Here is a 72,089-nt window from a genome sequence, read left to right as displayed (position 1 = left end):
AAGCCAAATCAGGGCGAGTCCATGTCAAGTACTGAAGAGCACCAACAGTTGATCGATAAAAAGCAGGATCGGAAAGAATGGTGCCAGAATGATCCAACTTGTTGGAACTCACTGGAGTAGAACAAGGTTTGATACCAAGCATATCTGTCTTCTTAAGCAAGTCCAAAGCATATTTGGATTGATGAAGAATAAGACCAGTAGAGGATCGGTGAACCTCAATGCCAAGGAAATAATGAATATCTCCCAAATCTTTGATAGGAAAAAAAGATTGCAACTTCGAAATGATGGATTGGCAGACAGTAGGCGAACTCCCAGTGATGATAATATCATCCACATAAACCAGTATAAAGGTAATAGTAGAGTCTTTCTTGATAAAAAGACTAGTATCAGAGGAGGAAGAAATAAATCCCAATGAGAGAATAGCACCATAGAAGGCGTCATACCAGGCTCGGGGTGCCTGTTTGAGACCATAGAGTGATCTTTGCAGTTTACAAACGTGATGAGGATTGGCTGGATCAATAAAACCAGGTGGTTGCACCATGTAGACAGCCTCTTTGAGGGAACCATGAAGGAAGGCATTACTCACATCCAACTGGTGAATAAACCAACCATATGTAATTGCAATAGAGAGGAGAAGACGAATTGTAGTAGGTTTAGCTACAGGACTGAAAGTCTCAGAGAAATCAAGGCCTTCTTGTTGATGAAATCCCTTGGCCACAAGCCGAGCTTTGTAGTGCTCTATAGAACCATCAGCTTTATGTTTGAGTTTGAACACCCATTTGCAGCCTACCAAATTATATTGAGGATCAGGAGGAACTAGAACCCAAGTACCGGTGGACTGGAGAGCTTGATACTCAGCCTGCATTGCTGCCAACCAGTTTGCATTCTTAGAAGCTTGCAGGTAGGTGGTTGGAGTAGGAGGAATAACAGTAAGGGAATCAACCGTGGGAGGAAGAGGATGTTTAGTTGCAGTGAACACTTTAGGCTTGTGAATGCCGGCCTTAGCCCTTGTAACCATGGTATGAGTATTAACTGGAATAGAAGGTGCAGAAGGTTGAGCAATGGATGCAGATTCTGGAGAAAGAGCAATGGAGGTAGAGGCTGGAGATTGAGCAAGGGATACAGGTTCTGTAGGTGCTGGAGAAGAAGAAGTAGGAACGGGTAAAGGTGTGGAAGGAGGAACTGGTATGGTAAAGGAAAAAGAATGAGCGGATGGTGGAAGAGAGGATAAAGAAGAAGTAGTAGGGGAAGTAGGGAGGTGCTTAAAGGGGAAGGAATTTTCATCAAAGACAACATGTCGGGAAATGTACAGCTTGTTGGTAACTGGATCGAGGCATCGGTAACCACTGTGATTCAAACTGTAGCCCAAAAATACACAGAGCTTGCTCTTTGTGTCCAGTTTGTGAGAACTATAAGGTTGCAACCAAGGGTAACAAGCACAACCAAAGGTCTTCAAGGTGTGATACTTAGGTGCAGCCTTGAACAATAACTCCCAGGGACATGATGAAGACTGAGAAGGTAGGCGATTGATGAGATACACAGCAGTTTGAAAAGCTTCTACCCAAAACCTGGATGGCAGACCACTGTGAGATAACAAAGTCCTACCCATTTCAACAATATGTCTGTGTTTCCTTTCGGCACAACCATTCTGCTGGGGAGTGTGAGGACAACTCAACTGGTGTATAATGCCCTGAGTATTAAGAAATCCTTGTAAAACAGAATTGAGAAACTCACCCCCGGAATCAGATCGCAAGCACTGGATCGTACTGTCAAACCAATTCTGAACTTTCAAAACAAATGTTTTAAGAACAGAACAAACATCAGATTTGAAATGCAAAGGATATAACCAACTATATTTGGTGAAATCATCAACCAAAACAAGATAGTATTTATAGCCAGTACATGAAGGAGTGGGAGAAGGACCCCATACATCAGCATGAATGATATGAAATGGCCTAGTGGATGTACAAGGTACAACAGAAAATGGAAGCCTATAAGCTTTCCCAAATTGACAATCAGAACAAAAAGATTGTTTATGTACTGAACCAGCAACAGGCAGTTGACTTTTATTAACAATCTTATTTAAAACAACACTAGAAGGATGTCCAAGCCTTCTGTGCCAAATATTGATGTCAGCTTGAGCAATCATAAGAGCATGAGGAGAAACAGCAATCCCAGATATGCCATTAGATGCATTCCAATAGAAAGGATAGAGACCTCCTTCACTGGGGCCCTGGAAAAGCGTCCTCCCAGTGCGTAGGTCCTTGACATAGAATCCAAATGGATCAAATGTCAGAGAACACCAATTATCATGAACAAATCGATATACGGAGAGCAAGTTATGAGATGCTTGAGGAACTAAAAGAACATCATGTAGTTTAAACACAACATTAGCAGTTCGAATAAGAGCAGATCCAGTGTGAGAAATGCAGAGACCTTTACCATCACCAACAAACAGTTGATCAGTCACATGATGGGAAGCACCACTATCAGTAAGCCAGTAGCTTGGAGAAGGGGAACCAGTCATGGCAGACATACCGACAGGAGGAGTAGTGAAACCTGGAGATTGCTGAGAAGCAAATTGAGAAAGACGGCCACAAGAAAGTGCACCCTGACCATACTGATTACACAACTGACAAGGAAGAGAATGTCCAGAGGAAAAGGATGAGGAACTCGCTTGATAGTGATTAGGAATAAAACCAGAGGATGAAGGTCGATTCGGATTCGGAGCAGGACCAAGAACACCACCAAAATTGCGATTAGGACCAAAGTTACAAGGCTGATGAGAACGATTCCGATTCTGAAACTTTCCTCTAGAATTGCCTCGAAAAGAATTGGAGCCAGAGGAATGTTGTTGTGCTGTATAAGCATGAAAAGGTGCTGAGGAGGAAGAAGAGGATCGAGTCTTACGCTTCTAGAGCGAGATTTCTTTACTGAGGAGAAGCCCGTGAAGTTCATCAGTAGTCACATCTTCAGATCGCGTCTCAATGGAATCAACAAATGATTCATACTCATCAGGCAAGCCAGAAAGAATATAGGCTACAAGATCCTTCTCAGAGATCGGCTCACCAGCAGCAGCTAGTTTATCGGAGATTTCTTTGATGGAGTTGAAGTAGTCGGCCAGCGAAGAGTCACCTTTCTGAATAGTCTGGATCTTGGAGCGAAGACTATGCACATGAGTGCGTGAAGCACCAGCAAAACGACGCTCAAGAGACTGCCAAAGAGATCGCGAATCCGCCATCCCAATCTTCAACGGAAGAAGATCCTCAGCAAGGGTAGAGTTGATCCAAATCGTCAGAATCTGATCACGTTCACACCAAAGTTCATGAGCAGGGTTGAGAATCTGAGATCCAGAAGAATCACGAACAAATTCCGGTGGACATAGATTGTCGCCATTAACGAGACCTAGAAGCTTGAATCGTTTCAGAACAGGAAGAAACAAGCTACGCCAGGTAATATAATTATGAAGATTGAGTTTAATCGGAATCATGCCAGCAACATTCTGAACCGTAATCGATCCAATCGAAGGATGAAGCAGATTCGACACCTCGCCATGAGATGTAGGACCAGAAGAAGGAGAATCAGAGGTAGTCGCCATGAAAGCAGCAAACAAGTCGCAGAAAAGGAAAGAGAGAAAGATCTGTTTGGGAAGTAAGAAAATGCACACAAAACGGAAGGAAAAGATCGAAGTCGTTAGACAGCGGCGAATGATACCATGTTAGAAATCAAAGATCTGTGAAGAAAACAAAATTCTAGAGAGAGTTTAGACAGAGAAAGAATCTAGAAAGAGACTGAGGTTGTTGAAGAATGAATCTCATTAATTTCATACTCAGTACAAGTTGTATGTTATACATAAATACTCAGTAATGCTGACTAAGCATTCTAATACAACAAACTCTAACTAACCAAAACTTAACAACTAAGCTAAGTATCTAGGTATTAATCTGATACATTGTGTTCATGATTAGTAGATAGTCCTGCAGTATCCTTAACATGGGCAATCCGGAATCCAAATACCTTGTATATGTTGGGAATCCAAATCCTCCAATTTAAGGAATTAGATTCCATTTTTTGTGTGGGCCCCACACACTTTTGATTCCTCCCAATTTTAGTAAACACATGTCTAATCCGAAATTGGAATCGGATTCCTTATTCTCATTCCGATTACGGGTTAGTAAACGCGCTATAAGAGAAATGCTAAACCGTGAGAACTTTCTCAAAAGATAGACTCTTTATGAACTTTCTACCACCTCATGTTTTGACACAATGCTTTATAACGTTGACATCAGAATTAACGTTAAACCGTGAGGTTACAGAGACTCCATGAAGTGTCCCACTTTAAGAGAATCTTCTTAGCATGGCTCATGACAGCGAATGTATTAAAAAAATTTAAACGCAAGTCAAATAATGGGTAATTAATTTTTGTTAATTACAAAACTCAATGAATTTTAGGTAATAAAAAAATTAATCAGGATGACAATATATTTATTTGATACATATTAATAGAATCATGTTTGTCAACCAAAAACCAATGAAATTACTGCTATACCCCTTTACACTAATTGAAAGAAAATATTAAAAAAGAAAAAAATGGACAATTATAGTAATTTTGCACAAATAAGTTTTTACTATTTTTTTTTTCTAAACCTCACAGCGATGTCATCCTTTCAATATCTAAACTGTCTCTCACACACATTTGCACCCATGTCTACTTTTTCCCTACTTTTCTAACTTCTCAAATCCACAAATTTTTTTTACACAAATTAAATTTAATTCTTTATAATATTTTAAATCACATACATAATGTGTGTACTACAACTAGTTAATGATTAAATAATCTTCAATTTAACTAATTTTTTTACAAATGCGATCTTTAACTCTATATAGTAGATATTAGTTCATAATCATGACTAAGTGGGCAGTAGGTTGTTGCAAGTGGCCATTTACCACAGTGATGAAAATAAGTTGAGCTCTTGCATGACGGCGTGGATTCAAACTCCGTCGGTGGCATAACTAACATTTAATCTAACAAAAACTATCGTTTGAGAAGAAAAAAAAGTAGGTAGTAGGTTGTTTAATAAGGACAGTAGTTACGATAGTACGAAGATAAATTAATATTAGAATGTAAGCATCCAGCCCAAAACAATTAGTAACTGGTGGAAATGCCTAATTTTTTTTCTTTCTATTTTGATGCAACGATATAGTTACGTTAGGGAGCTTTAGTTTTGTTTTTAAGAATAAAATTAAAAAGTGGGTGCTACTTAGTATTAGATCATAGTGGTATTCCTCTTCACTTATATGTGAGAGGTCTTAGGTTCGATTTTTGTCAAATGCGAATTTGAATCAAATTATTGCTAAATTATTGTGAGGCTAAACTTACCTCCTCCTCCTTAATATAGATAATATTTTTTGTTAAAAAAAAAAGAAAAAAGTGGGCCAAATCCCACATTTCTATTCCTTTCCACCTGTGGGTTTCTCATATTTGTTTGCTTACTTTCAAACACACAGGTTTTTTGGGCCAGGCCTGTTTCTATTTAACACAGGCTGCATGTGAACCAGCATATGATACATGGCTTCCAAATTGCAATCAAGAACTGAGACACTAACAGCTTCTGTGACACCACAATGATACACTATTTTCTTCTATATAATTGTTACCCACCATGTACAAAAGTTAAAACCTTCTCCAACCACTCAAGTATCATGCACAATTTGAAACCCCCAATCCAAGAGCCAGCCAAATTTGTTAGGGTCTTGTAGCTCGATGATGATCATTTACTTATTCACTACTCGGAAGTTCTGTATTCGATTCTCTCTATGAACTTGCTGGCATGTTTTGGGATCTGACTATGCGTGTACACATGTGATGTGGTGCCACACACTCAAGTCCCATCGTGTCTCCCCTTGGGTTTGCCTTGTAGTGCACCAATGTTATGGTTCAATCTAGCAATCATGTCTTGCTCATCTCCAACGGTCCAATAGTTACCTGCAACTAGTTGTGCTTTTAAATCTTTCAATTGCAATCAACAATTTCAAAGAATTTTCAGATTTTTATTTTTATTATCTTTGAGGTATCACTTCATGTTGTGTAAATTATCTTTGAGATGTTTCTTTTGTGATTACTTGTAAATATCTCCTTGTGTAATGCTTCTTATAAATATTAGGGATTTTTAAACATTACAAGATTAAATAGGTTTTTAAATAATTATAACCCCATGAACGTCAAGATTTGATTGACAAGAAAAACTGAAAACAAATAACTGCTACTAGTTATATCAAATAGGTTTTTTTTTATCACAAAATGTTACTGAAATTTAGGGTGGGCATAATCCCACTGAATTGATCGAAACGAGCCGAACCAAAAGGACTTCCACCGCAGACTGAATAGATGGACACCTACACACTCAAAGAAAGAGACAAACAGAGTTAGACTAACATCGATGTGGTGTTAGGGAAAGAGCATCTGGTGCAAGTCAGAAAGACTAGGAATATCCCTATGAGATTCATGAAATATGTTTCGGAAAATCTTGTCATGCTAAGAGACTGATAGGCAAGCCCATTAGACATTAGTCCATATTTTGGCTTTGTCGTCCTTCCGAGTGTCAGCCAACATGCCTTGACTTCGATGTCCACTTGGATATCCATGTCGGCGTGTGTCAACGTTTCTCCTCATTTTGATCGATCAATTTCAATATCGGTTAATGTCGTCCTTGAAGTTTAATTGTGCACATCAATGTCATCCGTCCATTTCAATTCCGTAAAAAAAAAAATTGCATGATCACGTGGCACACAGAAAAACATTCATATGTGTGTATTATTCGACTACTTTACTAAAGAAATACTTCGAAAGGTTTGACCTTTTTAAAATTTATATTAATTTATTCAATAATATGTTAGAAATACATGTAGAGTACGTGAATTTATATGTATTATTAAAAAAAATTATGAAAATTATGTGTATTAAACATAAAAAGTACATACTTACATGTACAATATGTGCAGTGTACATAGAATTTGAAAAAAAAAACGTATAATATAACGAATCATAAAAATGTGTGCGAAAAATAGAAGTATGTTTTCATACGACATTGATCGATGTTAAAACTAAGAGCGAGGGGAGGTAAATTCAAATGCATTTTGTGATGAAAAGTTTATGACATCATTTCTTCCAAATTACTCCATTCCCTTCTCAATGGAACCTAAGGAGTCTGCATGCAGTGGGAATCATAAAGTCACTGATTAGTCTGAATCAGTCCACTCTTTTTTCTATTTTTTACAAGGAGGGGGGAATAGATTGCAATGTAGAAAAATGAAAAGACTTACCTAAAGAGAGGTTCTCTCTTACAACCATTTCACCACGTAACAAGTTATTATCGGACGGGTTGTTTTTTTGAGCACATGGCAACCATTGATGGGCCAAACTACACGACTAAGATCTCTCTTAAATAAGCAGCTCTGCTAGATGGTAAGCCCATCAACACTGAAATTTAATCTTCTCACAACGACCACTAGGGCTCATTTGGTGTCTAAGACTATATTAGGACGGATAACCTACCATGTTCAAGAGATATTGAAGGTGTGGCAGAATGGTTTTCTATTTTTCCTGTCAAAACAATCATGTTATCGTTCAATGACATAAGAGGGGAGGCAGCATATGCAGTAATGATTTTGATGTACCAAATCTATAAACTGTCAAAACAAGTTGATCACAATCAGTTCTTTAACTGGGCCAAGTCACTCGGAATATAAATCTTACAACTCTCAAAACAGTCTTCTCTGCTCTTGTCCATCTACAGGCAGATGTAAAAAAACCACCACTACCGCTCACAAAGCCAACCATGGCGCAAGGCAGCATGATCTTGTCACTAACCGCTCCTAAAAATCTGAAATGAGTATCAGCAGATATTATGATCCTAAATGCAAACGGAAAGAAAAGAAACCCACCAAGTATTCTGATGGCCAATGACTCTGCAAAGTTTACATTTAAAACTGACGCCTCGGCCTAGGTTCTGCCGCAGACACTCGGATAGATCTTCCATTTAAGTCCTGCAGAAAACAAAATTTATAAAACACAATATTGTACACGTAAATGGAAACAATATTGTTAAGAAGAGGTAATGATATACGTACAACTCCATCCAATGATTCAATGGCACTGTTCATTTCATCAGCAGTATCATAAGTTACAAAACCGAAACCCCTCGATCTGCCACTGTCCCTGTCAAAAACTACCTTGGCTTCCAAAACCTTTCCTTGCTCACTAAACAAGTTCTCAAGAGCCAAATTGTCAACACCCCATGCAAGGTTACCCACGTAAAGGCGGTTGTTAGAGTCATAACCACCACCACCTCTGGGACCTCTGGCACCTCTGAAAGAGGAATCCTCAGTCCGAGGGGGAGGAGGTCCATAGTTTACCCTCAATGCCCTGCCGTCAAGTTCCTGCCAAATGCCATTAAGTCTTGCTTAGATACAATACACAGATTTCTCATGGATGAAATAAATCCAAATGACGGCAATACTCAGTAAAACCATTACGAAACTCAACCAATCACTACACCAAAAAATCCACATCAAGCTCCATAACAACCATTTCAGAATGAAATAATTTTGACCAAATTTCAAACATCAATCAATGAAATAGCTTTCACGATAATGTCATGAAACTCTTGCTCATAGTTCTATAAAATAAACAGGGTACTCAACTTGAAATGTAACCAAATGACTCCCAGACTCGGAACAATCGATGAATGTTAATTAATACAACTACTGATAACATACAAATTCACAAAATTTCACACTTTCGCATATATAAGAATATATCTGCAAATGGTCGGACTTAAATATGAAGACTTACATAGCCATTTAGCTGGCGAGCAGCAGATTCAGCTTCTTGAACATTGGACATAGTCACAAATCCAAATCCTCTGCTTCTTCCGGTCGTCTTGTCATATATCACCTGCAAGAAAACCTCCATATTTAACCCACAAAACACAAAACCAGCACCAACCCATTTTACTTTTCACCAAAATTTCAGGTAAAAGTTACGAAATTTCGAGTGAAAACAAGGAACTACCTCGACCATCTCGACATTTCCAGCGCTTTCGAAGATTCCAGCGAGCTGAGCGCTATCGACGCTGAAGGGAAGGTTACCCACGAAGAGTTTGGGTTCAGGGGAGGCCTCTCCGTCGTCGCTGAGGACCTCCTCATCCTGCTCGAACTCGGATGAGACGGCGACGTTTCGGACGAACCGAGACGAAACGCTTTGAAACCCCTTCCCGGAGTTGAGAAACGAGGCCGAAATTGAAATGGGTTTACAGCCGAGCGCTAGGGCGGAGTAGAGCGAGATTGAGGCGGCTTTGGGGGTGTAGAGGGCTAGGGTTTTGGGCGAAAGAGAAGGAAGAGCGAGGGTAGCTGTGGAGGCAGTCATGGTGATTTTGCTCTGCTTCTGGTTTTGCCTCTTTACAGATAAGGTTGCAAAGAAGAGAAGAAGATTTTAGAGAGAACGGATCAAGATAGGGTTTATGAAGAAGATTTGGATATTTTATGTGACGTAAATGCCCCTGGGGTTGGTCAGATTTACGGATAATGATCTGGGGTAGTCAGGGCAGGAAGCTGGAGGGTTATGACCAATGCCCACTTTGCCCATTTGGTGTTAGATCATGGCCGTTGATTTCAGATTGTAGTTGCCAGCTGTTGAGGTAGATGTGAGATATTAGATGGGGAGGGCAGAGATGAGGACAAAAAGGGCATAAGATATTTCGAGTGCTTGCCAATTGGCACTGTTGACTTGGAACTAGTTGGAAGTGTGGAGACCTCATTTGAAGTCCAAGATGGGCTGGGCTTAATCCATTTTCTGCATAGATGGGCTCTGTTAGTCTACCCAAGCTCAAATTTAAAACGCTAAAGGCAGGGGTTGACGGCTAGGGTTTTTTCTCCTGTTTTTTTTAGCAGCAGGGAGTTTTTTTTTTTTTTTTTTTTTTCTTTTTCTTTTGCAATACATTACTTTTATCGCTTCTTTTAAAATACAAAAATAATAGAAAGAGTGCAGATGACACTTTACCATAGTGACGGAAAACAATTATGTCTCTGGTGCGGGTTCAATTCTCACTAATTCTTCTCTCCCCCCTAAGACCATCTTCAATCCATTAAATAAAGCTTAAAATATAAGCTTTAAACCCCCTCATTGGCACGGTTGACTTGGAACTAGTTGGAAGTGTGGAGACCTTGTTTGAAGTCCAAGATGGACTCAATCCATTTTCTGCGTAGATGTGCTCTGTTGGCATGTTTACTTAAAAGTTAAAATATAATAACCACTTAGTACTATGATTTAGTGGTATTTCACTTGTAAGTGAAAGGTAGGTTCGATTCTCGTTAAAGACGAATTTGAACCACATTATTGCTAGCTCATAGTAAGGCTAAGTCTATTCTTTCTCCTATGGATAATAACGTTTGTTCAAAAAAAAATTAGAATACAATGAAATCTCTTATAAAGAAATAATTTTCATATTGTCAAAAAATAAATAAATAATAATTGATCCCAACAATTTGGGTCAGTTACATATAAAGCTAAACTCTATATTTTGAAATCTGTTAGTTTGGTGTAGTTAGTAGCACCCCATCAGCACCGCTGTAGCCACCAACATCATTGTCACTACCCCATTAGAACTGCCATCGCCACCATCTCTGCCACCACCACATCCACCATTTACGTTACTCTCACCAAACCATTATTATTACAAATACCTTTCACCACCATTACATCATGGTTGTCGCCACCCCTACCATCACTTACACCACTAGTGCCCTCCATTGCCACCACAGCATTGCCAAGCCACCCGCAACCACTATTGCCACTAGCACCAATCTTGCAACAACTACCATCCCCACCACAATCTCCGCCGAAATCATGACTATCCCTAAACCCCATTATGAGTTTTTATATATTTATTTGCTTCCTAGCCATTCATTTTTAACAAAAGAAGGAAAAACATTAGCAAACACGAATTTTGTTTTTTTCCCATTTAAATGATGGTATCTGGCACGTTTCCGATGTTTTCTTTCTCAAATGATTCTTCTCATACTAAACTATCATATGCATTCTCAAATCATAAGAATGAAAAAAAAATTACTCTTTTCGTTTCTAAAATATATTTTAAAATACCTTGTTTTACAAACAATAGGACAATCTGTATTAAATTCATCTGAACGGCGGAGAGAGAAAACAAATGCTCTTAATCAATTGAGCTACAACTACTTGCAAAACATTATAAATTTTTCGTATTCTAATATACTTTTCCAAAAATCATTTTGTAAAACGTTACCATACAAAATTTAGCCAATTGTTCGAGTATTAATTATAGAAACTCAATTTAAGTTTGTCTAATTTTCCTTTTTATGTTGTATTAATTGAGCAACCTATAAGTCTTTAAGTAAGTATTTTCAAATCAATATTTTACCGCTTTTCTTTTTAGCAAAAGAAATTTCATTAAAAATGATAGGAAAACGTACATATGACAGACATGTTAAACGTTTCTTTTAGAATATTTAAGATACTATACATGTTGAAAGAACATCACAACCTTACAACTACTAACACATACAATATGATTCTTCAATTATGGAAGACACTTAGCCTAAACCCTAGTCACGAGGACCTAAACAGTGCATGCTCAAGAATTATCATAGAGGCTCCTTGAGAAAAAGACCTCACCAACAAACGTCGACGATTTTGCAATTGTTGGTAAAGAAGCCCTACTATGAGTCGCCCCCATCAAATGTCGGGGTTCTTTCTTATAGTCCTTTGTTGAGCACAACCATGGCCATAACCACAAAATATCTCATCGACAAAGCGAGAAAGCGACCATAACCACGATTGAAGGCGTTACCCGATAGAGTGAGAGAGCGACTACAACTAAAACAAAGAGAGAGAAAAAAAAGAGATCAAGAAAGATTACCACCAACCCCACGCTAAAGGTAGGGGTTGGCGACTAGAGGTTTTTTATCTTGCGTTCTTTTAGTAGCGGAGAGGTTTTTTTTTTCTAAGTACATTATTTTGATCGCTTCTTTTAAAATACAAAAACAATAAAAAGAGTGTAGATGAAACTTTACTATAGTGGCGGAAAATAATCATGTCCTCGGTGAAGGTTCAATTCTCATTGATTCTCCTCACCCCCTAACAACTAACTATTTAAATCATATATGTTATCGCTCTATAAAAAATAAATTAAATATAAGAACCTCTAGATCAAAAGCAAGCTAATAAAAGAAAAATCAATTTGGTAAATAAAAACATATGGTCTCATTCATATCACTATACAACATCTAATCATATAATGAATGATTTCGTCTTATACAAGGTGGTTTTAAAATCTAGTCACGACAAACAAAATATGGATTTTGCGTGTATCTGCACATCTTATGTTGAATGATACCAATCATACACTTTCAGTCAATTAATGGAAACAATTGCTAGCAAAACTCTTCTACTACGATTAGATGAGGAAAATAAACTTAGAATTTAGATAAAAGTCAGAATTTATAAATTGACATGCACCAATTCCCTTGTTTGGATTCATAAACATAGAAATTTAGAATTTCCGCTTCGAAAAAAACTTAGAATTTGGGACCTTCAATTCCCAAGTTTAAATTTCATGTAGATAGGTGTTATTTCCCAATTTCTATGATTGAAGTTTAAAAATAATAAATTTCGTATTCAATTCCATTGTTCTTTTAGGTTAACCAAACAAAAAAATTCACAAACTCTAGAAAATAAAATTCCGTCATTTCAATTTTTGTCATTTTAAAATTCTTTAATAATCTTAAATTTCTTCATACACACGTAGTGTTATGAAATTACTCCATTTTTTTAGTTTATGAAATTGTACTTCCCTCTAATGCGCCATTGTATACCACATCACTAAATAAATAGTAGAAATTAGATGGTTTTAGTTCAATAAATAATAAACCTAAAATGATTAAGCGAATATGGTAAAAGAACCAACCTATCGATGAAAACCAAATCTTCTCCTACTCTTTACTTCATTGTGGATCTTCTCCTTCAGCGAGCATTTTCTTTTTTTTTGTTTTTTGACAAACGGGGATCAATAGTGATCATACTTACACCAAAATGCATAGACATTATTGCTATTTGCCACTGCGGTAAAGCCCTGCAAAGAATATCTCTCTTTAACTGGTATATATAATAGTTTTCTGCGAAAACAAGATATATGAGGTGCTTAGGAGTGCTAATTAATATGCTTACCTTGGTTATCTTAGTTTCTGCTCCAAAGTTGACCAAAGTATAAAGGTTCGGGTTACTATCATTCTTGTCAGAAACATCTTCAGCTCGTTAGACTATAACCGAAGGCAAACCAACTGCTTCAAACAACAAAAAATATGAAAAATCCATAGATCTGTTTCTGCTCTTAATTTTAAGACTTTTACCCTGCAACATTTCCCTTTAAGGGTCCTGCAACATTTCCCTTCAAAGGGCCTCTGTAGTTTCCATTTTCATCTGTTAAAAGACTGTATGTCAACTCCACTATGAGTTAGGCCTCTTTTTTTTTCTTTTTATTTTTACAAGATCATAAGGGTTTGTGTTCTTCACCAAATCAAGTGTTAATTCTTTCTCTCATATGGGGAAATCACCTTTAGTGGAACACTTTGCATTCCTAAAAAATCATGTGTCCAGTCTGTGAAATGAACATCAACACATCTTTTATTAAAGTTGTCAGACAGTAAACATGTTATGTTGTTAACTAGATCATAAATAAAATTGAAATTATATGCTTCAATGCTCTTGAGTGAATATCGAGTCTAGTGTAACATGTCGATCTGTCTAAACAAATCATAAATAAAAAGGCTAGGAACTTGTCTTCTTATAAATTCATGCCTAGTGCATATACATAATCATATAAATTAAGTATGAAATTATTGAAAAAAAGAATATGCGTATGGTAAAAATAATCCTATCCTCCAGAGAAAACCTAAAGCAAATGTCATCGTAGAGGGAGGAAGGAGAAGCAATTTTGCCTTTCCTCCTCCCCTCCACTCCATCTTTTCACTTTTCTAATTTATCGTAGTGAATAATAGTCCCCCTTATGGTGACTAAATCTTTGTCTAAGCTAGCTAAGATTTGAGTTATCTATCACTTATTTATTTTGTCATTTTTCAATCCCACTTTGTCCCCAGATCCTCCCTCTTAAGCCTTTTTTTTCTTTTGGTAGTGCGAGTTTGGCAAGAGATAGGATGATTTTTGTGGTGTGGGTTTTTTAGTTTATAATGCGGCTTTTGTTCGTGTTGAATTTTTGCTCTTTTGGGCTTGTGTCTATTGTTCAAGTCTTATGGTGGCATTGATGCATTTATTTTGATGCAACTGATAGTTTCGACGGTGGTTTTGTGCTTAGAGTCTCTATTGTATTGATCATTATTTGTTTCTTTTGAAATTTCTCTTCGGATTCGGTGTTGCTTGTATGCAAAGAGTGTTCCCTTACTAGTTTAATTGGCAATTTTGTGAGCAGTCTCTCATGAAGTGGATTTTGAAGTGATTGAATTCCTAGTTGCCAGGGTTGAAGTTTGTTTAGCTTTGGAGTTCTATTTGTGTTCTAGTGCTTGTCACACCAAAAGATCCTAATAACAACACTATGAAAGCTTAACAAAGAAACCATGGAGTTTTAGAGAGAGAAGTCGAAGAAAGAGATCAATTATATTACTTAACTAGATGAATTAGTTACAAGGGGATAGCTTAACAGCTATATATAGTTTGTAGGAAACTTAATGATTAAGCAACCTCCTAACTAACTAGACTCACAAGATTATGACACTTGTACAGTTGAGATCATGCCACATGTCTATATAACTTAATACCCCCTCAATCTTAACTAGGAAACCCCAGTTTGAGATTGGAACAATTTTGTAAGAAGGAAGGACCATGAAGCCCCTTAGTCAATACATCAGCAAACTAGTCATTTGTCGAGATATAAGCAACCTTTAAGTCACCCTTTTGTACTCTTTCATGGACAAAGTGAAAGTTCTTATCCAAATGCTTGATCTTGGTATGGAATACTCGATTGGAGCATAAAGCCAAAGTGGATATATTATCACAATGTAGAACTAGAGGAGAAGGAATCACCACTTGTAAGTATTTCAAGATAAACCGAATCCAAGCAATATCTGCTGTAGTATTAGCCAAAGCTTTGTTTTCAACTTCAATAGAACTACGAGAAACACTACTTTGCTTCTTAGACTGCCATGACACTGGATTAGATCCCAAGAAAACAACATAGCCAGTAGTGGACTTTGAAGTATTAATGTCTGATGCCCAATCTGCATCACTATATGCAATCAAATCCATAGTTCCAGAAGTTGAATAAGTCATGCCACACTCAATTGTACCTTGGAGATATCTCATTATTCTCTTTACAAGAGCAAAATGTGAATCAGTATGACATGCCATGCACTGGCAAGTATAGTTGACAGCAAACGCGACATCAGGCTTAGGGAATGTAAGGTACTACAATGCACCAACCAGGCTACAAAATTATGTTGGATCAGATATAAGTTCTCCCTCATCTTTAAGAAGCTAAGTGTGAGGCTTACAAGGTGTTGGACAATATTTGCGTGATTTCATGGAAGCTTTCTTGATAAGATCCTTCACATACTTAAACTATGAAATAAACAAATCCCCATTTGGTTTATAGGTAATCTGAAATAAACAATGCCTAAATTTGCAATAACGTGTTGAACCAAATCAAAATTTGAACCGGTGAAGATTATATCATCAACATAGAGCAATAGAATAACAACATCATGATCATGTGTCTTCAGAAATAAACCGATATCTGATTCAGACACTACCAATCTCAAGTTAAGAAAATAAGTGGTAAATATAGAGTTCCATGCTTGAGGATCTTGTTTAAGTCCATAAAGTGACTTAACAAGCTTACAAACATAATGGGGATTACTGGAATCTTGAAAGCCCTGAGGTTGTTTCATAAACACCTCTCCTTGTAAATCACCATGTAAAAATGTGTTTTTAACATCCAATTGCCTAAATGACGACTTGTGTGCTGCAGCAAGAGTAAGAACAACTCAAACTGTTCTATGTCTTACAACAGGGCTGAAAGTGTCATCATAGTCTAAATCGTGCTCTTGACTATAACCTTGAGCAACCAAACGTGCTTTATATCGAGAAATCTTGCCATTTTGATCATTCTTAATTTTGTAAACCCATTTGCTGCCTATAATGTTTCTATTAATGGATGGAGGTACCAACTTCTAAATGCCTTACTTTTGAGGGGTAGCAAATTCTTCACTCATAACATCCCTCTAATGAGAATGTTGAACAACTTATTTAAAAAAAAAAATTGGCTAAGAAGAATCAACAATAGTAAGCACAACAACGTATCCCTAGAAAACAACATCATCATATAGCAAAGAATCACTAGCAATATGAGTAGATGTAGAAGCAACAAATGAACTATAATCTTTTCAAGAAATCATACCAAACTTAAGTCTAGTTTGCATAGGATGCATAGAAGTGATGGACTGTGAATTATGATCACTAGAGATAGGAGAGGCATCAGAAGAGTCAAGGTTTAAAATTACCTCAAGTTGGTTTGGATTGTGGACAGGCAACAAAGAATCTGAAGAAGTGGAGAGATGAAGAGTTTGTTACTGTGGGGTTTGTATTAAAGCACCAATTCCATAATCTTGAACTACACAACCTGAATGTCGTGAAGATAACTCATTAGAAGCATGATTCTATGATGACATTGACTTACTTGATAATTGTATGTTTGAAACCTGTGTATTCAAATATGTATTATTCCTACTCACTGATGAAGTATTGATATTACTATGAGATAAAGCCCCAGAAATAGATGAGTAAGGCAACATAAAATGTACAATCACTGGATGTCTATTAGATGAATAAGATAATTGATGTACAGATAATGTATTGGAAGTAACATGAAAGGAAAACACTGTTTCATCATGGATAACATGTCTAGACATGAATATCATTTTCTTAAACTGATGATAGCACATTACACCTTTATACCCTAAAGCATACCCCAAAAATACACACCGATTAGTTCTTGGTTCTAATTTATTTGAGATATAGGGTCTAAGGTAAGGATAGACAACAGTACCAAAGACTTTCATAGAGCTCAACTGTAGATGAACACCAAAAATTTTAAAGAATGGAGACTGCATGCCTAAGGTTTTGCAAGGCATCTTATTTATCAGAAAAATAGCATGAGAACAAGCATGAAACCAAAAGTTGAGGTAACTGTGTAGCTGAAAGCAAGGTTATTGAGGTTTTTATAATATGCCTTTGTTTCCTCTCAGCAATTCCATTTTGCTGAGGGGTATATAAACAAGAAACCAAGTGAATAATCCCATTTAAGTCTAAAACTTCTTAAACATTAGAGTCTTGTATTCACCACCACCGTCAGACTGAAAATATTTCACATTTGCTTGAAAATGGTTCTTAATAAAGGCATAAAATTGTTCAAACACAGAGAATACTTGAGACTTATAAGCCAATGGAAATATCCAAGTAAACCTTGAGAAATCATCAATGAAACTCACATAGTATTTACATCATTCAATAGATACAACTGGTGATGGTTCCCAAACATCACTACTTATCCTTTCAAAGGGTTTTACTGATACATGTGTATTGGAAGTAAACAATTGCCTAGACATTTTCCCACTTAGACAACAGTTACACACATGTTTATTAACATCTGATGTATATTAAACTTTGGAATGAGACAACATACTATGTAGAATTTCATTACTAGGGTGTCCTAGTCTTTGATGCCATAGAGAAGTTTTCATAACCTTCCCTAGAAAAGCTATAGGTGAATACTCCAACAACTTAATATAGTTGAAAAACAGTGACCTTGGAATGTGATACAAAACCCCTTTACTCATTCCTCACATTGGAATGGTCTTTATTGCCTTGTCATACACCCAGAATCCAAATTCATTAAGGATTATATAGCAATTATTATTTCTACAAAGTGTATAAACAGATAATAAACTAGTAGCTAGATGTGGCACATGTAAAATAACAAGGAGATGTAGATGTTTAGATGAAGTTTTAATAGAGGTTGAACAAGTATTTTTAACTGGAATACACTCTCCATTCCCCACTGTAATATTTTGATCTCCCTCAAATGGTGTATTCATACTCAAGTCAACCATATCTTCTGTAATGTGGTGGGTTACACCAGTGTCCATTATCCAAGCTTGGTTTGTATTGAAATAAGAAGAAAAGTTGGCAGTCATATCAGTGAGAGATGAAGGTGGATTTGCACCTTGAAAAGCATAGTTATTACTGTGGAAGCAATTCAATGCAATGTAACCTCTTTTACCACAGATTTGACACTATGGAATATTATAAATAGTTGCAGATGGTTGTTCATTGTTATAATAACAGTTTGGGGTTGTATGACCTCTTTTACTACAAATCTGGCATTTTGGTATAATGGTAGATTTTTGCCCTGAATTCCCATCCAATTAGTCTAAGATGAACCTCATTTGGAATGAAAGTTTCCAGAAGATCTTGAAAAACCTTTACTATTTTTGTTTCCTCCCTTAAACCTTGGTCTATAATTGTACCTAGGACCATTGAAACCGTCATTCAAACCTACAGAATTCCTGTTAGAATTGGACTGATTATTTTTCCCTCCATTGTTGCCATTGCTTTGATTGAAATTGTTGTTATTAGACCTTTAAAATTGACCTATAAATCCAGTACCACCATTGAATTGCACACCATTTTGATTGGAAGACTCCCCTTGATAAAATTGTCCATTTACTCCAATATTCGAAGACACTCCTTGGTAAAATTGTCTATTGCCCCTGCATAGGAAGATTCTCTCTTATAATACATGTTAGACATTAGACATGGAGTAGAACTATGAGATTCTTCAACAGTCTTCTCAACACTAAACATTTGTGCACAAAATTCCTTTAAAGTGATAAGAGACTCTCTTGCGACAATCACTGTGCGAATCATGTTGTATTCATCAGGTAGACCAGCTAGTGTAACAATAATGAGATTATTATCAGAGACAGTTTCTTCTGCAGCAAGTAATTAATCCTTCAAATGTTTGAGCTTAAGAAGATACTTCTCGATAGTGTCTACCCCCTTCTTGATTGTATGCAACTTGGTCTTCAGATGATTAATCCGAGCAAGAGAGACAGTTGCATATCGATCACATAAATTTGTCCAAGCTTCATAAGCTTTCTTACTCCCAACAATATACTTAATAACTTCATCTCCCAAAGTAGCAATCATGAGACTAATCAAAGCTTTATCAATTTTGGTCCATGCACGATAAGCATCAGTAATTTCCTTTGTAATCCCATGCTCCAAAGTTAACATGTACTTAGGAGGACACACATTTATACCGTCAAAGTAGTCAAATAGATTATAGCCAGTCAAATAGATTGTAGCCTTCTAACACATATCAGAATTGAAAAAACCATTTGCCAAAATTAATATCTTGTAACCAAATAGTAAGCATGCCAAGTAAACCCTCAATCTGTGGTGGTGTAGACGCCATATCAACCAACATAATCAACAAGGTTCACTGATAGAAAGCTTCGTGCTCACAGAAAAAACCTTCAAACAGCTTTGTGTTAACAAATTCACTCAATTGTTGAATAAAAATGGCATAGCTTCGTGTCCTAGAATGATCAATTTTAGGAATTTCACAGATTGTAATAAGCTTTGTGCTCAAATTTCATCAATTAACCAGAAATCAACATGAGTAGAGCTTCGTGCTCAGAATTATAACACATCAATATGCTCAATCACACTTCAATAAGAACATAGCTTGGTGTCTAAACAACTATCACAATTCTTGAATAGAAAAATTTCACCTTCATGTCTCAATGTTTTAACAAAACTCATATCTATAACCTAATCAAACAAATTACGATCAAGATGTCGAAAAAGTAAACAAACCAGAACCTGATTCTTCTTGAAGTAAAAGAAAGCAATAGATCACCATAGTTGTAAGAAATCGAGCTCATTTTGGCGGCAGAAATCCTTTGGTTTTGGCAGATAATGCAACCACGCACACCATCTTGCATGAACGACACTATTTTACTAACTTAATACCCCAAGAAAGCTCATTTGACAACTCTCTCAGGCTTATCCAACCTGATTGAAGGATATGGAAAGGCACATATCATGTTGTCCAATGGTACAATCTTGACCATTAAGGAAACACTCTGTTCTCGACGTTCCAAAAGAACGTTGCTAAGTTTTAGAGATATTCGAAATAATCAATATCATATTGAAACCATAGAAGATAATGGTTATGAATTTCTTTGTATCACTTCATACGAATATGACCAGAAGTGTATTCACGAGAAGTTAGAACGTCTGCCAAGTGGGTCGTACCTCACAACCATTCGCAGCATAGAAGCCCACAGTGTGGCCGGCCCTATGCATGAGTTCTAGGACATCTTGTTACTTTGGCATGACCATTTGGGACATCATGGACTTGACATGATGCGCCGTATCCTTAAATCTTCACATGGGCATAAGTTACACCCCTATGTTGGACTCCCGCCATGCAAATAGTGTTCTTTAGGGAAGTTGAATACTCAACCTTCATATATTAAGATTATTCACGACCCCCCTAAGATTCTTTAAAGGATTCAAGGGGACATTTGTGGAACTATCTAACCAACCAGCGAACCATTTAGATACTTTATGGTGTTAGTTGATGCACCGACAAGTTGGTCGCATGTTTGCCTGTTATCCACATGTAATGCCACGTTTGATAAACTCCTAGCTCAAATCATTAAGCTTAGGGCTCACCACCCTGATTATTCGATTAAGTCGATTCGACTGAATAACGCTGGAGAGTTTACGTCACAGACTTTAACGATTATTACATATCAGTAGGGATTAATGTGGAACATTTTATACCCCATGTTCACACCCGGAACAGCCTGGCAGAAGCTTTCATAAAGCGCCTTCAATTGATAGCTCGGACTTTGGTTATGAGAACCAAAATGCCGGTATCTGCCTGGGGCTATGCAATATTGCACACAACTATGTTAGTCCGCATGAGGCTCACCATTACTTAACCACATTTCTTTACCACACATTTTACTACCCAGTCTGAAACTGAGGTGTGGCGAATTATAGATCTTTAAAGCATTGGTCAAAGTATACCAGATGTTTTTTATGATCCAGCAAAGGTGACAAGATCACATATCCCTGTTGCAAACGCACCTGCAAGGATAAATATACCCCGCGTACGTCCACAACCAACCTAGGAAGGTCGGACCGTCCCCGAATGTGGGGAGGCCGCACCTTCCACGCGACAAAGTACATTGGAGGCTAGCCAGTCATCTGCTCCAACCTTGAAACGTGGCAGACCCCTTGGTTCAAAGGATTCACATCCCTGGAAGAGGAAGATGGCACCAACTAGTGACCCTAGTTTGAATCCGACCATCCCTCATTCATCCATTCCAACGCATGAGGTTATTCTAAATTACGATGATGCTTCAGACGAAACATATCGGCCTCTCAAGAATCGTGAGATTTTGGTCCACTACACAGTATTAGATAAGGTTTAGAATAGGAATAGGATGATCGTCGACGATGCATTCGCGTACTCAGTAATTACTGACATCATGATTATCAATGAAATTGAACCACGTTCCTTCAATGAATGTTGACGTATAACCAATTGGTCAAATTGGAAACAAGCAATCCAGGTCGAACTCAATTCACTCGCGAAACGTAAAGTGTTTGAACCTATCGTTCCTACACTACTATGTGTGAAGCCCGTTGGCTATAAGTGGGTTTTCGTGATGAAGCGTAATGAGAAGAATGAAATAATGCGATACAAAGCACACCTCGTAACGCAAAGCTTCTCTCAGCATCCTGGGATTGATTACGAGGAGATGTAGTCCCCCGTAATGGATGTTATAATCAGTTTGGTACGTTCCGCTACCTAATCAGTTTGGTAGTTTCCGAAAAATTGAATATGCAGCTTATGGATGCGGTAACCCCGTATCTCTATGGGGATCTAGATACGGAAATTTACATGAAAGTTCCAGAAGGACTCCATTGACTGGTTCAAATAGTTCTAGACTACGGAACACTCTCAATTAGGTTGAAGAGGTTACTCTACGGATTAAAACAATCCGGGCGGATGTGGTATAACAGTCTGAGTGAATATTTGACAAGTCAAGGTTATGTGAACAACGAATTATGCCCATGCGTGTTCATAAAGAAGTCACATTTCGAATTTGCAATTGTTGCAGTTTATGTTGATGACATGAACCTCATCAGGACTTCCGCAGAGCTTGAGGAAATTGCTGCACACTTGAAATCAGAATTTGAGATGAAAGATCTTGGGAAAACTCGATACTGTCTTGACCTAGAGATTGAGCATTGTTCAGATGGAATCCTAGTACATCAATCGAACTACACCCAAAAGGTGTTGCGTCATTTTAATGAGGATAAAGAGAAGCCTCCAAGTACACCTATGTTCGTTACCTAAGTGCAATTGGGGCTTTATTGTACTTGGCTCAGTGCACTAGACCAGACATCTCCTTCATTGTGAATCTTTTGGCAAGATACAATAATTCGCCCACACGCAGGCACTGGAATGGTGTTAAAGACATTTTTTGCTACCTCATGGATAATACGGATTTGGGCTTGTTCTATACTCACGAATCTTCAAGTGTTGCCACCCCCTATAGTCATCGGATTGATTCTCAACTTGTTGGTTACACAGATGTTGGATATCTGTTTGACCCATATAGGGCACGTTCTCAAACGGGTTATGTTTTACCATTGGAGACATTGTTATATCTTGGAGGTTTACCAAGCAAATGTTAGTTGCGACTACGTCGAACCATGCTGAGATTCTCGCCCTGCATGAAGCATCGCGTGAGTGTTTTTGGTTGAGAAAAGTTATGGAACACATTCAAAACACTAGTGGTCTTACATCAGTCGTTGACCTTCCTACGACGATCTTTGAAGACAATGCAACATGTATCGAGCAGTTGAAGATGATGCATCAAGGGAAACAACACCAAGCACATAGCGCCGAAGTTCTTTTACTCACACTAGCAGTAGCAGCAACATCAGAACATTGAGGTCAAGCAAATTCGTTCCCAGGACAAGCTGGCTGATCTTTTCACCAAGTCATTTCCCAAGTCTACTTTTCAGAAGCTCATCCAAGGAATTGGTATGCGTAAATTATCTGAGTTGAATCGCTTGTAGTCTCTTATTTAGAAGTTATGTCTAGCTCAGGAAGAGTGTCCAGAAGCATGCTCACATGATCTTAATGTACTTTTTCCTATGAATAGGAGCATTTTTCCCATTGGGTTTTTGCTAGCTAACGAGGTTTTAATGAAGCACCCATCCTGGGATGATCATACTCCATTGAGTTCATTACTTTCGTCCTGTTTGACATTTGTTTTAGACATTGTGCATACTTCTCACTTTTCTCCTTAGTCTATGGGTTTTGCCTATGTCTTGGGTTTTACTATAGTAAGGTTTTTGTGAGTTTTACTACAAATGCATACTTCAAATAAATTTGAGACTCGTGATCACCCGTTGTGCCGATGACTTCATCAACTATTCTACCTTATTTGCTGAAGATCTGATGCAATGGTTTGTTGAGTATTTACATACTCAAGGGGGAGTGTTGAAGTTATATTTAGAATAGGAATGTGATTGTGTGAATCCTAGTGGATTTGGGAATGTATCTTATATTCCTATTAGGAGTAGATTACCTATTAAATGTTGTAATCCTAAAGGGAAAGGTTTTTACCTATCCTACTATTATAAATAAAGGCACAATGGGGTGAATCAAACACACCTTACAATTAAATCACTCTCTCTTCTCCCTCAATATTGTTGACCCCCCCTCTCTCTCTCTAAACTCTCGATCATTCAATCAAATAAGCCTACAACAGTTCATGCTTTGTTTACTTTATTTCCTATAAAAAAAAAATTTAAAGGTCCATGCTTTTGTTTCAATTCTCGTAGAAATTGCCTACGAACTCATACTAGTTTGAAACGTGTACTTTAGTTTAAACAGTATTCTAAGATTACAATCATGTTGGCTGTTTTTCCTTTACTAAAAAAGTCAACATAAACAAGCTTAATGATAAGTGAAACAATTCAAATGGTGATTATTTTTTTTGTTGGGAGAGAGAGAGAGAGAGAGACCAGGACGAATTGGCACAAACCAGGGATTGCCATCACATCCCCTCCCTGAATTTTGAGTCCAAAATCCACATGTGGCTGCAATTAACATAATCTGCCACCGTAAGTGCATGCTACCGACATGGAGTATTAAAGCCAACTTTGTTCCCCTCCCCAATTTTTTTGTTAATTTACCTTATCTATCATAGTTACTACGGAAGGCGAGTTTTGACGAAATGGAAAAATTGTTTCTTTGAGACCGAAAAGTTACGGGTTCGAATCGTGAAAATCCAGCCTCTTTGAAAACAAGAGTAAGGCTGCGTACGATAAACGACCTCCCGACCCTCACAAAGCGAGGAATTTTGTTGGTTTAAAGTCCTTTATCAAAGTCGCTACTATATTTGCAAAACATGGTAATGATGGCACCAGAGGCCTCAAAATTATCCTTTGTGCTGCAAATATTAGGATATCCACCAAGTGAGAATCAAAAATGAAAAATTTATTGAGAATGGGTTTAATGGTGATTGCACGTAAACAAAGTTTACTTTTACTTTATGACATTGCACCACACGATGGTGTAATTTGGGTGTGCGCGTAAATAGTCAGGATGTTAAACCCATGGGGGAATCTCATGCAAAAGATCAATCAGAGAGATGTATCAATTTCATCAAGTGGTCTAATAATTGGATCGTGCGCACGTAATAAGGTTTAAAGGAGATATTATTTAATTACCTCCATGATCAGCAATGACCATAGAATTATATTAATTTAAATCATGTGATCATATGTTGTTCTTTTCTTTGCCTGGATGGGCCAAAGAAGAAAAAACAATGGTGTGTGCATTTTCCAATAGGAAAATAGAAACTCAAATACAATAAACAAACAACTTATTTCCTAGTGGGGGGATATAAAATTATACAAAAAGCATAATAATCATACAAAAAGCACAACAAAATTAACAAAATAGTAGCTTTTGAATTCTTATTCCGTTTTAGTTATTTTTAGACATTTTGTTAAATATCGTGTCGCATTTTAGCCATGCTTAGCAAGAAAGTAAAATGAAAATCGAATAATTTCATGGGAAGCAATAATGCAAGTGGACAAATGTAGACCAAAACAAAATTGTACACATATACCATGCATGAACAATGATGTTTAATTAACACTCCCAGATCAGACATAGCATTCATGGAAAACAAAATGTCACAGATTAATGATTACACATTGGTGAGGAAACAAATAAAAACACCAAAAATTAGTTAAAAGGAAAAAAAAAGTTAAAGATTAAAAGCATTGACATTCTCAATTTTGTGATTAATTACTTTCATATCTTCTGGCTTTGAGTATATAAACTTGAAAATTTCCAATAAAAGACTGATCGGAATTCATAAATCCAATAAAATAGAATAAAAACTCAGAATTCTCATTTTTTTCTATGGAAAGTTGAAAATTAAAATGAAAAAGAAAGAGAAAGAAAGGAGGGGGTTACAAGGAAAATAAATTGGAAAAGTAAAGGATGCAGAAACTGCCAAAATATAGTCTTGTTTAAAGTCCACGTGTCAGAAAAAGTAGAGGGTTTCACTTTATAACTACGGCTTAACTGTACGCTATTAAGGAAAATATTGGTCCACGCTCCACGTGTCCGGTAGTTAAGCAAAGTAATTGCCAGCCACTCAGGAGTTAGGAACGTGACAGGAGATGGTGAGAAAAAAGCCCTCCCTCCTTCTACTTAAGGAAGTTTATCCAGAAGAGGAAGACCAACTGCACCTTCACCCTTGGACTAAATAGCCTAAGCAATTTGTATTAAAATATTTTTTTATAAAATAATAAAAGATAATTTTATTTTTAACCCATCTTATCACGCCACATATCATTATACAAAAGTTTGTGGATAGATTTTCGAGGAGTTTTTTAACAAACTATGTAGTACCACGTGTTATTATCATGTAAGGTGGAAGAGCATGACTAGGTATTTATAGAAAAAATTATTATTTTTTGTATTTTTTATTAATTTTTTTATTAACTTAATTAATCTTGACTATTGGATTACAAAAAATTGAAATCCAACAACCCAAATTGTGACAAGTAGCCAACGGTAACATTTCTGATTTTTTTTAAGCTGAAAAATTTGGACCGTTGATCAAAAAATCAAACAGTCCAGAATTGTGCCACATCATCGCCCTATCCCGGAGCCATTAGTGCGCCTACATGCAGGCCTCAGACACTCATTTCTTGTCAGAGACGCACACCCACTCGGGCATGTTTTCCACGCTCCTAGCGCAATAAAATTATTTATCATGAGTGACGTCACATAGCTCAAGTGTTGGGCCTATCGATTTGAGCTTGGGGGAGAAGTCGGGCTCCCCTGGAGCCTAATGGATTGGAGGATTATTTTTTGGGGAGGGGAGGGGGGAAGGGAGGTTGATGGCCTATAGCCTAGGGGATTGGATTGGGTTGGAGTTGCTAAGGATAGGGATTCTCTCCCCTCCCTTCTTTTTCCCTCCCCTACCTCCTCTCCCCTCACGGGTTTTTTTTTTCTTCTTCTTTACAAGATGGAATCCTGAGCGTTCAAACAGGAGGAGAGGGAAGGGAAGGGAAAAAAGAGATAAGAGAATCCTTGTCCCTACTGAAAGGCTAAAGCCTAAAGCTGTCAGAGTTGCTGACATGATATATCAAGTGATGATTTATTGGTGTTGAAATCCATTTCAATTAAAATGATGATATATTCGGCGGTTGATCTTGACCATTGATGCATTTTGAGTTTTGCATGCATAGATCGGTAAAATAGTACGCGTCAAGACACCAATCTCGGCATTGATCTTTTTATTAGGTCAACACATTGGTGTGATCTGAAACGAATTGCATATCTTCATCTCCTTGTCTCTTCCGTTATAGGTTCATGTATTAATGTATCATAAAGTTTCAATGAGGCACTCTCTTGTAATTTATTTCTCACACTACATGTGATAAAAGAGATAAACATATACAGGTTACAAACTTGAAAGTTTTTTCTCAATATGTAGTTCGTTGGTACTTTCTAAAACCTAAAATCAAAAGAAGAGAAACGTAAATACATTCCAATATAAAAGGAGCTTTAGCTCGACTGCTTAAGAAAATTCACTTATGTGTCCGAAAATCTATGTTCGATATTTTCTATTCTCCAATATCACCTGTATGAAAATATTTGTTTAATTGAAAATATTACTAAGCTCTCTTGCCTCAACACGACATAGTATTATACGTGATACCCGTCAGGTAACAGTGAACTCCATATGTTGTTTGTGGGAACACTAATCGCTAGGAAAATAGAACTAGGAATAACACTTTTGAAATTTTTTAACGAATGAAATCAAGCACGTTTATTTGAAAACTCATGACCTAATTGAAGACTAAAAATAAATAAAGAAATTAAGACAGTTGCATATTGATCATATTCTGGAATTATGCAGATACAATGAACCAGAATCTGAATTATCACAAGGCATTGCCTAATTAAACTCACTTAATATAATTTTTTGCTACAAAACCCAAAAAATATGAATCTAGTAAAGAGTGGTGTAACTAGATTCCTGGAGCCACGTTGGTCTCCTTCAAATGCTTCAAACTCTGAATTTTAACATAACTTTACAGGAATATTAATTAATTAATAATTAAATGTTATCTGAACCTATGAACAATGAATTAAATAATTAATTAAGAAGTATAATCTAAGGAAAACTAATGAAAAGGGCTTGAAAACTTTGAGTTTTAATGATAAGGACAAAATAAAGGGTAAATGAATAGTACCAGGATTGACTTTTTAGTGTAAAAATGTGGTTTTTCGTTGAAGTGAACAGTACCGGGTGCTTTTCGTTAAAGTTCCCTATAATCTAGTTAACTTCAAAGGAGTTGGATGATTGAAGTTCAATGTATATGTTCATCATCAACAAGTCAGATCGTTCTTGTTTCATTGGTATGCGCATTAATTTGAGTTTTTAGATATAATATTGGTTATTGGTTTTCAGTTTTATAATTAAATTATGATAATGAAATGATGCGGTATAATTAAATTATTGAAAGGATAGGGCTTGGGGGGCAGGCATTTCAGTTCGATGCATTGCATGGCCAACGACTAGGTTAGTGAGAGAGAGAGAGAGAGAGAGAGAGAGAAGGGAAACTAGAACGACAAATTAATGCGTGTTATTTCCACCATTGGGGTGATACTTTAAGTTATTGGATTAATAAAGATAACTACTCAATCATTTGGGATAATTTTAAGACCATCTCCAACCCTTGAGCTAAAAGTCAAAATTTTTAGCCCATAAAATTTAGCTTTTACCCTAGAAACAGTTTTTATACTTCAACCATTCTAGCATAAAATTTTAGCCTCATATTATTAGAGAATGAATTTAGGCTAATTTTTTTCTTAAATTAACTTTAAAAATATTATGTAGACTATCATAAATTAATTTTATGAAAATTTTAATCTAAAAAGATTCATATTCCAATAAATATTGAAAAATAACTAAATCGATACATGAAACTCATGCCAAGCATAACGCAACATCTTCCTCACATGTCCAATTACGACCTCTAATATGCTCTCTTGTCATCTTGAAAAATTTGGAAATGGGAAGAAATGGTAGAAATAAAAATTGGAAGAATTATAGGAGAAAAGTGAGTTTTGTGTGGATGTTTGAACAAATACATAGGTATTTATAGAGTTTTTGGATGAATTTTGAGTTAAATAATTTTTTTAATTATTTTAGTCATTGGATTTAAATTTGGGTTTTTAGATTTTTTTTTTTACCGTTAGATTTGATTATATTCGATCTCAACTGTTGGATTCAATATATTTTAAAATTACATTTAAAAAAAAATTGAATCTGGACCTTTAGATCAACCAACGGTCCAAAAGTAGCAATCGTTGGATGAAAAAAAGAGTCGTTGGGCTCCTGATGGTGGCCGACAACAGCCCTGACAGTGGGTCCCACCATGTTGGGCACTGAAGACCTCAACCCGCATGGGGAGAGTGGGGCGCGTCCTTAGGCCGAGATTGGGCTGGGTTTGGGCGAGTCCACGCGCATGTGGGCTAAATCTTGGGGGTATTTGGCTTTTGGCTTTTAGCCTAAACATTTAGCTTGGGTTGGGTTGGGTTGGGTTGGGTTGGGTTTGGGTGGGGGGGCCCAGGGGAGGGAGGGGGAATAAATGGAAAATTTTGTCTTTTAGCCCAGGGTTAGGTTTGGTCTAAATGTCTTAAGTTTTTAAAATATTTTAAATAACTACCTAACGTTTTAAAAATTAGACATCAGTTAGGTCACTGGTGTTAGGTGATAATTTTAGCTACATTAAGTGATGATGTTTTTAGCATTGAATGAGGAGGAGGACAAATACTTTGACGCATATTCAAGATTTTATGTGAATGAGGGCCTTTCATATACGTATGAAATTTTTATTCATTTTTAACTCATAACATAAACAATTGAAGTAATCTTCACAAAATTGAAGTTCCCATGAAAATTAATAGAGAGAATAAAAAAACTTGCGCAATACAACTCAATGAGAGGTAGACAGCAAGGTAAACACTAAAAAATTTAAAAAACATAGAAAGAACATAGAAGAAACTTTTGGTTTACATTGTTTGGTAGAAGGAGGTCAAAAGGAGGTTTGCAAATAATAGCTGATTAGGTTGCTTTAGAAATAGTATTAAAGTCGATTTTAAAACCCTCATGTACAAACTCACTGTTTTACTAGGCCACAATGATAAAACAATAAAATTGTTAGAACCAGGGAACAACAACATCGTTCTATTCAACTTCTTCCCGATGAAAAATCCACATTCTTTCTCATGTCCCACGACAATTGCAGGTTGAAGTCGCCGAATAACTTCGTATACCGTAGTTAGAATAGACCCGGAACCACTCTAGTTCCTTAGTGGCTCCACTCTTGCTTTGACGTTAAATTGTCATTTTCGATTCCTCATCCGCTTCCCTAGTTCTCGTTCTACATTGTACAAAAATAAAAAGTAGAGCGTAACAATTATTCCTTGCTCAAAATTTCTAACTCCTTGTCCTTTCGAAACATCCCATAAAATTGGAAGGATGATGTGAAAAGCCAATCGTCAAAAAAGATGAGATGACCTGAAAAAAATGAAACCTAGGATCACGAGCTCTTTCATTTCTTTGCCTTTATCTGGTAGTTTGCTTTCCTCCATAGAAGGATGATTGTAAGATGGCACTCAACCATTGGTCAGTTAAAATTTGCTAACCGTTGACCGTTGGAAATATTATCTTCACAATAAAGTGAACCCAAATTTGTGTATATGGTGTTAGTTATCATTGACATGTTTTGGAAACGTGGCCAAAGGGAAAAGTCCATGCCTTGAATTCGAAGCATTGAGCAAGTGATTTTTTACTACAGCAGTGAATAAGTGTTTAAATTTTTGCATGATGACATAAGTTTAAACTTTAGTTGATGATTATTCTAACATTTAATTTAACAAAATCTACGTTTGGAAAAAAAAAAGCATTGATTAAATTATAACTGCACATATTGGCTTTTGCATAAATATTGTTGAGCTTTTATTTTGCTTCCCTTTGTGCTTTATTTTGCCATTCATGGGGATTGTTGGATATTATTGTGTTTTTATTTTTTATGGGAAATCATAATTTCCCCCCATTTTTGTGTGGTCAAAGTCATTATTAACCGTTTAAGAATACCAAATTTAGAAATTGCCCGTTTTGGTTGTAGGAAGATTTATAACAATTAATGGTGTGTGACAAGGAAACAATTTTTTGGTGTAATTGCCACACCGTTACATAGTTTTATTTATTTATTTATTATTTTTTTTAACAAACAATATTATCTACACTAAAGGGAAGAGGATGTGGTTAGCCTTACAATGGGCTAGTGTGGTTCAAATTTAGCTTTGGCAACAATCGAACCTAAAACCTCTCATTTACAAGTTTTGTTGTAAGTGAGAAGTTTTAGGTTCGATTTTGTTTTCACATGATCTTAGGTTGTTTTTTTATTTTGAACAAATGATATTATCTAGACCAAGGGAGAGGGAATGTGCTTAACCTTACAATGAATTAGCAATAATATGGTTTGAGATTTTGTTTTCACATGATCTCCCTACAATAATATGAATTCAAATTTGGGCACCATTGCACATATCAATAAAACCGTTAAACATCATGTTATAGGGAGATCTTATGAAAACAAAATCTCAAACCATAAGTTAGGATAGGAAGTACGATGCCAATGGTCAATCGCATCATCTAATCACCTCTATGATCCCAGAACACCAAATGAAGTAGATCCAGCGAATCAAACGACTCCACCTTGACACATAAATCCAAAAGAGTTAGCACACCAAAAAAAAATATTAAAATCAAGCAATCTCCTATAGAGAGCAATCAAACTAGCAAATTGTCCTATATGGAACATTTATTGTCACTTTTGTTTTCTTTTCAAAATGGGACCAACTGGTGGCGAAATAGTTGACTATCCTGGGAGCCAGGAAGACTCAAAGAGGGATTTCAGCTTTCCTATAGCCATCATCATGTGATTTATCAGCGCTAGGAACTGAATCAGAAGGTGCCGTGTGACATATGGGTCTGTGATTCATCCAACCACTAGGCCATTCCGTAGTGGTTGAATAATTACTGTCACTTCAAAAATTTCAATTTGCACTCTTTTAAGTGTTTTTTTTGGGCTAAATATAGAAAGTATAAATTGAAAAATGAGAATTTTGAAGTGCTAGGAACAATTCTCTAAATATAATATGAGTAGATTAGTAATATCATGTGATTGTGTTGCAGTCCCACAATCGCAACAAGAGAATTTTGTCTTACATATTAATGCCCTACAATTTTTTAATTTTTTAGAAATTATGATTTTTTTTATGAAAAGAATACGATATTCATTAAGATGACAAAGACATGTACAAAAAGGAGGATAGGGTACATAACTAGACCTCGATAAAAACCTTGCCGAGACTTTCAACCTGGTCGAACGAAAAAAGAGTATCCCACATAAAAACTATCCTTAATATGTACCAAAATTACATAAGGTTATCTTCCAAAAGACAATCTAGAATCAAATCTGGAAGAGCTTCGAACCATGAAACCTTAGTAGTTCTCCCAACACCTGAGTGAGCCAATCTATACGCAACATTGTTCGCCTCTTTTCTGACATGATTCAGCTCTAGCTGAGCAAAACCCATGAGGAACTTTCTGGTATCATTGACTAGAGGAGCAAGAAAAGAAACATGTCCGCTCCTGTTGTTCAAAGCAGCCATTGCAATACTATAGTCACCTTATAATAATATTGCCCCGTTAGAATCAGGCAATTTTTGGATAAATATCGCAGCTTGTCTTGCTATAAGGAGCTCAGCGTGCAGAGGAGAATAGATATTTGATAGGAGCATATTTATGCGACTTAGTTAGCTTGTTTTTGTGCATTTATGTTGTTATTTCTTAGTTGATTTAGTATTTCAAGCCATTTTCGTGTGGTTGTAGGTACAAAGGGTTAAAGAGGCAAAAAAGTGCATTTTGGTGCCTTTTGGAGCAGTTTTGGGCATGGAATGGATATCACATGCATAGAACAAAGTGGTTGGATGAAATTAAAGATCTAAAGAAGCTAGGAATGTGCCAAGGAAAGGAAGAAAATAAATTGAGGACCAAGGAAGACAAGGAAACCATTAAGAATGAGGAAGGACTAGTCAAACTTGCCTTATCTTGTCGTTACCTTTCCTAAAGATTTAGTCACACGAAAGGTTCCTAATACTTTAGGACATTTCATTACATATTCTACAATTCCTAAACCTGCCCTAAAAGTCCAAGCCATACCATCCTTCACCATTTCTTTTCCTTGCCGTGCAAGGGAGCCATTCCTTTCCTATTTTTTGCCATAAATCACTCCATGCCGTGCACATTCATCCATGTTTCCTCATTGCACTCATTTGCTGCACCATTCCACTTCATTTCCTTTATCTACCATGTGCACAATATCCTTTCACCTCCTTGTACTTATTGATTCACCACTTACTCACCTTTCCACCCATGCCGTGCACCACCATTGTCTCCTTCATTATTTCTGATTTCATGCATCAAAACATTGAATCATTGCACTCAATTGCTGCACATCTCTTGTCCCCTTCACCCATCAGATTTCATACAACTTTTACCTCCACCACATGCACTCATTGATGCACCATCCACCACATTTGGAATCCCATGCCGTGCATCATGAGTCTTGCTGCACCTTTGACTCATTTCTGCACCATTCCACCTCTCTTTCCTTTCTCTACCATGTGCACAATCATTCATATTCCCCACTTGCGTTCATAGCTGCAAAACCACTCCATTTTACCCTCATGCTTTGCATCATCACTTCACTTTCACCTTTGAATCATTTCAACACCACTCCATGCACTCATTGCTGTAACACCACTCCATTTTACCCCCCATGCTTTGCATCATTACTTCATTTTCACCCTTGAATCATTGCACACACCACCATTTTTCCCCTTCTTGCCATGCATTTCCTCTATAAAAAGAAGTGTGTGTGGTAGCCATATAGTTTAGTTTTGGCTTGATCATTCATTCCCATTTCAATACAACCTTCATCCAAACACATCCATTCATCTTCACATCCATTCCTCCATACAAACAAACCTTCAAACACTCACCAACACCTTGTGCCGTAGTAAAGGAAGGGAAGGAAAATGCTTGGACGTGCTTGCTGTCCAACTTGGATCGTTGGAGCGTTTAGGTGTTTTCTTTCTTTTGTTTCCAATGTTTAAATTCATTTTCTTTTGTTTTGTTGTGAATATGAGTGGCTAAACCCCTTTTAGCTAGGGGTGATTTCAAAGCCATGATTATGTGTGCAATATAATTTGATAAATTCCAGTTATGAACTCTTGAATCGTGAATGCAATTGGCTTAACTATTTGATTGATAACTTATTTGTATTTGTTAATTAAGGGCCGACGCTAAATTGGCATGCATAAATCCGTTGCTAGAATATAAGGAAGTTTCACATAATCGTTACAAACTTATATTCACATGTAGTGAAGGTCGCTTATAAACGATCGCGTTAAGTTCAATTCCTAGCATAAGTGACATGATGTCATAGCTGCAAGTGCTTTGTCAATGCTTATGATTTTCATTAAACGTAATGATCTTTGATTGTATCTCTATTATGATGTCATGTAAGGAACTTTTGAAGAATGTTTTGGGTTGTCAAATGATGTCATCCAATCCAATAAAACAAGGAAAATCTAAGAGTTAACTAGTGATGTCACGGTTCATTTGGAGCATTGTCGTTCATAATTCAATGAAGTAGTAACTGGAAATCAAGTTATTTGCATACATGTCATGTGTGGAGAAAAAGCCTCTAGCTATCCCATCCATCATCTTATTTCTCAAATTTGTTTTACAATCTGTCTAGTTTTTCATACTTGTTTGTTTGTTTCAACTTCATCCAAATCAAAACCCCCCTTTTAGTTTCTTGTTTCAAAGTGTTTCAAATCTGTTTTAGTTTGTGTTTTTAAGTGTTTTGATTCAAGTAAAAGTCAATTTTCGTCCAAAGTCATTCCTAGTGTCTAGTTTAAGTTTATTTGGTTGTTTTAAGCTGTTTTGAGTATTTTAAGTTTGCTTTGAGTCTTGTGAGTCTTGTTAAGTGTTTTTAAGTTTAGTTTTACGTTTTTGAGTCAATTTAGAGGTTATTAGTAAGCCCTCATAATTCCCGGTCCAGAACGATCCTTACTTATACTTGTATTACAATTGTCAAAAGAGGGTTAAATTTGTGTGTTAAGATAATTTTCGCATCAATATTCTCAAGGTTCCCAGATGTAGCAGCCAAAAAATTACCGTTATGATCACGAATAACCACACCAAAGCCACCTATTTTTGTCATTCCATTCCAAGCTTCGTCAAAATTGCATTTGACCCAACCATTATTAAGAGTCTTCCACCTCTGCCTCGTCCTCGCCATCTTCGACTTTGGTGGCGCTTGCCATTGATGTTACGACAGCAACCAGAACCAGCTCTTGGCACATAGGAATATCTCAATAGGGGCGTAAAAGATATGCTCCAAATAAGATCGTTTCTAGCTTTCCACAAGCTCCATATGGTCATGAACATTAACTCCAGAGTAGTATTCGAGGAACTTTAAGCACATTTAATTAACCAATTGCACATGCTTAGTTACTGCGCATCATGCACTCGAAGTCCGACACTCGCTAGCCAAACCGCTGAAGCCATATCACAATCGCGAAGCACATGTTCAATTGTCTCAGGCTTCCATGTACAAAAGAAACATTCTACATTTTGAAGCAACCATAGTCGCTCTAACTTGGTGCGAGTAGGGAAAGCATCAAGAACAACATTTCATATGCATATCTTCACTTTACCAGGAATTCTAGCATCCCAAAGCCTCTTCCACAATAGTTCCTCGCCCCTACTCAAACTCAAGCGTCCTTATTCCACCCCCATTAACACCGTATCATGACGTGCTAAATGATAAGTCACTATAACAAAAATGGCCACTGCGCACAATAAATTATATGTGCTCTTTGAGGCAAAAAAACACCAACAATTGTGCTCATAAACCAATAGCAACAATGCATCAACTAAATTTGTATCTGTGCCCTCTATGGGCGTCACCATTTGTCAAAGGGCACAATAAACTGTTTGGTGCTCAAAGAGACAGGCACAAATGGACCACTATTTGTGTCTGTTTTTTACAACTTTATTAGAGGACCTTTTCCAGCCATATTGACACTTATAGTATAATTGTGCCAACTAGAATTAAATATAATAAAAAAAATCAAAATTTAAAAAACTGAAACTAAATTGAGCAAATGCAAAAATTTAAATTTTCATAAAATGAAAACAGCCTACAACCATGAAACCAACTTTCACTTTCCCAATCTCACAAACATATATTATAATGTTACATATTTTATCTCTAATACAAAAAGACTTGAAAACAAACATTTTTGGACAGATGCATCTTCCCCAACAAGCCTTGCACTTCACCAAACCTTTGCTACTCCAGAAACGAATGAATTAAGATAACATGTGCAATATTTGAACCTCTCACAAAATTCAAACTTTGAAGCAGAAAAAAGGGGAAGAATCTTACTTCACAAATCTTATACAAATATGCCGAAAATTCTCTCAACTAGCTTCTGCCTTATTCCTATTGCAGTGAACCAGAACCTTCACAAATAATTTGATCCTCGAGTCAAAGATGGTCCAATCTGCAAAAACCTAAGAACCATTAGATCAATTAAATAGAATCTGTGAAACCAAAATTTCAAGAATTCGAAAATTAAATTTCACAAACCCTAATCTAGAATTCGAAAATTAAATTTCAAAAACCCTAAATTACATTCTTAAGGGGTGGAAAAGTTACCTTAAAAAGAAATAACGTGAAGAGAGGATGAGGATTGGGAGCAAACAATTACCTTGACTTCTACTTCCAAATAAAGCTCTCTTAGGTCCTTCATTATTGAATCCAAGTAGAGTTCTCATGTCCCTAATATCGTGTGCTTTCCAGACTCCTCAACTTTAGTGATTGCAAGAGTATAACTCTTACTTATCTTTCTTAGTCCTTCCACCATCTTTGTCAGCATACATGGATTTAGTGGCTCGGTTGCTGTTTTCACAACTGGCAGAGTATTGAACTGAAGAGGATGGAAGATGTACACATCATCATCATAATATATATTAAGGTATCAGCAGTAGAAACACAAAACACTCTTCAACAAAAAGCATTTAAGCATCTAGAAAAGTCATTCTAATCCATGTAATGTCAAACTTAAACTTTTTAATGCCTATTTCCAATATGTATAAACTGTTTTAATTTATATGAACAAATTTTAATCTAATTTAATAAAAAAATTCTAATATAATTTGATATAATATATATGTCACCAAGGATTGATCATATTACCAATTATCAAATCACATTCTCTGTTTCTCTATCTAACATTTTTCTACTTAGTTTCCAACTCATTTCAAACTTATTCAAAAGGCCAATTCAGTCTACTTATCTACATGCTGTTGGGTTTTCCTGTGCGAGTTTAAAGCAACTAGCTTACCACCAAAGTTCAAATCTTCACCAAAACCCCAACACAATTCTCTTTCTCTCTCTCTCTCTCTCTTAACATTTTCCACTCAGTTTCCAACTTATTCAAATGCAAAGGAAAGCTGAATCTACATGGAATAGCTAAAGCTCAAATCTTTACCAAGTAATTTTCTCTTTCTTCAACTAATTATACACCAAAGTATGAAGCTTTACCCTTTCAATTTCTTCTTCTTCTTCCCATTTCTTCTCAAAAAAATACAAATCCATTTTAATCCAACACTTATCAATACATTTGCAAACTGGAAAAAAACAGGAGGACAGAAAACGTACCCGAAGTATAACCAGCAGCATCATAGGTGCTAGCAAATCTCAGATTTATTGATTAAGCAACCAAAACACAAAGTACTCTTTTAGCCGGGAAAGCCCCAACAAAGCACCATAACTGACAGCAAAATGAAATCTACAAAACTGTAAACCTGGAAATTCACATATGTCCATGCTTAAACATCAAGTTAATACTTAACAATCTACTAACATTGATGAATTAGCATTTAAGAACTCCTCCTAGATGACAATACAAACGAAAATTGGAGATTGCCCAGATGAGGAAGTTATCAAAGAATAGTAACCCAGAAATTAAAATTGAAAAAAGCTGAAAACTTTTGTAAGATTTGATGGAGACGGAGTGATCATAGTTCATACCATTTTCAAGAGAGAAAAAAATAGAAGTCACAATTGCTGCAACTGCTTTCTCTGAGTTCGTCGAGTTTCTGGGAAATTTATACTCTTTTAGCCGGGAAAGCCCCAACAAAGCACCATAACTGACATTAAAATGAAATCGTTAGGGTTTCATCTCAGTAGTAAAAGTAGATAAAAATGTAGAGATGCATCCCTAAAACCAAATAATAAGTAGGAAAAAGGTGAATCACTTACCAAACGCACTGAGGAGAAGTTAAGTTTCCTACGAGATAAAATACATAAAAATCAAAATTTGTTAAAAAATTACACAAAAATCAAACCCACAAGTAGAGTTCCCGCTGATTTGCAGTCTTTCCTGTTCTTTCTCCAGCGCCGCTGATGCTTGCACGGTCATAGGAACCTTGTCACTAGTCAAGAAAACTTGGATTGTTGAGGTGTCAGGCGAAAAAGCCCAGATCTGAGAGATCAGGAAAAGAAGAGAGATGGACCGAATCTGGCGAAGGTAGAGATAGAAAGGGGGTTGGAGTTGGAGAGAGAGACAGAGAGATAGAGTGACAGAGGTAAGAGAAAGGAGTCTGAGGGAGGCAGATATGAAAGAGATCGAGAACGAGAGAGAGATGGACTGAATCTGGGGAAGGTAGATAGAGAAAGGGGTTGGAGAGAGAGAGAGAGAGAGAGAGAGAGAGAGAGAGAGAGAGAGAGAGAGAGAGAGAGTCTAAGGGAGGCAGAGAGAGATGAGAGAATGGGAAGGAGGGGGTGCGGTGTGGGTGGGTTAAGGGGAAAGAGAGAAAATGGGGTGTGGAGCCATAAGTTTATGACAAATAATAAAAAACAAATAATTGTGCCCTTAGATGTAAAATATAGGCACAATAATATATTTGAGTTCACCTTTTTAAACAAAATTGTCAAAAAATGTGTTTGTGCCCTATTTTTTTGATATTGGGCACAATATGTAGTGTCCTTTATTGAATGAGCACTGTTTTAATCTTTTTGTGTTGAAAGACACACAAATCCCTCAATTGTGTCCATATTTTGTGCCCAAAGGCTATTTTTGTTGTAGTGAGCACTTTGAACAGAAAATTTTCCATTCCATTTGAAATGCCATACTAGTCGATCTTTGGTATTATGGATGCTAAGAGGAATACTTTTAATTACTTCCATGTACAGATATTTTTAGAAATTATGATTAAAAACAATAGATAGAAAGAAAAGTAATAAACCTCTATTGCCATGTACAAATTCACAACATTGTTCCAATTTTATCGGATGTCCCAACAAATTCATAATATGATTAGTAAGTAATTGCGTCGGTTTAAATTAATGACTTCTAAAATGATAGCTTCAAAAGAAAGTAAATGCTAGTATCGGTTTTCTATATGTATGCTAACGGTTGTTATTCACTATGTTGATAAATGTGGATCTATAACGGGTATCGTACTGATCTATAATTGAAAATCTTTGAAGTACGTGGAAATTAAATAACTGAAACAAAAAACTCTTTTGAGATAGCACTTAAGCAGTGAAAATGAATTGTATCATTGAATGTTTGTAGAAAACATGTAGTTTGTGTCCAAACCGTGTAAATTTGCATCAAGTTTCATAAAGAATGAATGAATATCTCCTCTGAGCAGTCATATCAAAATTCTTACCAAATACTCCATATTTTCTCTGAAAAAACCCACATGAAAGAATGAAAGAAAATAAAAATAGGAGGTAAAACATGATTTCATAAATAAAAGTAGAAACTGATTTTTGGACCTTTCCCTCTGTATTTTAATTTTAATTTTTAATATTTATTAGAAAAAAGACACATTTTATGAAACTTTTCCTCAATCCCTCACTTTCACTATCTGTTTTCCTTTCTCTCTCTTCAAGATGGCATTGAAACCCCACCCATAATTTCTCTCTCTCTCTCTCTCTCTCTGCCAGGAAAATTGAGCCGTTTCTCTTTAAAGGCCTCTGAGATCTACTGCGTGTGTAGGACTCTAGATTAGGAGATAGAGATTGGCAGAGAAACTGAAATAAAACAATATAACTGGAAGGGAAAGCTCACAGAGGAAGCTTGAGGTAAGCTATAACATTTCGAAAACCCTAAAAGCTTATGACCCCAAGGAACCAACTTTCTGTGGTTTTGACTTTGATTGATCAATTGATTGAACCCCTTTTGTATCTTCTTCCTCGGTTTTTGTGTAAATGGGCTTTTGGGTTTTGTCTGTCTTGGTGCCTCAGATCCATGGCAATGGATTCTGGTGTTCTTCTCATCGTGCTGGGATTCTAGGGTTTTGGGATGTCTTTCAACCGTTGAGTTATTGTTGTTTTGGAGCTTTTATGTGCATGTTGATTCTGTTTATGTTTGGTTTTGTTTTGTAATGTTGGGGAAGGATCTGACATGGGTTTGGAGATGGGTTTTTGCATTTCTGCTTCAGTATGTTTTGGAGTTTGGTTCCTATTGGATTCTTGTAGAGGTTGATTCAGTTGTTCTGTTCTAGTTTTTCGATTGACCAAATTTTTGAAAGATAAGAATGTTATGGAGGTGGAATTGTTTATTGTTAATGTGCATACTCATGATGTTAAAATTTGAATTAGTCATAAAAATAGGTTGTGATGTTACATTGATTTGGATACTAGCCCTTTTCTTTGGTGCATCAAACTAATGCGCTTTTGTGGATCAGGATTGACGCCAAAGGCAGAGTACCGAATGATTGGAGCGGTTGAAGTTCGTTCCATGGCTGGAGTTGAGACCGTTGTTAGTTGTGCTCTGTAATTCTAGTAGTTGGATCGAAGTTTCGCGAGGATTGGATGGACGCTCTGCTTATTCTCAGTAGATGAATGGAATGTTGAATGGGCTAAAGTTTACAATGCAGTAGCCATTTCAAAAAGTTAGGTTTGATCTGCGCAAGTGTATTGGAATAGCCTGCGCAACTCACCATCGTCATTGGTTGCACTTTCTTAACCTATTTGTGTCCTCCAAAGACAGTAAATTGGGTTCATGTATTGTGGCATAATCAGTTGGTGCTAGTTCTTTTTTCTCTCCTGCAGTTAAAGTGCTTCTATCTTTCCTTTCCTTTTCAAGCAGTGGCTACCTCAGCTTGCGAGTCTAGTTTTGCAGAGTAGTTCAGGAAGGCCATTTGTAATCCATTGCACTGGAAATTTGGTTCTCCTAGAGTCCATAGCTATGGAATCCACCAATCCTAATGCTAACATTATGCCGGGTGTTCTACAGCGGTTGCTTCCTGTTGTTGGACCTGTTCTTGTGATTTCAGTTGGATATATTGACCCTGGAAAGTGGGCAGCAACTGCTGAAGCAGGTGCCCGTTTTGGCTCTGACCTCGCAGCATTGATGCTTATTTTCAATTTTGCAGCTATTTTATGTCACTATTTGTCAGCTCGGATTGGTGTAGTCACCGGAAGAGATCTTGCACAGGTATCATTTTTTTCATTTAAGGGGTTTTTAATGCATTATTCTTCTTATAAGTGGTAGTGGTGGAGACGCTACTACTTATGCATATACTCTGTTTGCGGTCATGCTTTCGAGCTGTGTCCTAACCAGGATAACTTTTCTGGTTGCATATTCTTATTTGATTGGCTGCAGTTGGTTTTTTTGATCTCTCTGCCTCTCTTTCTCTTTCATACAAACAATCATGTGCACATAGCCTCTATGTTAGCCGCCAAGTTTTAACATTTTCTTTTTGTTTCTTAAATTTTGTTAATGTCAAAAGATATGCAGTGAGGAGTATGACAAGGGCACATGCATATCCTTAGGAATTCAAACAGAGGTTTCTGCGATTCTGTCAGACCTAACCATGGTAATTTCTCTATGCTCAGAAGCTTTTTCTACCCCAATTTGTCCAAACTGTGCTGTAGGTCTTGCATTTTGTTATGATCTGTATTATTGTTGAATATAAATTTGTCATTCTCGTAACATATGATTGCACTAATTTTACTAGATCCTCGGCATCGCACATGGGCTTAATCTTCTGTTTGGTTGGGACTTGTTCACTTGTGTCTTTTTGACTGCCGTTAATGCCATTTTGTACCCTCTTTTTTCCTCCTTCCTGGTAAGTTTTGTTACTTGCACTTATTTCTCTGTAGTCTCACATTTGCAATATTGTTTAAAATAATTATTGAGTATCCATACACCAGGAAACTTGCAAGGCGAAGGTCCTATGCATATATGTTGCAGGATTCATACTCCTTTCCTTTGTTCTTGGAGTAATTATCAGTCAACCAGAAATGCCCCGTTCCATGAATGGGATGCTAACAAAGCTGAGTGGGGAGAGTGCATTTGCGCTGATGAGTCTTCTTGGTGCAAGCATGATGCCTCACAGTCTTTATTTTCATTCTTCTATAGTGCAGGTATCTGTGCTTCTCAAACTTTGTTGTTTTCAGTCTCTGCATTTATGTTGCACATCCATGCATATATTGCTGAATATGAGCTTATGCATGCATCTGTATCTTTGTTAAATAATACATACATACACACATTGATTCTCTTGTTGTACATCTGTCTATCTGTCTATTTGTCTGTCTGTGCATCTTTGGCTTATTTAGATATACATTTAATGCATGGATATGCAGTGCCCATCTTTTTCTTGTTTTAAAGATTAATTGCTTTTTAGGACATGTTGCTGAGTCATCTATTCCTTTCGTTTGAAAGAACTTCTTCACAAACTAATGCAATTAAGGTCAAATGGTTCCATTTTTTATTGTCATTGCAGTGTGTTAGAGACCGCCGAGTTACACATGCCCATACTTCTTTCCTAAATAGAAAAGAAAAAGTTCCATTAACGGGAGATTGATATTCTCTTTCTGGACTAGGGAGGCCAAAAGTAATCAATTTTAACATGTGCATCAACTTATAAACTTGCATCACTAAGTTCTTTCTCCTCCTGTATCTTGTCTGTTAACTACCTGAAAATTGTTCATATGATAGTTGATTTGCAGTGAAGGTCTCTGAAACTCTAATTTTCTATTTTTTCAGCAATGTCAGCAGCAGGCAACTGTTCCCAAGGGTGCTTTGTGTCATAACCATTTAGTTGCCATATTATGCATCTTCAGTGGTGTTTATATGGTGAATTATGTCTTTATGACCTCAGCGGAAAATTTATTCTACAGTCCAGAGGCAAGTTCTGGCCTTGTTGTGCTTACGTTTCAGGATGCAATGTCGCTAATGGAACAGGTTGCACTTTCTTCCCCTGGGCCAATTTAATCTTGCACCATCATGCAGTATACTGAGCCAATTTAATATTTTTCTGAAATTATGTAGGTCTTTTGGGGTCCAATAGTACCGGCTTCCTTCTTACTGGTTCTCATTCTGTCAAATCAAATCACAGCATTAAGCTGGAGTCTGGGTGGAGATGTAGTCCTGAATGAATTTTTGAAAGTGGACCTTCCTGGTTGGCTTCATTGCGCTACTATCAGAATTATTGCCATTGTTCCAGCCCTTTATTTTGTTTGGAGTTCAGGAGCCGAAGGAATGTATCAACTGCTTATATTCACACAAGTTTTGGCAGCTCTGCTACTACCATCTTCTGTGATCCCTATTTTTAGAATTGCTGCTTCAAGACCAATAATGGGTGCCCATAAAATTTCACAATTTGTTGAATTCTTATCCCTAATTACGCTTATTGGGATGCTTGGATTGAAAATTATATTTGTAGTAGAAATGATTTTTGGGAATAGTGAATGGGGTGGTAATTTAAGGTCGAATGGCGGGAGTAGTATGTTACTATTCCTCACTGCTTGTGCATCATTTGGTTTGATGATTTGGCTAGCTGCTACCCCATTAAAATCTGCAAGTGTCCGATTAGAGGCTCAGGTGTGGAACTGGGAACTGATGGAGGGTACACCAGATTCATTGACGAATGAAGAAGAGATTAACAGAGCTGAACCTCAATATCATAGAGAGGCAAGTGTCCAGAGCCATGAACCGTCACCATCATTTGGGTTGGATGCTGATTCAGAAGTTGCAAATTTTGATCTGGATCTAGCTGATACTATCATGGAGGCTGATCAGGAACTTCACCAAACAACTGTAGCAGAGAATAATAATTCTCATATTACCTTTCCTTGCTCCCCTAAAAGCCGCATGGAGGGATCCAGATCTGCAGTGGAGTCATTTCCAGTCTCAACTGTTGTTAATGATGTTTCTGATGTCACATTGGAGGACACCAGTGCACTGAAGTTCAAGTCAACAGAGTCAATTGAGAAGACTGTTGAAGCTGAAGCAGACTTACCAACCGAAAAAGATGATGATGAGGGAGATACCTGGGAGCCTGAAGAATCATCAAAAGGGGTTTCTGGGAGCACTGTGCCATTGGCCTCTGAGGGCTCGGGATCATTTAGGAGTCTAAGTGGAAAAGGCGACGATGGAGGAAGTAGTGCAGGAAGCCTTTCAAGATTAGCAGGGTTGGGGCGTGCTGCAAGGCGTCAACTAGCTGCTGTGCTTGATGAATTTTGGGGACAACTGTATGATTTCCATGGGAATGTAATTCAAGATGCAAAGGCTAAAAAGTTGGACCTTTTGTTGGGATCAGATTCAAAGTCTGTGTCGTCCTTGCTGAAAGTTGATACCAGTCCAAAGGAAACTTCTGGATTCTTTCCATCTGCAGGAGGCAGAGGATCTGATTCTCTAATCAGCTCAAGTTTATATGAGTCTGCAAAGCAGCATAGGGTTCAAAGCAGTTTAGAGTCATATGCGGTCCAAAGGGGATCTTCCTCATCGTTGCCTAGCCGCATGCAGTTGTTAGACGCCTATGTGCAAAATTCAAGCCACAGCATTATTGGCTCTGGTGAGAGGCGCTATTCAAGTGTACGCAGTATCCCAACTACTGAAAGTGGTGAGAGGCGCTATTCAAGTGTGCGCAGTATCCCAACTTCTGAGAGTGGTGAGAGGCGCTATTCAAGTGTGCACAGTATCCCAACTTCTGAGAGTTGGGATTACCAGCCAGCCATAGTACACGATTATCAGATTGCATCATATCTCAATCGAATGGAAAATGACAAAAGTTCTGATAACTTGAATGGTCAAATGGAGCCATCAGTCCTACAGTCTGGTTCTTCGTTGGGTGCTGGAAACTACAGAGATTCACTTGCATTTACCATGGGGCAGAAGTTGCAAACTGGGTTAGGATCTGGTCAGGCCTCCAGTTTTCAGAACTTTACAGTATCTAGAAATAGTCCAATGCAATCTGAAAGGCCGTATTATGATCCACGGTCTTCTGGAATTGCTGAGAATGTGGTAAGTCCAGCCAATGCAAAGAAATATCATAGTTTACCAGACATTCACCGGGAGCTTTACATGCCTGATAAAAATGCTAACTGGGAAAGTCCTCTTGGGTATGGATCATCTGCTGGGATGACCGGTTATGAATCATCCTTGTATTCAAATTCTGGGGTACGAACAGGAGCTCCTTTGGCATTTGATGAACTCTCTCCAAAAGTCTACAATTCTCTGTCATCACAACAGAGTTCTACTTTCAACACTGGGTCGCTCTGGTCTAGACAGCCTTTTGAGCAATTTGGTGTGGCTGATACTAATCGTACTATTGGTAGTGGAATTGGTAATAGGGTAGGTTCTGTAAATCAAGAAACAACTTCAGTTGCAGATTCAGAGGCGAAGCTTCTACAGTCTTTCAGGCATTGCATTGTGAAGCTTTTGAAATTGGAAGGGTCTGACTGGTTGTTTACGCAAAATGATGGGGTTGATGAGGATCTAATTGATCGTGTGGCTTCAAGGGAAAAATTTCTTTATGAAGCTGAAACTAGAGAGATAAACCGAACAGGTCAAATGGGCGAGCCGCAGTACCATTCTTCAGATAGGAAGCCTGCTTCTGCAATGAAGAATAATGATTTGAGTCAGTTTATGTTTTCCTCGGTTCCTCATTGTGGGGAGGGGTGTATATGGAAGGCAGATTTGGTAGTAAGCTTTGGGGTTTGGTGCATCCACCGCATTCTTGATTTATCACTTATGGAAAGCCGGCCAGAGCTATGGGGGAAATATACCTACGTTCTCAACCGGCTTCAGGTAAACACTTACATTCCCTGTCTAATAAAATACATTTGTGTCTCAAATGCGGCTATAACAGAAATGAAATCAAACCACAGCATGAATTGAAATCCTAGAATAAATTAAATTTCCGTAGCTAGTTAAGTAAACCCTAAATAGACTGAATTGGTTCTGACACTCTCCTCAAGCTGGAGTGAAAAGCTTGCCTTGAACACAACTTAGAAAACAACCCTTTGTTGCAAGCTAAACAACCCTTTGTTGCAAGCTAAGTCGAATACAGTTTTTACTTTTTGGTGAATTTTGCAGGAGTTTGTCTCCTTGCATTGCACTTGTGCTCTGTATACAAGTAGATTGACTTCAAATGTATATTTGTTTCCAAAGCTTCTAATTCAGTAATGTTACTGACTCTGTATCGTGTTAATGCTAGGGGATTATTGATTCGGCATTTTCAAAGCCTCGTTCTCCGATGTCACCATGCTTCTGCCTTAAAGTTCCCGCTGCACACCAGCTGAAATCAAGTCTATCATTTTCAAATGGAATACCTCCTGCTGCTAAACCAGCCAGGGGAAAATCCACAACTGCAGTAACGCTTCTAGACATAATCAAGGATGTGGAGATTGCAATCTCTTGTCGAAAGGGCCGGACAGGGACAGCAGCCGGTGATGTAGCTTTCCCAAAGGGAAAAGAAAATCTGGCATCTGTCCTCAAACGCTACAAGCGTAGATTATCCAACAAAGCCGTTGGCACTCATGAGGGTCCTGGTTCGCGCAAGTCTCTGACATCTGCTCCTTATGGGTAATAGCTTTCGGTTTCATACAGACACAGTATGTCTCAACTGGTTTATGGAGCTGTTTGATTTTGGAAAACAGCTCATCTTCTGGATCAAAACACTCAGTTAAGACCGTTTCTTTCTCTCTCGTTCTCTGTATCAAAGTCGTTGCTGCAATTTGTATTTCCTTGTATTTTAACATATACATAGGTAAGAATTGCTGGATCTGTAATTGCAGCATCATCAAAGAAAATGGGTGGAAGGTTGAAAATTGGTTTTTGCAAATTTTTAGATGCTTTGCTTGCTTGCTTGCTTGCTTCTGTTACTTGTTCTAACAAGATTGAAATTTGCAAAACCCCGGAACCCCTGGGGTTTTCAATCATCTCTCTTCCATTGCAGGAAGTTATGTATGGCTGGGATGTAATCCAAGATGTTTGACATGAATGCAAATACTAATGTGCCAGTTGACAATACTGACATAAAAATACTTTTGATTTTGAGTATCTGGACCATTTTGGTAACCTGTCTCCATAATTTTGTGCACTGAGTTGAGTTGTGCACCAGGGACTGGTACCTTGGTTAATAGCAATTTACAATCTGCATTCGAGGTTCGTGTTTGTATTACCCCTCTCCGTTGGGGTTTGTGCGAGTCGGGGAAGAATAATCACTCATTTCTCTCCTACACTTCTTTCTTTATTTTTTTACTAATCATATTGAATAAAATCAAATAAAATAACGATCAAAATTAAATAGCTTGAAAGTGGTGATTATTTTTTACCACCAAAAATTAACTTGAAAGTCACTAATTTTAACACTTTTTTTTTATTAATAAAACGATAATACTACTTTAATTTACATTGCAAAAGAGAAATGATTTGAATTCGAAACAAAATGGATTAAAAGAAAAACTTAAGACTACCACATCATTTAACCGCTTGCTGACACTCATCTTTTTAATAGAAGGCAAGAAAAATAGTAAATTAGTCTCCAATCCTTTTCAAAGAAACGAAAGAGCAATCAACCGATATTATATTATAATATTGCAAGTGGAGCAAGTAAGACTTTAGTTTGATTTAAGTCGTGCTTTTTTTAAGATTACAAGATACATAACGTTATATAACCCCAACAACGAGTGGAGTGTATATTTCTTGGTTTGCTCCCTCTCACGTTGCCCCATATCCACGGTCAGGTTTCTGAGACGTGGAGAGCTTACAGGCCCCCTCCTAAGGTCAGCCGAGTGACTTGGTTGGACATGAATACGATACACACATCTTCTTGGTCATCATCATCATCATCATCATCATCATCATCATCATCATCATCATCTCTTTCTGTCTCAGTCTACTGTGCTCTAGTTCCAGACTTCCAGAGATTAAACCCCAAGAGGTAAGTCCTCTACATGTGCCATGATTTTAGAGCATGTTTACTTGTCGAAAATACGAAAACGGAATCGTTTTGAATTTTGAGTTTTTTGCGTGCGCTTATTAAAATGAGTATGAGTATCGTTTCACTTCTAGGGAATCAGAAATGTGTGAGTTTCCATTGAAGTCCGCAATCAAATATTTACAAAGCAAGAATTTAATCAACTAATGGGTAAATTCATCTTATTCTGTCTTTTCTTGTTTCTTATATTCCTAAGTTCTCTGACTAGATAACCCTTTTCTTAGTTTTTTTATTAGCAACTCTGTCCATTATATTTGAACTCAGGACCAAAATCCAAAATTTGCTCTGCTCTGATACAGCAGAAACTGAATGTCAATAGACAAAATATTCATCGGCGTAGCGGTTTTAACTAATCGTTCACAACTTAGAAACGAGTACTGAACAGGTATTTGTAGTTGATGAATCCATGTTTCATTTAACTTTGACTCTGAGGGCATGGTTTGTGATATGCAGAGACTTGTTAGCTTCAAAACAAAATGGGATTTGTAGTTGTGATTTCAGCGCCGGTGATACTGTTAATATTGGTTTTAGCTCTTGCTTTTTACCTCCTTGGAAGGGCATCTGGCCGAAGGGAATCACCTTCTGCTCCACAATATTTTGGACCTCCGGTCCCTCCAACCCAAGAGAAGTCCGCCAAGGTCTAGAAGTAAAATACTCGCTTCTTCTGTTATGATATCAGAAGTCATTTCACTTTTTGAACGAGTCACACTTTGATATGTGTGTATAAATTTCTGTTTGTTCTTATTTATAATGAGTGTACATATTTATATGTGTACATCTATATATGAGTGTACAATTTGATATGTGCCTCCTGTTTAGATTAGACCAGCTCTCATAGATGATGCTGATGGAGTTCTTCGGAATCGTTTTGTGTATGCTTCTGTTTTGTAGTTTGCCTTTTGAGTTGTATTCACCATTCTTCAAAAAACAAAAAAAAAAAAGAAAAAAAAAATTGAATATAAAATTACAGTTCAGCAAGTAAAGCAGTGTTGTATAAAATGTGTGCCCATTGTCACCAAGACATCTATGTATGATCGTAGGACTTTAATTCCACATTGTACAAATGCTTCTTAATTCTTTGTGTTTCTCTTGTTACATGTTCTAGTAACATGGAAAATGAATAATCCAAAGGTATATGGTGAGGCGAGCAGAGTAGAACTATATAGAATGTCAACCGTTAACCCAAATTTTTAATACCATTTGATGCGGTACATTATACAAGAGTTGCTCATCAACTATAATGTATCGCGTTGAAATGATGCCACGATTTGAAAAGTTGGAATATAAGTTGCTCATCAACTATAATGTTTCAAGTTTTATACATTTGTGAGGTTTAGATTTAGTTGCTTTTGGCTTTCCTTTGTTACGTAGATTAGACTTTATGATACTTAGTATTGAAGTCCGAGCAATTGAAGATTAAAGTTCATATGGTGTTGCCTCATCACATGTAAGGTTTGTACATGCATATGTATTTTACGTTTTTTTATTATTTTATTTTTATGCAGTATGACTAGTGAGTCGACCAGTTAGTTTTGCCCGCTATTTCATGTGAGTAGGTAAGCAATTTAAGAGTTGGTTTGGTATTGCTGTTCTTTGAAAAAAAAAACTGTTTTTGCTTTTCAGTTTTTTTTTTCACAAAAAACTGTGAAAATAAACTGTTTTTAAGTGTTTACCAAACACTTTTTTGAGCTTAGCTTTTTTTTATATCCATTTTTTTATAAAAGTACCTCAGTACAAAATCAGTACTAAGACAGCCCACATGGGCTAATTAACTAACACCTTTTATCCGAGTGAGCTTTTCACCTTTGATTTGTTAAGATTGCATTTAATTTTGACTAAGTGTCCTTTTGTACTCTTGGCTACAGCAATCAAGGCTTTGTGTTAAAAGGTTCCTAGGTTTCCATCACTCCTTGGTTAGACAGATTGGATTTGTAGAGAGTGCATTTGTGCTTTTTCCATGCATTAAACCTGCTAACTCACCCTCATCATTTCAGAAAAAGGTTTGCATTTTTCGTGGTCAACTATTATTGTTGTTATTGTTGTACAAGGTGCTATTTTATTATGAGAAGATATAACTAATTCTTTTGTTTTAATTAGCTTTGGATTTATAATTAAAACATATTTAGTTTTACCTCTTCCCTTTGGAACAACCCTCTTGTATTATCTGTTTGAATGTTATTTTGATCCAACCTTTTATCATAAGCTCAACTTATAATGTAGACTTTCTAATGTTTCTTTTTGCATAAAATTTCATGGCTCTATACTTTTGACACAACTGTACACATTTTCTGGTAAATTATGTATCATGACTAGTAGTTGTTGAACAACTCATCTAATGGCCTCCAATAACTTCAATTTTGAATATGATACACCTATATTTCTCTTGTTATACACTACAAAGTTTCATATTTAATGACCTGAGTTGTATTTACATGAATTCCGAACTAACATGAGCTAGTGCATAAGTCTATGCTACCGGTTTTCTATTCGTTCAACTCACTTATTGTCACAACCCGTCCCGAAATATTATATTTTTAGGCATGAAATTCTGAACATGTCCTTGGACGTTTTGAGTTGCGTTGTGTGGTTTAGACTTGGGTTGTGGACCAATATGTTAAGTTCTAATTATTTTGGACCAATTAGAACTAAACCTTCCTGGTTTGTGGTTGGTGGTTGTTGCCAACTTGGACCACACATTCACTCACACACATACACATCACGTCCGTGCTCTCTCTTTCTTCTCCCTCTCGGACTTCTTTCCATTTTTTGTACAAACCGTACGGACGAACTTCGAACTCAAGCTTTCATGCACGGATCGACGTCAATAAGGTAATTTTTGAACTCCTTGCAAGCTTCTGAGTTCATTCATACTAATTTTAAGATGTGAAACCTTCGATTTCACTAGGACTGAGAATCCCTGATTCGGGGTACTATTCATGTGGTCATAATTATGGAAGTTTTAGGAGACTTGAAGCTTATAGGAAGCTTTAGAACATCCTTACAAAGCTCGGAGAAGAAAAACCAAGTAAATTGGATGTCAGAAAGTCGAGTTTGGCGAGTTTCAAGTTTTGGCCGGATTATCGAGGCTTCTCCGGCGAAATCCCATGAATTTCAAGACTTGAAAGTGGTAAGGTTTTGTTCCTCTCATCCTAAGCTTCATTTTGGTACAAATTTCATGGATTTTGGTTGAGAAATGAAGAAGTTATAAGGTTTTAAAGTTTTTCCAGTTTCTGGCGACGGTGAAGGTTGTCGGAGTTCGAAGGTAGGAGACGACAGAATATTCCATCAAAATTGATGGAATATTCCTAATGGCGTTGGTTAGTTTTAACGACATATTCTAGTTTTTAACGGAATATTCCCTAACGCCGTTAGGGAAACCGTTTGGTGTGCGAGGCACGTGCTTGCGAGTGAGCCGTGCGTCTGGCTGTGCCTTGGCCTGTGCGTGAGGGCGCGTGGGTGGTCGGAAATTTTTTCTAAAAATATGGGGATGTTCTGGAGGATGAGTAGATCATGGTGGTATATTTAAATACCCCATTTGAGCATTGCATGAGAAGTTATTACCTAGTTTTGGTTATGTGCTTTAAATAACGTTTATTCAGTTATTTTGCATATAGGTGAGACCTATCTTGAGGACGAGCGCCATCAATCAAGGCTCGGGGGCTACGACCCTTCGACATATCAGTGAGTGGACTTTTGGTTTTCCGTATATACCTATATACTTGAGTTTTTCCCAGAAAATATGTTTAAATGAATATATGTTTTGGAAATGCCATGCAAGTATTTATCTATTTTAATTATGCATTAGTAGTTGCATACATTCATGATTGGTGCTGCGAATGCATAGGTAAGTGCCAGGTAAGTTCATAAATCAAAGGTATGAGATTGTTCCGGTTCTGTGAGATATGTTGCAATGTATTAAGAGCTCATAAACCTACACCTCGGTGTTAGAACTCCCGCCCAGAGTTAGGGCACAGTCATTCACGTGATGTTCACCTCCCACACCATATGCACACCTTGGATCCAAGTCAGGTGCCCAGGCTTGTCATACATACCACTTTAGGTGGTTTCGACTCGTAGGTGACCTACGATCATTCACACAGCCTTCACGTGATCATAGCACTAGAGCATATTTACTTTACACCTAGTTTTGTCGTACAGGCCACTTGAGGTGGTTCCGACTCGTGTGCAGTAAATGGATTTGATTTGATATGATTGAGAATGGTTATGAGCTATATACTGAGCAATGCAGTACGAGTTAGAGAGATTTGGCTGATGCGATATTTGATATTTATATATTTTGCCTGGTTAACCTATAGCATTGCATTGAGATACTTTGGCATGTCATACTTATGAATATCGTTTTCTGAGCATAGTTTTGAGATATGTATATATTCTATTTTTCTGGGAAAATTATACAGGTTTTATGGCGAGGGGTTAGAACTTTTGAGAAATTAAATGATTTTGAAAAGCTTTGTTTTTGCCCACTCACACTTTCTGTTTTGCGCCCCTCTAGGTTTTAAGTAGAAGTGCTTTGGTGGATCACGAGGATTCTGACAGGGGTTCTAACAGAACATCACCATGTAGGATCACCCTCGGGTGTTGTATTCTTAGTACTTGTCCTGCTTGACTACGCTTAGACTATTTATGCTCTGGTTGTGTATTTCACACTTAATCTCGTACTAGCACTCTATCTTAGCTAGTACTCTAGTTGATTTGGCTTTTATTCTCTCGTATTCCCTTATATCTCTAATGTTTCCGCACTGTGCACATGGTTACGTCACTCCCACGTGACGGTCATCATGCCTTGATTTAAGTCAGGGTGTGTCAGTTTGGTATCAGAGCTTTAGGTTTGCAGTCTTGCATATCTTGAGAAATTCTAATTATTTTGATGTCCGCAGCACCAATCGATCATGGTGGTATATTTAAATACCCCATTTGAGCATTGTATGAGAAATTATTACCTAGTTTTGGTTATGTGATTTAAATAACGTTTATTCAGTTATTTCGCATATAGGTGAGACCTATCCTGAGGATGAGCGCCATCAATCGAGGCTCGGGGGCTATGACCCTTCGACATATCAGTGAGTGGGGTTTTGGTTTTCCGTATATGCCTATATACTTGAGTTTTTCCTAGAAATTATGTTTAAATTAATATATGTTTTGGAAATGCCATGCAAGTATCTATCTATTTTAATTATGCATTAGTAGTTGCATACATTCATGATTGGTGCTGCGGACGCAAAGGTAAGTGCCATGTATGTTCGTAAATCAAAGGTATGAGATTGTTCCGATTATGTGAGATATGTTGCAATGTATTGAGAGCTCATCAACCTGCACCCCGGTGTTAGTTCTCCCACCCAGAGTTAATGCACAATCCTTCATGTGATGTTCACCTCCCGCACCATATGCTCACCTTGGATCTAAGTTTGGTGCACATGCTTGTCGTACATACCACTTTAGGTGGTTTCGACTCGTAGGTGACCTGCGATCATTCGCACAGCCTTCACATGATCGTAGCACTAGAGCATATTTACTTTACACCTAGTTTTGTCGTACAGGCCACTTGAGGTGGTTCCGACTCGTGTGCAGTAAATGGATTTGATTTGATATGATTGAGATTGGTTATGAGCTATATACTCAGCAGTGCAATATGAGTTAGAGAGATTTGGCTGATGCGATATTTGATATTTATATATTTTGCCTGGTTTCCTTATAGCATTGCATTAAGATACTTTGGCATGGCATATTTATGAATATCGTTTTCTGAGCATAGTTTTCAGATATGTATATATTCTATTTTTCTGGGAAAATTATACAGGTTTTATGGCGAGGGGTTAGAACTTTTGAGAAATTAAATGATTTTGAAAAGCTTTGTTTTTGCCCACTCACACTTTCTGTTTCGTGCCCCTCCAGGTTTTAAGTAGAAGTGCTTTGGTGGATCACGAGGATTCTGACAGGGGTTCTAACAGAACATCACCATGTAGGATCACCCTCGGGTGTTGTATTCTTAGTACTTGTCCTGCTTGACTACGCTTAGACTATTTATGCTCTGGTTGTGTATTTCACACTTAATCTCGTACTAGCACTCTATCTTAGCTAGTCCTCTAGTTGATTTGGCTTTTATTCTCTCGTATTCCCTTATATCTCTAATGTTTCCGCACTGTGCACATGGTTACGTCACTCCCACGTGACGGCCATCATGCCTTGATTTAAGTCAGGGTGTGTCAGTTTGGTATCAGAGCTTTAGGTTTGCAGTCTTGCATATCTTGAGAAATTCTAATTATTTTGATGTCCGCAGCACCAATCGATCATGGTGGTATATTTAAATACCCCATTTGAGCATTGTATGAGAAATTATTACCTAGTTTTGGTTATGTGATTTAAATAACGTTTATTCAGTTATTTCGCATATAGGTGAGAACTATCCTGAGGATGAGCGCCATCAATCGAGGCTCGGTGGCTATGACCCTTCGACATATCAGTGAGTGGGGTTTTGGTTTTCCGTATATGCCTATATACTTGAGTTTTTCCTAGAAATTATGTTTAAATTAATATATGTTTTGGAAATGCCATGCAAGTATCTATCTATTTTAATTATGCATTAGTAGTTACATACATTCATGATTGGTGCTGCGGACGCAAAGGTAAGTGCCATGTATGTTCGTAAATCAAAGGTATGAGATTGTTCCGATTATGTGAGATATGTTGCAATGTATTGAGAGCTCATCAACTTGCACCCCGGTGTTAGTGCTCCCACCCAGAGTTAATGCACAATCCTTCATGTGATGTTCACCTCCCGCACCATATGCTCACCTTGGATCTAAGTTTGGTGCACATGCTTGTCGTACATACCACTTTAGGTGGTTTCGACTCGTAGGTGACCTGCGATCATTCGCACAGCCTTCACATGATCGTAGCACTAGAGCATATTTACTTTACACCTAGTTTTGTCGTACAGGCCACTTGAGGTGGTTCCGACTCGTGTGCAGTAAATGGATTTGATTTGATATGATTGAGCTTGGTTATGAGCTATATACTCAGCAGTGCAATATGAGTTAGAGAGATTTGGCTGATGCGATATTTGATATTTATATATTTTGCCTGGTTTCCCTATAGCATTGCATTAAGATACTTTGGCATGGCATACTTATGAATATCGTTTTTTGAGCATAGTTTTAAGATATGTATATATTCTATTTTTCTGGGAAAATTATACAGGTTTTATAGCGAGGGGTTAGAACTTTTGAGAAATTAAATGATTTTGAAAAGCTTTGTTTTTGCCCACTCACACTTTCTGTTTTGCGCCCCTCCATGTTTTAAGTAAAAGTGCTTTAGTGGATCACGAGGATTTTGACAGGGGTTCTAACAGAATATCACCATGTAGGATCACCCTCGGGTGTTGTATTCTTAGTACTTATCCTGCTTGACTGCGCTTAGACTATTTATACTCTGGTTGTGTATTTCACACTTAATCTCGCACTAGCACTCTATCTTAACTAGTACTCTAGTTGATTTGGCTTTTATTCTCTCGTATTCCCTTATATCTCTAATGTTTCCGCACTGTGCACATGGTTACGTCACTCCCACGTGACGACCATCATGCCTTGATTTAGGTCGGGGTGTATCAGTGTGGTATCAGAGGTTTAGGTTTGCAGTCCTGCATATCTTGAGAAATTCTAATTATTTTGATGTCCGCAGCACCAATCGATCATGGTGGTATATTTAAATACCCAATTTGAGCATTGTATGAGAAGTTATTACCTAGTTTTGGTTATGTGCTTTAAATAACGTTTATTCAGTTATTTTGCATATAGGTGAGACCTATCCTGAGGACGAGCGCCATCAATCAAGGCTCGAGGGCTACGACCCTTCGACATATCAGTGAGTGGGCTTTTGGTTTTCCGTATATGCCTATATACTTGAGTTTTTCCCATAAAATATGTTTAAACGAATGTATGTTTTGGAAATGCCATGCAAGTATCTATCTATTTTAATTATGCATTAGTAGTTGTTTACATTCATGATAGGTGCTGCGGATGCATAGGAAAGTGCCATGTATGTTCATAAATCAAAGGTATTAGATTGTTCCGGTTATGTGAGATATGTTGCAATGTATTGAGAGCTCATAAACCTGCACCTCGGTGTTAGTGCTCCCGCCTAGAGTTAGGGCACAGTCCTTCACGTGATGTTCACCTCCCGCACCATATGCTCACCTTGGATCCAAGTTAGGTGCACATGCTTGTCGTACATACCACTTTAGGTGGTTTCGACTCGTAGGTGACCCGCGATCATTCGGACAGCCTTCACGTGATCGTAGCTCTAGAGCATATTTACTTTACACCTAGTTTTTTCGTACAGGCCACTTGAGGTGGTTTCGACTCGTGTGCAGGAAATGGATTTGATTTGATATGATTGAGATTGGTTATGAGCTATATACTTAGCAGTGCAGTATGAGTTACAGAGATTTGGCTGATGCGATATTTGATATTTATATATTTTGCCTAGTTTACCTATAGCATTGCATTGATATACTTTGGCATTACATACTTATGAATATCGTTTTCTGAGCATAGTTTTGAGATATGTATATATTCTATTTGTTTGGGAAAATTATATAGGTTTTACGGCAAGGGGTTAGAACTTTTGAGAAATGAAATGAATTTGAAAAGCTTTGTTTTTGCTCACTCATACTTTTTGTTTTGTGCCCCTCCAGGTTTTAAGTAAAAGTGCTTTGGTGGATCACGAGGATTCTGACGGGGGTTCTGACAGAACATCACCATGTAGGATCACCCTCGGGTGTTGTATTCTTAGTACTTATCCTGCTTGACTACACTTAGACTATTTATGCTCTGGTTGTGTATTTCACACTTAATCTCGCACTAGCACTCTATCTTAGCTAGTACTCTAGTTGATTTGGCTTTTTTTATCTCATATTCCCTTATATCTCTATTGCTTCCGCACTATGCACATGGTTACGTGACTCCCACATGACGACCAGTATGCCCTGATTTAGGTTGGGGTGTGTCAGTTTGGTATCAGAGCTTTAGGTTTGCAGTCATGCATATCTTGAGAAATTATAATTATTTTGATGTCTTCTGTTAGAACTATGCTGCCTCGTAGAGATCCACGTCTTTTTGTTGAGCCTAGTTTCCCCGATTGAACTCAGTTAGAGGAAGATATAGCTAATGCTATTCAGTCTACGCTTCGTCCTCCCCAAAAGACACTTGAAACTGTGTATAATTTGAAGCTGAATCATTTTATGGGGAATGAAGGACATGAAAGAGCAGAGAAATGGATCAATCATATTGAGAAGACCTTCCGTGTAATGCAGAGTCAGGGGAATCTTCCTCCTGATAGGTTGGTCGAGACGACTACCTAGTTTTTAGGTTTGGTGCTTGCATCCTGGTGGAGACAAGAGTCCTATCAGTTAACCTCAGATGAAATTGCTGACTGGGAAGTGTTTAAACGGTTGTTTCAGAAAAGGTTTATTCCCCCTGAGTATATTGATCACAAAAAGTAAGAGTTTACTCAATTAAAGCAGGGGAAGATGACGACAAATGAGTATTATAGGAGATTCACTGACTTGTCTTGCTATCATCCGGAGGTTGCTGCTAATCCGGTTGAGATGTTCTGTCGTTTCAGGTTGGGTACTAAGAAGAAATGGCGTTCTATAGCGACCTCGACTCCCTGTGCTACTTACTAAGAGTTTTATGAGATTTTGTTGAGGATTGAGGACTCAGAGAACATGCCTAGTGAAAGTGAAGATGAAGAAGAAAAGAATGGGAATCAGATGCGAGATGATAAAGGTAAAGGTCAGTCTTCTCAAGGACCTTGCAAGACCCAAAGCTTGAAGAGGAGTGGAACTATTTCCAGCTCTTCTAGTGGAGGTTTTAGTGCCACTGGTCAGAGGAGAGGTGGTAGATTTTCAGGAGGTCATAGATTCCAGAGGCAGGGAGATGTTGGAAGATGAAGCGCTCATTTGTGCCACAGTTGTAAATATAGGCATTTTGGAGAGTGTAGGAGATGTAGCAGTGGATGTTTTACTTGTGGGCAGATGGGACATAGAGCTATAAATTTTCCTCAAAGTCAGCAGAGGCCCCAACAACCTTCTATGCCACCACCAGCGCCGATCCAGCAAGTTCCAAGGTCTAGTAATTATGGTTAGATGGGTCGAGGTGGTGCTTACCATTATCAAGGCGATGCCGCTTCTTATGCTTCAGGGCAGTATCAGTATTCGCAGGATCCCTATTACCAGAGTGGGTATTCTCAGTATCCTGGAGGGTATACACCGTATCTTTCCGTTCCAACTGGTGGATCTCAGTGGTATCAAGGAAGACAGCCCCATCAGGTAGAGATTGCCTCCAGTAGTGCAGGATCTTCAAGGCAATCCGGTCAGCTAAGTCAGGGGCGAGGTAATGAAGCTAGTAGAGGTCGTGGGGGACGACAACAAGCCCAGGGACGTGTTAATAATATCTCTTTGCAAGATGCTCAGAATCATCCGGACTTGATTATGGGTACATTAAACATTCTTGGTCACTTTGCTAGAGTTGTAATTGATTGTGGTGCTACACATTCTGTTATTTCTCATACATTCGCTTAAGTGACGCAACCACATCCAACGCCTCTAGGGTATGATTTAGAGTTTGCTATGCCTAGAGGGGAGATATGTTATGTTGATTGTGTTTATCCAGGATGTCCAGTGATGGTAGAGGAGGTAGTTATGCCAGCTAATCTTATCCTGTTAGATATTATTGATTTCGATGTGATTTTGGGCACATATTGGTTGCATTATAATCGTGCCAAAATAGATTTCTACGGGAAAATGGTTACTTTCCATCGTTCTGGATTATCTGAAGTTACTTTTGTGGGAGATCATAGTGGGGTGAGGCATGGTGTTATTTCAGCTGTAAAAGAAAAAAGGTTGTTATCGAAAGGTTGTCAGGGATATTTAGCTCATGTAGTGCTGAATGATGTTGCTCCTAGTAGTGTGGAGGATGTCCGAGTAGTTAGACATTTTCCTGATGTCTTCCCTGATGATTTACCTGGATTGTCGCCAGATCGAGATATGGAGTTCACTATTGATTTGCTTCCAGGTACGGATCCTATATCTTTGACTCCATATAGAATGGCTCCTGCTGAATTGAGGGAATTGAAAGTCCAGTTGCAGGAATTAGTCGATAAAGGTTTTATTCAGCCTATTACTTCACCCTGGGGAGCTCCAGTTTTATTTGTAAGGAAGAAAGACGGAACTTTGAGGCTATGTATTGATTATAGGCAATTGAATCGGGTAACGATTAAAAACCGTTATCCATTGCCGCGTATAGATGAATTATTTGATCAACTTCGAGGTGTCTGTGTGTTTTCTAAGATTGATTTGAGGTCTGGTTATTACCAATTGAAGATCAGCAGCGAGGATGTCCCACTGCTTTCAGGACTCGTTATGGTCATTATGAGTTTCTTGCGATGCCATTCGGATTAACAAATGCACTAGCAACTTTTATGGATTTGATGAATCGAGTATTCCAGCCATTTATAGACAGGTTTGTCATTGTTTTTATTGATGACATTTTGGTATACTCTAAGTCTAAAGCAGAACATGTTCGACATCTTACTTTGGTGTTGAAGAAATTAAGGGAACATCAGTTGTATGCTAAGTTTAGCAAATGTCAATTTTGGTTGAATCAAGTGGCATTTTTGGGACATGTCATTTATGCTCAAGGCATTCAAGTGGATTCTTAAAAGATAGCAGCTGTGGAGAATTGGGAACAACCTCGAACTGTCACTGAGGTGGCCTAGTAGGCTATTATAGACGATTTGTTAAGGATTTCTTAGTCATTGCTTTGCCATTAACGAGGTTGACTAGAAAAGAAGTTAAGTTTGAGTGGGATGATAATTGTGAGCAAAGTTTTCAACAGTAGAAGTATTATCTCACTCATGCACCTGTTTTGGCATTCTCAAATGATAGTGGTAATTTTGAGGTCTACAGTGACGCTTCTTTGAATGGTTTGGGTTGTGTATTGATGCAACATGGTAAGGTGATTGCTTATGCTTCGAGACAGTTGAAACCTCATGAGAAGAATTACCCTACTCATGATCTGGAGTTAGCGGCTATCATTTTTGCTTTGAAGATTTGGAGACATTATCTTTATGGTGAGCAATGTAAGATCTTCACATATCATAAGAGTTCAGTATCTTTTTACTCAGAGAGATCTTAATCTTTGACAGCGAAGATGGATTGAGTTGCTTAGTGATTATGATTGCACGATTGAGTATCACCCTGGTCGTGCAAATACAGTGGTGGATGCACTTAGTAGGAAAACTCTAGCTAGACTTAATGCCATCTATGATTGTCATGTTCCTCTTCTTGTGGGTTTAAGGTCCACTGGAGTGGAACATCGAGAGGAAGCCTTACTTGCTAATTTTCAAGTTAGGCCAATTTTAATTGATCGAGTGCTTGAAGCCCAGATGGATGATGAAGAGACTCAAGAAATAATTCAAGCAAGGAATCGGGGGAAGAAGAAAGACATCAGAATTCGAGAAACTGATGGCATGCTTATGCAGGATTGTAGGATGTATGTGCCGAATAATATGGAATTAAAGAAGGAAATTCTTGATGAAGCACATATTTAAGCTTATGCAATGCATCCCGGAGGCACTAAAATGTATCATACCATTCGACCATGTTATTATTAGCCGGGTATGAAAAGAGAAATTGCTGAATATGTGAGTAGGTGTGTCATTTGTCAGCAAGTCAAAGCAGAAAGAAAGAAGCCTTTTGGATTAATGTAGCCACTTCCCATTCCACAGTGGAAATGGGAAAATATTACTATGGATTTTGTGTACAAGCTTCCTCGTACACAGAATGGTTACGATGGCATTTGGGTGATAGTTGATCGACTTACTAAGTCACCACATTTTATTCCTGTAAGGGAGAAGTATCCTTTAAGCCGATTAGCTGAATTATTTATATCCAAGATCGTGAAGTACCATGGAATTCCAGTTAGTATTATCTCGAATTATGATCTTAGATTTACTTCTAAATTTTGGATAGCATTTCAAGAAGCTCTTGGTTCGAGATTATTTTATAGTACATCATATCATCCTCAGACAGATGGTCAATCAGAGAGGACCATTCAGACGTTGGAAGATATGTTGAGATCTTCAGTATTGCAGTTTGGTGACGTTTGGCATAAGCGGTTGGATTTAATGGAATTCGCCTACAACAACAGCTTTCATTCAAGTATTGGTATGTCACCTTTCGAGGCTCTTTATGGTAAATCTTGTCGTACACCCTTATGTTGGTCAGAGGTGGGTGAAAGAATTTTGGTGGGGCCTAATATAGTGGAGAAGACTACTCAGAATATTTAGGTGATTAAGTCTAACCTGAAAGCGGCCCAGGATCAACAGAAGAGTCTAGCAGACAGACATGCCACTGACCGGGTGTATAGTGTAGGTGATTGGGTGTTTCTGAAGCTATCACCATGGAAAGATGTTGTGCGGTTTGGAAAGAAAGGCAAGTTGAGTCCTAGGTACATTGGACCATATATGATCACTGAGCGAGTCGGTGAAGTTGCATACAGGTTTGAGTTGCATCCAGAGTTATCTAAAGTGCACAATGTTTTTCATGTCTCTATGCTTCGTCATTATGTCTCTGATCCTTCTCATGTGAAACCTCCTCAACCTTTGGAAATTAATATGGATTTGAGTTATGATGAGGAGCCAGTGACTATTTTGGATTGGAAATATAAGGTTCTGAGAAATAAGACAATGCATTTGGTGAAAGTTTTGTGGAGAAATCATTCAGTGGAAGAAGCTACTTGGGAGACAGAGGACCGGATGAGAGAGATGTATCCACGCTTATTTTATGATTTTTAGTAGATTTGATGATTGTGTAAATTTCCAGACGAAATTTTATAAGGTGGGTAGATTGTCACAACCGGTCCTGAAATATTATATTTTTAGGCATGAAATTTCGAATATGCCCTTGGACATTTTGAGTTTCTTTGTGTGGTTTATACTTAGGTTGTGGACCAATATGTTAAGTTCTAATTATTTTGGACCAATTAGAACTAAACCTTCCTAGTTTGTGGTTGGTGGTTGTTGCCAACTTGGACCACACATTCACTCACACACATACACATCACTCTCGTGCTCTCTTTTTCTTCTCCATCTCAGACTTCTTTCCATTTTTCATACAAACCGTACAGACGAACTTCGAACTCAAGCTTTCATGCACAGATCGACGTCAATAAGGTAATTTTTGAACTCCTTGCAAGCTTATGAGTTCATTCATACTAATTTTAAGACGTGAAACCTTCGATTTCATTAGGACTGAGAATCCCCAATTCGGGGTTCTATTCATGTGGTCGTAATTATGAATGTTTCAGGAGATTTGAAGCTTATAGGAAGCTTTAGAACATCCTTACGAAGCTCAGATAAGAAAAACGAAGTAAACTGGACATCGGAAAGTCGAGTTTGGCGAGTTTCAAGTTTTGGACGGATTATCGAGGCTTTTCCAGCGAAATCCCGTGAATTTCAAGGCTTGAAAGTGGTAAGGTTTGGTTCCTCTCATCCTAAGATTCATTTTGGTACAAATTTCATGGATTTTGGTTAAGAAATGAATAAGTTACAAGGTTTTAAAATTTTTCCAGTTTCCAGCGACGGCGATGGTCGCCGGAGTTTGAAGGTAGGAGAAGACAGAATATTCCTAACGGCGACTAACGATGTTGGTTAGTTTTAACGACATATTATAGTTTTTAACGGAATATTCCCTAACGCCGTTAGGGAATCCGTTTGGTGTGCCAGGCACGTGCCTGCGCGTGAGCCATGCGTCTGGCCGTGCCTTGGCCGGCGCGTGAGGGCGCGTGGGTGGTCGGAAACTTTTTCTAAAAATATGGGAATGTTCCTGAGGATGAGTAGATCATGGTGGTATATTTAAATACCCCATTTGAGCATTGCATGAGAAGTTATTACCTAGTTTTGGTTATGTGCTTTAAATAACGTTTATTCAATTATTTGGCATGTAGGTGAGACATATCCTGAGGACTAGCGCCATCAATCGAGGCTCGGGGGCTACGACCCTTCGACATATCAGTGAGAAGGCTTTTGGTTTTCCGAATATACCTATATACTTGAGTTTTTCCTAGAAAATATGTTTAAATGAATATGTGTTTTGGAAATGCCATGCAAGTATCTATCTATTTTAATTATGCATTAGTAGTTGCATACATTCATGATTGGTGCTGCGGACGCAAAGGTAAGTGCCAAGTAAGTTCATAAATCAAAGGTATGAGATTGTTCCGGTTAGGTGAGATATGTTGCAATGTATTGAGAGCTCATAAACCTACACCCCGGTGTTAGTGCTCCCGCCCAGAGTTAGGGCACAGTCCTTCACGTGATGTTCACCTTCCGCACCATATGCTCACCTTGGATCCAAGTTAGGTGCACAGGCTTGTCGTACATACCACTTTAGGTGGTTTCGACTCGTAGGTGACCTGCGATCATTCGCACAGCCTTCATGTGATCGTAGCACTAGAGCATATTTACTTTACACCTAGTTTTGTCGTACAGGCCACTTGAGGTGGTTCCGACTCGTGTGCAGGAAATGGATTTGATTTGATATGATTGAGATTGGTTATGTGTTATATACTCAGCAGTGCAGTATGAGTTAGAGAGATTTGGCTGATGCGATATTTGATATTTATATATTTTGCCTGGTTTACCTATAGCATTGCATTGAGATACTTTGGCATGGCATACTTATGAATATCGTTTTCTGAGCATAGTTTTGAGATATGTATATATTCTATTGTTTTGGGAAAATTTTACAGGTTTTACGGAGAGGGGTTAGAACTTTTGAGAAATTAAATGATTTTGAAAAGCTTTGTTTTTGCCCACTCACAATTTATGTTTTACCTCCAGGTTTTAAGTAGAAGTGCTTTGGTGGATCACGAGGATTCTGACGGGGGTTCTAACAGAACATCACCATGTAGGATCACCCTCGGGTGTTGTATTCTTAGTACTTATCCTGCTTGACTGCACTTAGACTATTTATGCTCTGGTTTTGTATTTCACACTTAGGGGGGGTGTATTCAATTAAGAATTTGAGAGACTTTAATGGATTTTTATGGAGTTTAATTGATTTGTAGAGATTTCATGTAAAATTTTGATTCAATTCCCTCGAAATCTCATGGGGAGAGGTGAGATTTGTGGATGCTTAAAATACACTACGAAATCTCTCCAATTCCCTCTAATTCCTCAACTTTCTCAAATTCTTTAAAATCAATTTTTAATTGAAAACACCTGGAATGTTATAAACTTCTTTAAAATCCTAATTGAATACACCCGGATTTTTAAGGATTTTAATAAACTATCTTAAAATTCTATTTGAATACACCTTGAATTTCAGAGAATCACTTAAAAATCCTGATTGAATACCCCTAGATTCATTAAAAGAATTAAAATCCCTCAAAATTCCAATTGAATACACCCCCCTTAATCTCGCACTAGCACTCTATCTTAGCTAGTACTCTAGTTGATTTGGCTTTTATTCTCTCGTATTCCCTTATATCTCTATTGCTTCCGCACTGTGCACATGGTTACGTCACTCTCACGTGACGGCCAGCATGCCCTGATTTAGGTCGGGGTGTGTCACTTATAATTTTGACATCAATTTGTATATTCAAGTTCATGAAACTTTTGCTAAAATTTTGTTTGAAATTTTGACTTAAAAATAGTGAGTGTTTGTCCAAGTGAGAGAAATAATATATGATGGACTTCACAGTCATCAATTATGCACGTATTTAATGACCATGTTTTAGTCATAAAGATAAAACGTACATTATCATATTTTGTTTGTATTTTATTTGTTATATGAAAACTAACCTTGCAGGAAATATGCAAAGACCACATATTATTTGAAGAATATTTTATGTTGAACGACTATTATTATTTATCAATAATGAATGATAAATACAATACGATTATATTTATATTCAAGTAGTGTTAAGAGTATATTTTGCTCAAAAGTGTTTTGCTTATTAATTTTTGTTTGTTGTTCAAGAAATTAAACTTGTGGTTTATATGTTATCAATGAATAGTATATTCTACTCAAAAGTGTTTTCCTATTCAATCATCTATAAATAATTGTATAGTGAATTTGGGATTGACAAGATTATATATACTTTGACTACTCAAAAGTGTTGAAGCTATGTATGAATGCTCTTATGTTTTAGCTATGCAAACCTAATATAACCAGTTTCTCTCCAAAGATGATTATCGAATTATATGATTTTGTTGCAATATAAGACAACATTTAGTTAAAGTTGTTTTTATTCTTGTCAAATGTTAGATGAACTGACATAATGATTTTGTATAGTTTTTCAGTCACAATAATCCCTTCTTTATCTAGCATAGAGATGTAGTCATCAGAAAGTTGATGTTAAGCTTACAAATTTTAGGCTTGTAGAAACCATGACTAATGCTTTACCAGTGGGAGTATTTAAAAGATGTATGTTTCATTTTGTAGGTGTTTATAAGATTTTTTTTACTCTTTTAATCAGTAAGAGCAATAGTTTGCCTATGTAGTTTTGTCTCTTTTAATTAGTGGAACTAAGAAACTGCCTTTTGTGTTATCAGCTGATGGTTTAATAGTAAATTTTTGTTCATAAGTTTTAATAGGAGATCTTAATTTTTTTAAACAGTATTTTATATTTTACTTGTACTCTTATTCTTATATGAGATTTTAATTTGACAAAAAAAAAATTGTATTTTGTTATCAACGCCTTGATGTTTTTATGGGAGATCTCAATATGGTTTATTGAATATGTGATCCTAATGTCTTGATGTTTTTATGATTTTAGAATATATTACATATTAACCTTTAGCAGATTGCTTTAGATGCCAAATTACCGAAATGAATAAGGAGGCAACGATGGAAACCGAGGAGATACCAAACCTGAATAAATAGGTAGCACAGTTTATAAAGAACTACTACCAGTAACAAAAGTGTCCGAAAAAAATTGTAAGAAAGACTCTACCATGTCTGAACGTGGGAAGAGAATCAATCCAAAAACCTTACAAAAATTACATGGAGAATTAAAAATTAGGAACAAGAATGGTTGGATGAATTGTTGAAAAAAAAAACCCAATGGGTACTGTGACCAGTCTATTTTTAGTTGCCCTAGTCGACGAGAGCGGCAAAGGCTCGTCCAACATGTGCATAACCGTTAAACAGGAGTTAGGTGATTAAGTAGCATGTGCATACAACACAAACCAAGTAGTTTGTTCTCTTTGGTCGAAAACCAACTGGTTTGAACCATCCAGTATTACATATAATCACATGCTATCATCCAGTTCCTTGTTTGGTTTCCATTGTAGAAGACGAGAGTGTTAGGCCAAGTCACGTGACCCCGGTTTGGCCATGCATGGTTTTTGCAAATCTACCAACTCCTCTTTTGATTACTTGTCAACATCTCAAAGAGATTAATGATATGAGACAATGAAGTAAGGATAGGATACTTAAATTGTTTAGGTAATAATGATATGAGACAATGCAGTAAGGATACTTAAACACGTCTTATTTCTTAGTCACTCGCTATATTACACTCTTGTTCTTTTAGCCTAACAAAACTGTGATCAACCACCTTTCAATTTTAATCTAACAGCAAGTACAACGGTTCTTTGCAATTGTTAAATTAAAATTAAACAGTATGTGGTCTGTTTTTTGAACAAAAAATTTTAGGACTACGGGACCCTTGCTTTAGAAAAGATGGTGATTGATGGCTATTTTCATAAGAGAGCAAAATTTCAATTAAAAAAAAAAAACCAAAACATAGAAAAGGAAACACTCACTCGTTGGTCTTCCAAGTTGAAAGTTTGGTAGAATTAATAGGCATTATTATATTTTCATGGGGTAAATCGTCAAAATGGTCCCTGAGATTTGCATAACTCATCACTTTGGTCCCTGAGATTCCAAATCGATAAAAGTGGTCCCTGAGATTGTCCATCATTCATCATTTTGGTCATTCCGTTAAAAACTCCGTTAAGTGTCCCGAAGCTCTTGGCTGGAAGTTTGGGCAATTTTCAAAGCTTCGTAACTCAATCGTTTCTTAACCAAATTCGACCCATAATATATCAAAATAAAGATAGGAAAGTGTAGAATAAGATTATACCTATTTCGAAGCCCAATGGTTGCCGGAGATTTCCGGAAAATAGCACCAAAGTTGATTGGTCCGAGTGAAAACTTGAAAACTCGCTGGAAACTGGGTAAACTTTAAACGTTCATAACTTCTTCAATACTCAATGAATTCAAGTGATTCAAAAAACGAAAATCATACTTCTCGACAAGAAAAAGATAATGGTACCTTTTTTTATGCCTAAATCGCCGTTGTATGGCCAGAAAACGACTCGAAAGTGGCTGTCTTTGTCTCGAGTTAGCCACTTTCGAGCCGTTTTCCGGCCAAACCACTGTTATTTAGCCATAAAAAAAGGTACCATTCTCTTTGTCTCGTCGAGAAGTATGATTTTCGTTTTTGAATCACTTGATGTCGTTGAGTATGGAAGAAGTTATGAACGTTTAAAGTTTACCCAGTTTCTGGTGAGTTTTCAAGTTTTCACTTGGACCAGTCAACTTTGATGCTATTTTCCGGCCATCTCCGGCAACCATTGGGCTTTGAAATAGGTATAATCTTATTTTACACTTTCCTATCTTCATTTTGATATATTATGGGTCGAATTTGATTAAGAAACGATTGAGTTACGAAGCTTTGAAAATTGCACAAACTTCCGCCCAAGAGCTCCGGAAGGACCAAAATGATGGATGGTGGACAATTTCAGGGACCACTTTTATCAATTTGGCGATTTATCCTATTTTCATTCCACTTTTGCAAATCTCAAAGACCATTTTGGCGATTTATCCTATTTTCATGAGAAATGAATTGAAAAATCCAGGAAAAATGATCATTACACATCAAATCAAATCACAGGCGTGGCATACTTTGAATCCATATAATTAAGGGACTTTTAACGAAACACTTTCAGTATTGTTCACTTTTAACGAAAAACATCATTTTTACCTTTTATTGGTACTATTCACTACACCTTTATTTGTCATTTTTCATTAAAAAATTTTTTAAAACTTTTCGTTAGTTTTCTTTATAATTAAATGTCTGATGGTGATGAGAGAGAGAGAGAACCTCAATATCGTATGAAGCATGCTTTGTTATATATTTGGTGATGATGAGAGAGAGAGAGAGAGAGAGAGAGAGAGAGAGAGAGAGAGAGAGAGAGAACCTCAATATCGTATGAAGCATGCTTTGTTATATATTTGGTTTATGGTTTTGGTAGGTGGAATGTATGGCGGGAGATCCAACTTTTATGTTTTATTTCATTACTCATTCGATATCATGGGAACAGTAAGTGTTATATTGGTGTAGTAGCTCAAAGAACTTAAGTGTAACTGTTAACGTCCAACTGATATTTTAGTGTGTTTCATATTATAAGATAAACTTACATATATATACTTCATAAAACTTAAAGTTCTTCACGCCCGAGGTATGTGACGATAGACGTATGAACAATTGTCTTGTACTCAGCTAAGAGAGTATAAATCTCACAACGGAAACAAAATTTGCATGTGTTTATAAGTAGTTTAGTTATTTCACATTTTTTCAATGGATATTTAGAAGACGAATTATTTAGACTAATTTTGTAAACCATATGATGTGGATGATTGAATTATTACTTAATTATTGATTAATGTGCTTATTTTTTATTGGTGACATATCACATAGTATGCAAATTTGGTGTAAAAATTGGTCTACCTAACATTACTCATTTCCAATTAGTTCTATGGTGGAACGCCACATTCCTTCGTAGTACCAAAGTAAATTGTCCAATGTGTGAAGCCTAACGGCCACCCGTGCTCTACGTCACTCGATTTGTATTGTCTATGGGTTACACTTGAAAATTCGTCATACGAGAAGAGACGTGTTGAAAGTATGAACCCCACATTAATTAAAGTGACATTGCATGTGCTTAAAAATAGTTAAACTACTGCTAAAAATGCCTATTGATTTGATGAAAGTGGAACTTCAACCTTCATCATTCACAAAACCAGAATATAATGTACGCTTTAAACTCTACCAATTTTCTTCATGAGGAGAATTGATTCAAACTTACCTTTCATCTTTAGGGCGATTTTGCGCGTACGTTATCAGATCATGATTGTCAATAACTTTGATTTGATCATGTCTATTTTGTGGATGCAAATTTCTTCCTCCTTGATCTTGGACAATTTTGCACCTACCAAACAATTAACACCTTAGGTTAAGGCCAAGAGCCTCGCGCGCCCACGATGAATGGGGGGGGCTTTGGCCGAAGAACCTCCGATGCCAAAGTTAGAATTTAGAGAGAAAGAGTGTTTAGAGAATTTTGGGATTTTTGCCAAAGTGTTGGAAATTGGCTTTTTTGGTGAGAATGAGAGTATATTTATAGGGATAGGAGGTGGCTAGGGTTTTTTGGGTTTAATTTAGGAGTTACAAAATTGATTATTTGTATAAATGGGGTAATAAAATGGAGAAAAGTGAAAAAGGTTAGGAAAAGGGAGATGGCCGGCCTCTTAGTAGTTTTAGGTGTGAATGGGTGTTTTAATTGATAATTAAGGGATTGATTAGGTAATTAATTCCTTAATTATTCAATTTTTAGGGAATATGAAAGGAAAATATCATTTAGCTAATTGATTAGCTAAATAATGGAATACAAAATATATAGAATAAATTAGGTTTTAGGAATTACCTTATAGAAAGGATTTGATGAAATAGGCTTTAAATTGTTACCTATTTTGGGCACTTTTGACTTGATTTAGGGATGATTGTCTGCTGCTCGCGCGTAGGAATCCCAGTATGCCTCAAGGGTATTTTTGTCCTCTTTTACCCAAGAATCCACATGTCGCCTTGTGATTATTTTTGACTCCACATATTTGACATTATTGATTTTTGCTTTCGTACTTGTTTAAGTTACTCCTACTCACGAACTGACAGTTGGAGAGGTGGCTTATGCCCTACAAATACATTATAAAGTTCAATTTATAATGTCATTGTAATTTGTAAGAATATTCGTGGGGAAAGCTCCAACAGCATAATAGTGAAGGGTGCTCAATACTGATGGTGCACAGTGAGCCCCAAATATTAGGGCTTCGTTTGCCTCCTCTACATATTCCTATTTTAAATTCCCTACGCTCCTATCTCGGGGATGTTCTCTTGCCTATGTTTTTGGTCTTGAAGGGAAAGAAACGAAAAGGAAAGCATTTGCATAGGTGCCACTGATTCCTTTCTAATATTCTTATTTAGTTATTTATTTATTTTTATTTATACCCATGGATTCATAGGGATTGAAGATAAGAGAATAGATTACTAAAGATAATTAAGAGAATAGAGATTACTAAATGATAATCAAAATTGCGAGTCTAAAGCAAACCAAAACTCTGGCTTATTATTTAATTGTTTGGGGTTGAAATAACAGTTTGGGTCGAGATGGGTTGACTCGAGGACCATAGTTGTTGGTCCAGTATGCATCTTCAGGCCAATGGGCTATTAGCCCATAAATAGGATCGACTAAGTCCTTGTGAAGAGATGAAGCGTAGGTGCTTCTGACGAGTCCTATATGAGTTGAAATTGCCAGAAAGTAGATTGAGCTTTGGTTAAATGTACATTATCCTAGGGATCAGAATGCATGCATGATCAGATAAAGATGAGTGCTCGTAATTAGATTTGGTTCAGAGTCCTAACGAGAATCAAAGAAGTCGAGATTGGATGAAGGTGAAGTTTCGGCTAAGAAGGTGGTGGAACCAAATTTGCTTACTGCCGTAAGAGGTGGAAATGCTCAAACTCGTTTACTTGTAAAAAAATACATAACCATGAGTAAGCCGAAGACCCAAGGAATGCCAGTCAAAGGCTCCCCGACGATCAAGTTAATAAGCAATATTAAAACTTAAGTAGTAGGTAAGAGAATAGTATGCAGAGATTGCGTTACCAGATATGAACCCTATAAAAGTGTATTTATAACAGTAGAGGAAAGGACTTTTAAAATATTAGAATCCTTGTTAAACCAGAAGAATCCCAGACGATATCTAGGAAGTAGATATTGAATCCTCTTAGGAGTGTGATTCCTTGCAGCACACACCATTCTTTAGATTGTAAGGACTTCAATCTTAGCGAAGTCGTCAGACTTCACCCACTTATTGTGAAACAGAATGATTGCGGCATTGCTGCTCAATTTAGTCAGCTCCGCAGTGGAGGCTGTTGAGTCCATGACCGGATTTCTAAGGAATTCGTATGCCGATTTTCCTTATTCCGACCTTGAAAAATAATGGTCCCACAATTACCCCTAACTATGTATCTGAAAAGACTTGTTCCCCTTAAAGGATGATAGTTACCCAAAAACCATGCGTATTGGAGTAAGTCGCAATACGTACTATTTTCTTTCTCTAAACTCGTATCATGTTGGCTCGAACCTTGCGAACTTCTTGCATATTGAGGTGTTCCACATTCGAGTGCACCACCTCGTGAATTGTGCCTTTAATATTGTAATGATGAGGATTGTCTCAGTTGCGTGTGCGCAAAAAATGAAGTTCTGTCCGTTGCTTTCTCCAGTAAAATTCATCTGTCGGATTTGTTGATCTTGAGACACGATGATCCAAATTTAACAGTTGGGTGATTCCGAATTATCTTCCTTAAATATCTTCAGATCTCTTCATTTGTCTTCTAAAAAATTCCCAAATTTTTCCTGTAACAAAAGTATTGAACTTTTTAGCACATCATTCGTTCAAAATTTTCCGACCCTTCATCATCACCTTGCTCAATTTCTTCAATCTTTCTTTGATTTGA

General features: G+C 37.3%; 2 protein-coding genes and 2 long non-coding RNA genes across 10 annotated transcripts; 2 read left to right on the top strand and 2 right to left on the bottom strand.

The window, feature by feature from the left end:
- Window positions 1-7,655: 7,655 nt before the first annotated feature.
- On the bottom strand, window positions 7,656-9,606 carry LOC103433228 (29 kDa ribonucleoprotein A, chloroplastic). 4 transcript variants are annotated; one of them, XM_008371461.4, is made up of 5 exons: window positions 9,074-9,606; window positions 8,855-8,956; window positions 8,131-8,439; window positions 7,945-8,046; window positions 7,656-7,883 (listed from the first exon to the last, which is right to left on the bottom strand). In XM_008371461.4, exons 1-4 carry the CDS (start codon window positions 9,425-9,427, stop codon window positions 7,984-7,986), a joined length of 828 nt encoding a protein of 275 aa, XP_008369683.1. In that variant the 5' UTR covers window positions 9,428-9,606; the 3' UTR covers window positions 7,656-7,883; window positions 7,945-7,983. The 4 variants fall into 4 exon arrangements, with proteins under 4 accessions (XP_008369683.1, XP_008369684.1, XP_008369686.1 ...); XM_008371462.4 differs by having other exon boundaries at window positions 7,656-7,875; window positions 9,074-9,588; XM_008371464.4 differs by having other exon boundaries at window positions 7,982-8,046; window positions 9,074-9,588.
- A 26,448-nt stretch (window positions 9,607-36,054) lies between these two features.
- LOC103433223 (uncharacterized) lies at window positions 36,055-38,302 on the bottom strand. Of its 4 annotated transcripts, XR_011580061.1 has the most exons (4): window positions 37,988-38,302; window positions 37,616-37,761; window positions 36,663-36,881; window positions 36,055-36,455 (listed from the first exon to the last, which is right to left on the bottom strand). It is a non-coding gene; the product is annotated as an uncharacterized lncRNA (long non-coding RNA). The 4 variants fall into 4 exon arrangements; XR_011580063.1 differs by having other exon boundaries at window positions 36,611-36,881; window positions 37,616-38,302; XR_011580062.1 differs by having other exon boundaries at window positions 36,055-36,465; window positions 37,616-38,302.
- Window positions 38,303-39,805: 1,503 nt separating this feature from the next.
- EIN2 (ethylene-insensitive protein 2.1) lies at window positions 39,806-47,032 on the top strand. The gene is made up of 8 exons (XM_008371459.4): window positions 39,806-40,051; window positions 40,657-41,408; window positions 41,704-41,790; window positions 41,932-42,042; window positions 42,128-42,340; window positions 42,966-43,163; window positions 43,251-46,010; window positions 46,420-47,032. Exons 2-8 carry the CDS (start codon window positions 41,160-41,162, stop codon window positions 46,789-46,791), a joined length of 3,990 nt encoding a protein of 1,329 aa, XP_008369681.2. The 5' UTR covers window positions 39,806-40,051; window positions 40,657-41,159; the 3' UTR covers window positions 46,792-47,032.
- An 822-nt stretch (window positions 47,033-47,854) lies between these two features.
- On the top strand, window positions 47,855-49,007 carry LOC103433226 (uncharacterized). Its single transcript, XR_011580060.1, has 2 exons — window positions 47,855-48,147; window positions 48,658-49,007. It is a non-coding gene; the product is annotated as an uncharacterized lncRNA (long non-coding RNA).
- The last annotated feature ends 23,082 nt before the right edge of the window (window positions 49,008-72,089 follow it).

Source organism: Malus domestica, chromosome 04 (genome assembly GCF_042453785.1).
Source record: "Malus domestica chromosome 04, GDT2T_hap1".
Classification (NCBI taxonomy): Eukaryota; Viridiplantae; Streptophyta; class Magnoliopsida; order Rosales; family Rosaceae; genus Malus; species Malus domestica.
Note: the sequence above shows the minus strand (reverse complement) of the source record. Positions and strands in the feature narration are given on the sequence as shown.

What these genes read in the sequence shown, in the direction of transcription:
- LOC103433228 (XM_008371461.4), bottom strand. Translation starts at nt 9,427, where the DNA reads ATGACTGCCTCCACAGCTACCCTCGCTCTTCCTTCTCTTTCGCCCAAA. An exon ending in GAAATGTCGAGATGGTCGAG is followed by an intron (nt 8,957 to 9,073) that starts GTAGTTCCTTGT and finishes GTTTTCTTGCAG; the next exon opens with GTGATATATGACAAGACGAC. An exon ending in TTGAATCATTGGATGGAGTT is followed by an intron (nt 8,047 to 8,130) that starts GTACGTATATCA and finishes TGTTTTCTGCAG; the next exon opens with GACTTAAATGGAAGATCTAT.
- EIN2 (XM_008371459.4), top strand. Translation starts at nt 41,160, where the DNA reads ATGGAATCCACCAATCCTAATGCTAACATTATGCCGGGTGTTCTACAG. An exon ending in TTCTGTCAGACCTAACCATG is followed by an intron (nt 41,791 to 41,931) that starts GTAATTTCTCTA and finishes TAATTTTACTAG; the next exon opens with ATCCTCGGCATCGCACATGG. An exon ending in TTCATTCTTCTATAGTGCAG is followed by an intron (nt 42,341 to 42,965) that starts GTATCTGTGCTT and finishes CTATTTTTTCAG; the next exon opens with CAATGTCAGCAGCAGGCAAC.